Source organism: Ruditapes philippinarum, unplaced genomic scaffold (assembly GCF_026571515.1).
Source record: "Ruditapes philippinarum isolate M1 unplaced genomic scaffold, ASM2657151v2 ctg792_1_1_1_1, whole genome shotgun sequence".
In the NCBI taxonomy this organism is placed as follows: domain Eukaryota; kingdom Metazoa; phylum Mollusca; class Bivalvia; order Venerida; family Veneridae; genus Ruditapes; species Ruditapes philippinarum.
Genome location: NW_026866635.1, coordinates 63,368 through 124,315, shown reverse-complemented (window position 1 = coordinate 124,315; position 60,948 = coordinate 63,368). Strand labels below are relative to the sequence as shown.

The window sequence follows — 60,948 nt, the reverse complement described above, 5'->3', positions numbered from 1 at the left end:
AATATGCTCTACGATACCGGTTATTTTAATTTCTATTTCTAGTTTGATGATATTACTAAAATGAGTTCAATAATAAATATGTAAAATAATAATAATTATAATAATAAATCTCGGTAACATTTGGTGAATTTCTCTGTTTGTTTGAATTTATATGTAACATGTGTGTATAATTAAAGCATTTTATACATTATAATTACATTATTACATTTTTTAAGATCAAGAATGTAAATAGGATTATGACGAATATAAATTTCATCATATTATAATATTCTTACATGGTCTCTGTGGCGCAATCGGTTAGCGCGTTCGGCTGTTAACCGAAAGGTTGGTGGTTCAAGCCCACCCAGGGACGATAAATTTTTGTTGACTGTTTTCATTTTATTTTGTATTGAATATAAATGTGGCTTGGCCAACAATGAGCACATTTTCCATAAGTATTTAATTGATTAAAGCAATAGAAATGTATAATTTAAATAAAATACTGCTTGAAAAAAATGTTGATATCAACTTGCATATGATGTATATTAATATTTTGTTCTATAACGACGCATCTATTCTGGCACCCCCTCCCTCCCATCCCCTCCATGTCAGATGTTATCTTCGCCATGGGTAAAACTAACGGAAACATCAGTGTAATATGCAAGAAAACATGTATATTATACGTATATTGCATATAAAGAGAGCATTTATCAAATTAACAAAACAGTATCAAAATATCACATCCCATAGAGGATGATCAAACGGTATGTACTCCCCCGAGAGAATTGATTCCAACCAGAAGGATATAATATTTATCCTCTTAAAGATGAGCCATAGTGTATGAAGCAAACTTTCCGATATAAAGATAGTGTCCATGCAACCGTTCATTTAAATTAAATCAAAATTCAGTTGAATTTAACCACACAAGCAAAGCATATAGTAATATTGACGGTTCCATGACAACCGCCGAATGAACATATCTGCGGATGTTTCTAAATTCAATTTTTTCACCATTATCGTGTTTAAATGAAGCCGGTGCTTAGGGGTGTGAACGGTAAAATGCACTTCCCAGTACCGTTCATGAACAGGCTTAATCAAACCAAGCCTGCAACATTTTTTTTCAATTTTGTCATTTTTTAGGGATTCCGTTTGTTGTTGTTGTTGTTTTTTTTGTTTTTTTTGTGGGGGGGGGGTTGTATTTTTTATGTAAAATATGTATTCCAATAAATAGCTGGTATGTTTAGTGCTGGTCAAAAAATGCGCAAATCAAAAATCGGCATAAAAAAATCGGATCGTATAAGATGGAACAAACATAACGAAACATACACTAACGCATATCTTTACTTTATATACGTCTTTTGATAGCGTTTGTATATTTGAAAAGTAAAGTTTATATAAATAAAATAGATTTGTGAGGTATAATAAAATTGCTATACCTAACCTTACAAACAATCAAAATGTAAGTATATTATACCAACCCCGCCGTAATGCACAACACAATCATGTTTCATAGTAATTTTAAGCAAGACTTTAATCATTTGAAAAGTATGAAAAAAAGGTTCTTTAACATACTTATCATTCTGCAATAACATGGCTTATCATTCTAGGATTAACCCATCACAAATATTTCACCACCAGGTAATTGCATATTTTTTTGCTAATTGCATTTAATTCTTTATAGACTTTTGAACAAATTCTTATTTCTAAGTGTAAAAGGCATATGTATAGAATATGCAATTTCTTGTTTTCAGATTTTAACAAATCAATCAACTTTATCGTATTTGGTAACCATACATAATGTAAGACATATAATATATGGCAAATAAATTATTGAGGTCTTTAATTTTTTCTTTACTGTTATATCAACCATCTACAGTAGGAAACTGACAACAAACTTAATGTACACTCGAGAATAAGACACTTTAAATATTAAGATGGTTGATCATCTGTATTACATTAGTTCCAAACTGTAAAAGCTTTATGTTTTTATATAAATACGCTATCATACACAGAAACTTTTCCAAGATAATAGAATTATTTTAAGAGCAGGTAGTGCGTCAATATAAGGTATTGTGAAACATCCTAAAACATTCACACCTCATATGCAATATCAAATGTCTGTAGAAACTGTCCCTTGATAAAAGACAACAGATATTTGTCGGCGAGTAACGAGAAAAGTGTAAGTTTGAAAGTCTGAATATTTTTATAACTGATACACACAATTACTTTTGCAATAACAGATGCCTGCCATATCCATGTAATACATTTTACACTTCTGCAGTGTTTGTAACATTTTTGACAAACTGTCAAGGACAACTGCGTAACTAACTAATTGGCTCACATCTGGTGGTCTTTTCAAATACATGTAGTATTTTAGTATTTCTTTCTGCATTGATTTAAAGGTTGACTTTTGTGCTGCTGCTGTTTAGAGAATATCTGATTTGTTGAAAGGCATAGGAAAGCTCTTGAAATGGTTGACACATCAATAGTGTTAAGTGATATAGACATATTATGTAAAAATGATATTATCTGTCTAAGTGAGACATGGACAAACAAATCGTCAAATATTGAACTTAAAGGCTATTCAAATCCAATTCATTCATATCGGAAATATCAACACCGTAGGGCAAAACGGTCAAGCGGCGGACTTGTGGTATATATTAAAGACACTATAAGGCAAGGAATAAAAATTGTTAAAAATTCTATAGACTGTATAATTTGGTTAAAAATAGATAAAACATTTTTTAATATTAGAGATGATATATATATTTGTTTTACATACATCGCACCTGAATCTTCCCCTGTGCATAACGTTTATAATATTGATATTTTTTCACAACTTGAACAAGATATTATGGACTATAATTTGCTTGGCAAAATATTTGTAGTAGGCGATCTTTAATAGTAGAACTGGTTGTAAAAGCTGATTTTATTCAGTTTTGACAGAAATATTAGTAGTGGTGACGTAATAACTATTGATAATCCCATGCCTCGCATTTCTCGAGATACTACGTCAAATCGGTTCGGTGATTATCTACTTGATCTCTGTAAAGCAACCAATCAGCGAATAGTTAACGGTCGCTGGCCAGGTGATCATGGGAAATTTACCTGTTTCACGCATAATGGAACAAGTGTAGTAGATTACCTACTTACACAAGAAGATAATTTTTGCTTACTTGACAATTTGAGGTCGGAGAATTCAATATTTTTTCCAACCATGCCACATTGTCGTTTTCTTTTAAAACTAATATTGAACCATTATATGAGCCGACAAGTAGTACTAATACACGTATTAAGTTTGATAAAAGATACCAAGATTTATTTTTGAGAGATATATCTCAAAATTTGAACTCACTTGAAAAGTGATTTACGTTCTGAAATTAATGGAGAAAACAGTGTTGATAAACTGACTTCTATTTTTACTAATTTTTTGTGTGAACATGGTGATAAGTATTTCAAGAAGACTTATATTGTTGACAGTGAAGTTTGTTTTAGTGATAATAAAAAAAATAAGAAATGGTTTGATAATTTATGTTCTCAAAAATTGGCTGCATATAAGGATGCTGTAACAGAATATAATTTATCTTACTCTTCAGAAGATAGAACTATACTTTTTAATAAAAGAAAAGACTATAAATATCAATGTAGAAAATCAAAAAATGCTTTTTATATAATACACGTTGTCAAAAAATGAACGATTTAAGGAGGAAATCACCAAGGGAATTTTGGGAAATATTCAAAAGTCCAAATTCTACTGTTTGTGGGGAAGATATTCAGTTAGTGATTTTAAAGATTATTTTTTGCAATTTAATGTCAGGGGAGAGCGAGGAAGTAGAAAATAATGACTATGACGATTTTATCAATAATTTAGGTGAGGGGATATATGACAGTAGCACATTTGAGACGCTAGATGAACGTATCACAAATGAGGAAATCTTGAAAGCTATCAAGAAGCTAGGAGTAAACAAAACGCCCTCGTTAGATAATATCCCTATATGAATATTTTAAAGTATCTGTCCCTCAGATAATTCACCCTTTAAACTTGTTCTTTAACGATATACTAGATAAGAAAGAAATTTCCCAAGTCATGGGGCGACAGGTGTTATTATTCCCTTGCATAAGAAGGGCAATATTTCAGATCCCAACATTATAGAGGAATCACACTTACTAGCTGTTTTTCTAAGCTGTTTACAATTATATTAAACGAAAGACTTAAATCATGGGCTGAAGACAACTGTGTATTGTCGGATGCCCAGTTTGGTTTCAAAAATGGGTATAGCACAGTTGATCCTGTTTTTATCTTACATTCACTCATACAAAGGCAAATTGAAAAAAAAAAGAAACTGTACTGTTGTTTCGTTGATTATAGAAAAGCATATGACTGTATTGATAGGTCAAGGTTATGGTATAAACTTATAAAATTAGGAATTGACGGCAAATTCTTGTCAATTATAAGATCAATGTATAATGAGGTGAAATTGTGTGTTAAACATTTAGGAACGTTATCTGATGTCTTCAATAGTAACATTGGTCTATTCCAGGGGGAAATAACTTCTCCAATATTTTTCTCTCTGTTCTTGCATGATATCGAATTACACCTGCAAGAAAATATTGACGATGGTCTAAATATCGACCAAATATCAATTTATTTATTGTTATTTGCTGACGATGCCGCCATCATTTCAGAATCTAGGTCTGGTTTGCAGAAGTCACTTGATAGTTTATTGTCCTATTGTAATCGTTGGAATTTGACGGTAAATGTTGAAAAGACAAAAATAATTGTATTCAGAAAAGGTGGTAGACTTGGTAATATGGATAAGTGGTTTTATAATAATCAAGAAGTCGAGGTAGTAAATTCATTTAACTACTTAGGTGTGGTATTCACGAGTGGTGGGTCATTCATGCAAGCTACAAAGACGTTAGCCGGGAAAGGGCTCAGATCATTATATTCATTGTTACAATTGTTACGTGACTACAAAGTACCAGTTAACATTATGTTTAATCTCTTTGACGCCTATGTTTTTATCAATTTTAAGTTATGGCTGTGAAGTATGGGGGTCTATGAATGCAGAAGTTTTGGAACGAGTACATAAAAAATTTTGTAGGTTTATTTTAAATGTTAAACAGTCGACAAATACTTTGGCATTATATGCAGAATTGGGGAGATTTCCTCTTTACATTGAAAGGCATATTTCGTATGATTAAATATTTTCTTAAGTTAAAATACAAGTAAAAAAGATAATTGTATATTGAGAACAATATTGTGTAGACAGATATATGATGTTGATGTGGTAAATTGTTCAACAAACTGGGCTTCAAAAAGTTAAAAACATTCTTCAGTCAGCAGGATTTAATGAAGTCTGGTTATACCCGATTCTGTTAATATAAAACTATTTGTACCTATTTTTAGGAATAGATTACGGGATATTTATATAAGTTGTTGGAATGATGGTATTCAATCTTCATCATTGTTAGATGTATATAGGGAATATAAGATCACATTTGAACAATCGTTATATATTAAAATATATTGAAAATGTAAAATATAGAAATGTTTTAGCAAAAATAAGACTCTCCTCACACAAACTTAATATCGAGTTAGGAAGACATAATAATGTACCAAGGAATGAACGAAAGTGCACTTTATGTTATATGAATGATATAGAAGATGAATTCACTTTATCCTTAAATGTCCGATATATTTCTGAGTTAAGAAAGCAATACATTCCAAGATACTATTATTGCAACACAAGTATGTTTAAATTCATTTCATTAATGCAAACTGGTCGCAAGAAAGAACTGAAAAATTTAGCTATATTCTGTGATAAAGCTTTTAAATTGAGGGATAGTTTGTTATAATATACTGTTATGTAAGCTTTACTCTCTTTCTCTGTTTTTTTTCTGTTGTTTAAAAAAAAGGAAAAGTATCATTGTAACTGTTAAATGCGCATTGTATATCCATCATGTAGATTTGTAAAGTTATATGTGAATATGAAATTGTACATATATACATATATTTTTTTTTTTATTTATTTATTAATATTTGTATCTTCTCAAATTAACTATATCTGTTTTTCAACACATAACCAAATATAAATACCATGATAAAATGTTTTGACAAAACTAATCCTTATAATTAAGTCTAGCGTTAGTTTTTTTGGGTATTGATCCGTTTTGTGTGGGTTTTTCTTTTCTTTATATATATAAAAAAACGTACAAAATCAGTAAATGTATTCATTTTTCATTCTATTAATATTGATCATGAATTATTAAGGGGAAGTAAATGTTAAAATACTGGATATGTAAAGTTACCTAAGTTATCCCCCTTCATTTGTCGCAGTTTGCTTTTTTGTATAATGTATTGTAGCTTAAATTGATAATGTTTGGTAAAGATAGGCAAATTCTTGTGTATTATATACATGTATTCATATGCTTTTTAAGTAATTTGGTATCTCAAATTAAACATTCTCACATCACATAAACCATTATTTTGTAATTATATATATTCATGTCATGTGTCATTTATGTATTATATGTTGTATTTGTATATTTAATATGGTGATGAGCTTTTTATGCTTAAACCAAGAAATAAAGTTTCTGTTCTGTTCTGTTCTGTTCTGATATAAGTTGTTTCACTGCAATTGTGACAGACAATATTATTTAGAAGATCTGATCTGGTAATATATATGTATTGTTTAATATCCATTTATTGCGAGCTGCTTAACAAAACTGATTGATAAACAGACATTTTGGTGCTATATTTACTTATTGAAAGAGGCACAGAATTAACTGGAAACCAGACAGTCAAAAGATATTTACTTTAATCTTTTAGCAATGTTAAGACTAATTGGAGCTTGTGTAGCAATATTCAAAAGAAGGCGAAGAACTATGCATATCATAAAAAGTTACATAATTTTTAGAAAATAAAATTATTCAACGAATAAACATTAGGTTGATGTGTTCAAATGTTGCAGTAACATTTCTGATTCATTTTTATGTCTCGTTTTGTGGTTTCTGTCATAACTGATATGGAGATAAAGGTAATAACTATATAGAAATATCCTTTTAGAAAGGGCTCCTTTGTAAATGGAACAAAATCTTTTTTAAACAAATTGCCTAAATATTTATATAACGATTATCGTCATATCTAGTTAATCTGTCAAATAAAATGAATGTCATGATTTAATTAGTGAAACTTCTCGTTCTCATAGTGTAGTGATTTCAGACAAAGCCTTAGCCTGCTTTGTATGACAATATCGCAAAAAAGTACACATTTCATTATGTGAACCATTAATAATGTGTTAAACATCAAATAGGGCTAGTAACAAAGATTAACATCGTTTTGATTGTAGTATAGGTTACTGCTTGTGACAAACGTCACTATATATATATTGTATGCAATAAAAAGGTTATGTCCCTTTATAAAATATTAAACCATTTACTATTAAGTCTATACATCGTCTCTGTGGCGCAATCGGTTAGCGCGTTCGGCTGTTAACCGAAAGGTTGGTGGTTCAAGCCCACCCAGGGACGGCTACTTCTTTTAATTTATCCCATTTTTTACATTTGATATAAAGATTTAAAGTTTGCTTTGGATGTACATGTATTTGTTTATAAAGGTTTGTGATTCAAATCAATCAAGATGTTGATAATTTATCTTTTTATGTTATCTTTGTTAATGTAAGGTCGAACATTAAACTACAATAACATTCTTTCAGAAGTGATTTTGTATAACCATGTTGAAAGTGATTTTCATTAGGTTTATTAAGAATATTTAACATAATCAAAATAAACATATACAGAAACAAACTGATTAATATCTCTGTTTATGCATCATTGTGATAATTATTTGCATTTTTGGCTAGACACACTTGTTATGTGTTTGTTATTCAACTATAATATGATTAATAATCATGATAACATTAATATGAAAAATTTGGAAGTTTTCAAATTAGCAAATTCAATGATTCTCTTTTTCTTCTTAAAATGACTTTATTTTGGGAGGAACTTGACCGTACAAGCATCACAGGATTGCCTTTCGTATACGCGAAAGGGACAAAAAACTGTCTGCTCCTTGTAAGGGCAGACTGTACAAATATGCCATTTCACGGTTTAAAATAAGGAGGCAAATTTTCACAATCGTGTCTCGCATTGGTTTTTATACAACTATAGTAATGTTCGTCATTTTAAATTCGCTATAAAATTGTAAAATATCATATATAATTTCTAGGTATATCTTGAGTTTACAATTGTTTCTTCTTTTCATTTTATGTTAATTACTTTATTTCTGCAAAACATAAACATTTCAAAAACGTTTTATATGCATTAAATGTGGGAGATATATTTCACACTTTGTTGCAACATTAGCCTTGGGCATTTTTGTCAAGTTGCGCATTTTATTTCTAGACTCGACTTTCGCTTGTTACGGAAAAAGGTAAATTATGTGCCTGCATACACTAGAGCAGCCGACATTGGTGACGCTGGTTAGACTGTGCAGATTTGCAAGCCTTATCACCGGCTAAATCATGGACTTTTCTAGCTTCCGTTTTATCAAGATAGAAATTTAAAATGTAAGTCAACATTACAGAGCCTGATCGGTCTGCACGGATGTTCTGCCTGGCTTGAATCTATAGTAAAGGTGCACTGTTGCAATTACTTTTTATCAAACGCGCCAGACAAAAACGCTATGGATTCGTGGCTTTGTTGGTTCATGTCTCTCGTCAAGGACAAATCGTGGTTTCATTGAGCAAGAAACTTTAGTCATTGCATAATATCCATGCCGTTTTTTCCAGTTTTCTCTTAAAATGTTTCTGTTATCATATTCATATAGTTTTAAATCTGCATATATGTCTATGTTTTCAATTGAAATATTTTTTAAAGATGAAAAAGTTAGCAATGCAATAATAGGTGCATAGAAGAAACACTGTTTAAATAAATTGAAATCAAACAAAGTCAACCAATTCAATGCAATTTTACCATACATGAAAATATAAAGAATAGTCAGCTGTGTATGAACACAACAGTGAGTGACAAAATGGAAATAGAATATGTTTATGTGCATTTTGATCATACGGAGTCTTGTTTTGTCCTGCAACTGTGTGTCAATAAAAAACTTTTCGAGAACATAACGCATTAATATCTTTTTTGTCATGAGAAAAATATTACAAATGATTATTAAAAGTCTCAATTGAACAATACTAATGAAAAAAAAATAAAAAGAGTGATTTTGATGTTCTGTCAGAACGTAAGCCAATTTCAGAAATTTTCTGACTGCCATTATCGGCTGCCTAGAAAATAAAATACATTTCTGCCCACAACGGCAACATTTTCACTCCGAACGGGCTAGTTTGGACTCCTGTAACATTCTTAACAAAAGACACACTGGGATGATATTTTGCATGCGTGACCCTAAGTGACTGTTAAGTTTTTTTATCTAATGTTTTTACTCTTATATTTGTTTATATGCTAACTGATCTGATCTAAATAAACGGAACGGGTGATGATAATTTAAGTGTATAACACGAAATCTCATAATTTATTTCAAGCTTGAAATATTTTGAACAAACAATAATCATTTTCACGGAATTTTCCGAAGCTGTCAACGAAAGCCCTTTATCTGTAAGACAAAAGCGTAATATAAATATAACGACTAAGATTGTCATCAGTAAAATTTTGATACATGTCATCACCGCAGCTGTCATCTCTGGCGCCGAATACTACGTTATACCTGTATGTTACTTTAAATATAACACAGCGTTATTGATTGAAATAATATTACTGAAATAAAATATTTTGTCAAATAGGTCTCAGACGGTGTAGAATATCGTTCACATATGTCATTGTGCAGTATATATTTAATTCTTAAATTCGACACTTTTGTAAATATTAACGATTGAAACATAGAATAAAGGAAAAGAAGTTATGGTTAGGATTGACTTTGTCGTTTTAGTCTATTTTGTATTTTTTACTCACAATATTTATTACATTTCTGAACAATTACTTCTATATTATTCTTATGACGATACGGATTCAACCGGTTTATTAAAGTTGTTGAATATATATATTCATGCACGAAATAAGAAAAAAACATGGTAAATTAGTATGAGTGTTGTCACGGAAACAGATGAATGTCTTACATTGATAAAAGTTATAGCAATATTTCAATGTATACATATATACATTAAAATGTGATATTATATGCATAAAGAATTTTTATCTTACAATATGTTATGTAAGAGTAATATGTTTACAAATACGAGGGGTGTCCCAGAATTACGTGGACTTTTGCTGTAACTCAAAAACTACTGAAAATAAAAACAAACAAAATTAACATGAACAAAATGCAACTTTATTGCATAAGTACAAAAAATTTCAAAGTTGTCCGGCAACTGGATCAGTGTCTGTGGGCAGGGTAATGAGACAAGGGGTAGCGGGTGCGAGGCAGTCCATTCCGACGTTACGACGTCATTCCGGTGGCGTCGCTAGTTGTTAATAAATGCGTGGCGTCGAATGTCAGTTTTTCTCAACATAGTCGCCGCCTAACTCAATACACCTATGGTGTCGATATATCCACTGGTCGTTATAATAATAATAATAATAATAATAATAATAAAGCATACTATTAACTTTTGTTACGATAATAGTGTTACAGACGACGGTGATAATGCTGACGCCGTATTATTATTATTATTATTATTATTATTATTATTTATCATTATTATTATTATTATTATTATTATTATTATTATTATGGAGTTTATTTTGTACGCAAAGACAATGTGCGTTAACAAGGGAAATAACCTATCATGCGCACTGCTTACTATAGCAGTTTGAGTTCACTTTCTTAAGAGCTATAGCGGATAAATTGCGTTTAAAATAATAAATTGTGATAAGCTCATTTTTAAAAATCATTTCTTCTAAACACAAAAATATTGCTTACCCTTGAATGTAACGCCTGTCCCGATCTATGACGTCCTTGACTTCCTTAATTGACGCCGCAGTCAACGTTGACTTTCTCCCACGACCCTTGTCGTCTTCAATGTCCTCCCGGCCGTCTCGAAAACGCTTATGCCACTTGAAAACGAGTGATCGACAACAAAGGTCTCACTTTTGCAGTCTCCAACATTTCCTGCGTCTGTGTTGGCGTCTTCCCAAGATTAACACAAAACTTGATGATAGTCCGATGTTCCGCGTAATCCGTGGACGTCATTTTTTGTTAAATATCCAAGTGCAACGGTTGTCAGTTGTCCACTGGTAAACAATAACGGAAACAGCTATGACGTCAAAATTTCAAACGAACGTTCATATGACGTCACTGCATATGCTTACGACGTCGCGCCATTTTTTACGTATTGATACGCAAGATATACGAAAGTAAAGACAACTTATTAATACAAAATATTGGACTGCCCCCGCCCTGCGCATACTGCGTTTCTATAGCGACGTCAAATATAGAGAAGCAATGTTAGAAATTTAAAAATAATGGACATTCATTAAGGATATGTTAAAGGTATTGTGTACAAATTTGCTAAAAAATGCATTAAAAAATAAAAAAGTTATAGCAAAAGTCCACGTAATTCTGGGACACCCCTCGTAAGTTACAATTACACGCTGAAGAATATCGATGTAAATTTAGATAGATGGAAAAGCTCCTGATAGCATAATGAATCTTGGAAGTTACATACTATTTCATACCAACTTGTTGTGTTCAATCAATTTCATAATTCGGCTTTTAAATTTGGACTTTTACTAGTTAATATCAATTCTATATTATTCTATATTATTTCCACTCATTATCTTAGATATAATTTAAATTACATGTATACAATGTGTTAATTATAATTTATTAATTCTAAAAGTACATGTACAAGACGAATCAAGAATGTTAAGTTTTGCATAATGTAACAAGAAAATTAAGGATACAATTAATGAAATGATCTGTTGATTGGAAGCTAGCTTTAATGAAAAGGCAATTATAACATAACTAGGGAAGACGTTCACCAAAACACGACGGTTTACTTTCTATATATCAAAAAAACAACTGCACGTTTATTATACATTAGCATTACGTGGACATGTTCTCGCGCCGCTTAATGAAGTAATTAATGTTTTATGTGATGTGCCGGGTTAACTATATGCGCATAACAATATATGAATAACTTAGCTAGTAATTGGTCGTATCGTCTCTGTGGCGCAATCGGTTAGCGCGTTCGGCTGTTAACCGAAAGGTTGGTGGTTCAAGCCCACCCAGGGACGTATATACTTTTAGTATTTTTCCTTTTTTATTGCATTCAAATTTGTGCAACATCAAGCAATTGCTGGATATTTCTAAAACATTCAAAGTGAACAATATCAATTAAGATTTTATCTCAATCTGACTAAAGTTCAGACCTACTTATTTTTCATGTAGATCTGTGGGACCGCCTCCGTGGTCGAGGGGTTAGAGTCGATGACTCCTAATCCAGTTACCTCTCTGGCGTGGGTTCGATCCCCGGGAGATGCTTTGGTAGTTTAGCGCGGAGGAAGGTAGTCTAGTACTGGGGTATATCTCTCCAGGAACGATGGTTAGGAAACTACCTGCCTATATGACTGAAATACTGTTGGGAAAAGGCGTAAAATGAATCAAACAAACAAAACAATGTAGATCTGTAGACGACCGTATATGTTTCGCCTTCATTATAATTCGAATTTCCCGAGAAAACGATTTTCAGCCATGCAAATCATCAAATCGGTTTTTACATAGGTATTAGAAGAAGTATCAAAACACCGTTATACGTGGAAGTTAAACAAACTGTTGATTTTTGTTCGAAAAAAATGTTTGGAGTAACTTTTAACAAATTACTTGAAAAAATAGAATGAATTTTAATGGGAAAGATTGTTTTGCCAGTTTACCTGTCGGCTATATGGATATCTCGAAATCGTGAAAATCACCAAGTCAGTATTGTTTTTCGAAATCGTGAAAATTACCTAGTCAGTATTGTTTTTCCCAGTGTTAAAAAACCAAATCGCTTTCAAAATTATGAAAACTCGTGTGAATAGTCACCAGAAATAATTTCGTATATGTTCACGCGGGGCGTTATTTACAGCTGATTTTAATCAGATTGGATTTTATCTAATATTAGTATACAGATATTTAGAGACATTGTTATCAAATTCTGCCTTGACAATTCCGAACTCTCATATCAGTTCATATATTTTACTTCTAAAGGGGGGGGGGGCAATAAATTATGTAATAAAAAAAAATATAACTTTATACCAAAGCATATGCGACATAAAAGACAAGTGTTCATAATTTTAAATCCTGACAGAACTTCCAATTTTGACTGCATTAATGTTAGTGTTAACATCCATTTCTTGATTAAATTTTCCCATGCTATATTCCACTCAGTTTTTTATTTTTAGATCTGCAGATAAAACTATGTGTATTGAAATCCTAATTCTTGATCTTATTTTGATCGATAGACAGCATTGCTTTTCGTTTTCATCCTAAATCCTTCACAACACATAGTATATTACGTAAATCAGTACACAGTACAGTTATAAAATATGGTGGCTGATTTACGCCATGTCGTATTTTCGCTTCTTCGACACAAAATGCGAAATGCGAATGTTTAGCAGTACTTAAAAGTCATATATTTTATTTTATTGTCATTAAGTCAGACAAAATATTTAAGAAGATCACTTCTACGCAGCTTTCAATTCGTATCTTATGACATAAAGAGAGTGTACAATATCATAAATTCTTTAATAAGACGTTGAAACTCATATGGCCGTGTATAATTTTCTGATAATATATAATCGTTGTCAGATATACACTCTGTATATAACTGATAACGATAATTTATTATCAGAAAATACAAGTAAATACTGATAACGATAATTTATTATCAGAAAATACAAGTAAATACTGATAACGATAATTTATTATCAGAAAATACAAGTAAATACAATCCATACAATCACGAACATTTTTTGATGCCACACACTACAAGTCACTACAGTGTATCTTTTTCTTATTCTAATGATTTTAGATATTTACAACGTAACATGTTACTTTTAAAAATAACAACTCATTTTGCTGTCATTGAAATATGAAAATTTTAATAGTAGTGTATATTCTTGTTGAACACTTGTTATGTTTAGATACTGGTTTTGAATATTTGTGCTAATATGTTTAAAATGTTAAGTATCTGGCAATTATTATAGAATTGCTATTTACATGTATTTTTATAATAATGTATAAAAATGAATAAAAGAAATGAATAATACAATGTACGTACATATCTATACACATATAACGCATACACATACAAATATGGGAGTCATTATACAGGACTATAAAGAAAATATACGTTTAAACTATTACAAAACTGTGTATAAGTAATGATAATTAATACGCCGTGTGATAAAGGGATAATTGTATATAAGTTACATTTAATTCTGTGCCGTTCAAAAGTCTTCATAATTGATATGAAAATTAAAGTGATGATTGTATACAAAGATACATTGAATAAGAGTTACTTTCCAGAGAAACAATGCACATTTTTACCAGTATAAATGAACATATAAGAATAAAAAAATATAGCAAGTATAAAAGACCAAAAATATGAAATATTTTGTGAACTGTTATGATCTTTGAATCGAGTAATTTCTACATGTGCAAACTTAAATTAAAGTTTACAAGAAAAATCCGAAATGAAGAAAGACTGAATAAACCATTATTAAACTTGCCTTCTTAGAAAGTTTATGTTATAAATGATTTGCAAACGTCAAATAGAATACATGCGTTGACTAGAAAATACCAAACAAATATCTAAATTGTATTTAAAGTATAGTCATGCAAAGTATTAACCAAATAAAATATCATGATTCAATGCGTACGTAATTCATATAAAAGCTTATACAAATAATCGAAAAACATCATTTATTATCATCATAATATTTGGTTTATATTATTAATTAAATGAATTACGTGAATCAAACATTTCTAGTTATAGTATGGCCACATACTAGCAGTCACTTCAACACGCGTTATTTCAGTATTTCCTTACACTGGTGTATGCAGACATTAACGAAGATACAATAATAGTGCAATAGTACAATGTATATACGTTAGTAACAAACGTTTCATTCATTGGTAACAGTTTAGCTTAACATACAACTGTGTAAATAATTTTTAGGGACTATAAATAATTTTTATATTTAAATCGAAACAAACACGTCTGACAATCTGATTTAAATACACCGTGCGAGATAAAGAGATATTACTTTATATGATTAGGGCGTAAATATTCTACATTAATTTAAACATAGCTACCATATCGTCTCTGTGGCGCAATCGGTTAGCGCGTTCGGCTGTTAACCGAAAGGTTGGTGGTTCAAGTCCACCCAGGGACGAAATTTATTTTTATTTGGATTAAAAGTCACATTCATACGCTGCTTTCCATTTACCGTATTGTCTTAAAATTACACTGTAAACATTTCGGAAACTATACAGATATTTTTTTTTTCGTTTCATTTATTTCTTCTTTCATTTAACATAGGTAAAATCCAAAGTTACAAAAAAAACAAAGAAAAATTAAGAATGACTTTCTGTTGTAGCACTATATTGCATGCCTTATCAAAATTACAAATTTTATCATATCATGTTAAATGTTGAATACTGATTAAACCGGTGCTAGGTGGCGTCCATGAACAGACTCAATCAAACCGGGCCTGCAACATTTTCTTTCTTCTTTTTTTCCGTGTTGGGCGTTCTTAAGAGATTCTTTATTTCTCTCTATTTTACAGTTCAAATCATTTAAAAATAAGTTCTCTAGGACACACAACAATTGATCTCGACTTCGCCTTGGACAATTTGTTGCTTATCTCGGCTTCGCCTGGACAATCTTTTGATTATCCTAGCAAACTGTCTAAGAAGACACTTTTACTTTTGAAGAAAAACTCATACAGTATCCATTACATAATGCATGGTTAATCGTTCAAGTCCTTTGTAAATAATCACTCGGACCTACTGGCCTTCATGATTATATTACTCGAACCGTGCATTATTTAACAATAACGCACTCAAAACTGACATCTATTTACTAATTTTATACAATATTCTTAATTCGTATGCTAATTCAAAGTTAAACACATATTTTGTTCGTTGCTGCAATATCAATACCGAACACTGTACCGAACATTTGTGGTGGATAAATACATACCAGTGAATTTGTGATACATTTAGATAATTGTCGAACAAGAAAATCTGATAGATAAGAACTATTCATAATGTACATGTCGTGAAATAATAACAAAACTGATTAACTTATGTTCTTTTTTTTAAATAAACAAGTTTTTTAATAGAACATACATTTATTTCTCTTTGAAATGGTTTTGTACTTTATCACATTTTACTTGAAATTAAGGCTTTGACACCATACTAGACATGTAATTATTTATTTAAAAAGCAAATAGAAAGGAAAAAGTGCTAAACAATGTAAACTACTAGACTATAAGGGTTACAAATTACTATTATCATGCAATTTTGTCTTCAAACCCTTATTATTTTGGTCAGCGATGAATAAAACAACAACATTTTGTTATGGGGAAATAAATGAAATACTTTATCAAGTTTCCGTAATGAGATTCTAGCTTGTTGACTTTTTTGTCGTAAAAATGGACTTTATTTACGATGAATTACTTTATAATTACCTATATGCCATTGTCTTTCCTGTGAAATATTTACAAAAGTACCATTGCCTATAAAAACAGAATGCAACTGAACTTTAAAAATGCTGGCGATATTCACAAAAGTCAAAAAGTCAGTCAAGTTTCATTCAAATTGTATTAGTGTTATATCAGAAGTAGTCTGGACAAACATTAAAAATGAAAATTACTAAAAAAGGTCATAACGCAAAAATCATTGAACTGGAAAATGCCGTACTGATCATTCTTGTAGAGTTGAGATGAAATTGAATCATCAGTTTTTGAGAAGAAGTCCTGACAAGTTTTGTTACGGACAGACATACAGACCCATACATGTTGCCGCTACTCTGTAAATAATTACACGATAGCAACCTATAGGAAATACCGTAGACATTTACAATTGTTTACGACAAATAGTTCTATATCCGTAGTCAGATACCAAATATCATGTCTAGAAAACAATATAATCAATTCTGCCAGGAAAAATGATCCTTCCTAAAAAATAATATCTATTACTTGTTACGATAAGTCGGAGTATAATATCAAAAGTTCTTTTATGGTTTTGCAATATAAATTTCACTAAGTTCAATGAACATGATCAAAAATTGTTCCTGCCAATTATTGTCACATCACTTTTAGAAAACCGTTTTGCACGAAATTATATAATTAGTAGGACAACGAAAAGGTAAACTCTTTAATCTAGATAAAACATTAAAAATAATTTTGAAAATAGTAATTTCGGTGTAATTTATCATTTGACTGGTAACTGCTATTTTAAAGTTCATCTAAGACTTTCGTACTTTATGTTCATATTCTAAGCTAATTAAAAGTTAAAACAATTTCAGTTTTCAATCTGCCTATATGTCTATGTAACTGTTATGTAAGCCTTTAAACTTCCAGTTGCAATATTTTCCAAAGAAAAGAAAGTTATCAATGCAATAGGTGCATCGAAGAAACACTTTTCTCGCGAATTTTTAGGAAGCTGTCATTTTAAACACGCTAATAATGGTAGCACTTTGTTAGTCAATGGGCAGTAAGTCAAAAGCGTAATATAAATATACCAACCCGTCATCTACCTGCAGTCATCAGTACAGTTTTGATATTTGTCATCACTGCAGCAGTCATCACTGGGTTATACATTTATGTTACTTATGATAATACATAGCGTTATTGATTGAAATAATGTTACTGAATTAAAGTATTTAGATAAATACGTTTCAGACGATGAAGAATATCGTTCACATATGTCATTGTACAAAATATATTTCATTTCGGTATTCAACACGTTTGTGAATATTTATAATTGAAACAAAACAGAAAAAGAAGTTATATTTAAGATTTATTTTGTGGTTTTAATCAATTTTGCGAATGTATACTCACAATAACGAAATATACGAGCCTGCAACATATAACAGTTCTGAACAATTACTTTTGAATTATTCTTTTGATGATACAGATTGAAATGGTTAATTAAAGTTATTGAAATATGAATATTCAAGCACAAAAAAAGAAAAAACATTTTAAAGATATAGTAGTGTTGACATGGAAACGGATGAATGCTTTACATTGTTAAGTGTTTTTGCAATATTTCAATGTATTAAATATTGTATATACACTTATACAGTAAATATTAAATTGTGGTTATCATAAATATTAAACAATAATTTGTCATGAAGGAGTAATATGTTCAGAAAATTAGCTACAATAACATGCAAAAGAATATCAATATAAACTTACATAAATGTAAAAGCTCGCTCTTGATCTTGGAAGTTATATACGTTTTTAATATTTCAATACCAGCTTTTTGTATTAAAACAATTTCATAATTCGGATTTTAGATTTGCACTCTCTATTATTATTAAATCTTTTACCAAACATGTATAAAATGTTTAAATCATAATCAATTTATTATAAATTTACATGTACAAGACCAGTTTTGAATATCATTTAGATAACAAAATAATAAATGTTATAATTAATCTCAGTTGATTGCAAGCTAGCTATTAACATCACCTAACTAGGAAAGACCTTCAACACGCCGACTTTATTTTTGTATATATCAAATGTAACTGCACGTTTATTATACAAATAAGACTGTCATAGGCATCATGATTACGTGGACATGTTCTCGCACCGCTTAATCAAGTAGCTAATGTTTTATGTAATGTGCTTTGTTAACTATGGGCGCATATTAATATATGAGTAACACAGGCATTGGTGTGTTTATATCGTCTCTGTGGCGCAATCGGTTAGCGCGTTCGGCTGTTAACCGAAAGGTTGGTGGTTCAAGCCCACCCAGGGACGAAACATTTTTGATAATTTCTTTATTATTGCATTCAAGTTTGATCATCAAGCAATTGTTGGATATTTCTAAAACATTTCAAGTGAACAATATCAATTTAAATTTTATCTAACAGATATTTAGAGGCTTGAAAATTTCGAACAATCGTATTAGTTCATATATTTTATTTCAAGAGGGGGCAATACATTATGATATATCAAAAAAACTATATAACTTCATACAAGAACTTCTGCGACATAATAAAGAAGGATTATAATTCTAAATTCTAACAGAACTTTCAATTTTGATTGCATTAATGTAAGTGTTATATTCAAAATATCAATCTCTTGATTAAATTTTACTATGTTATATTGCAACTCAGTATTCTATTTTTAGATCTGCAGATAAAACTATTTGTATTCCAATCCTTATTCCTGGTCGTATTTTGATCGACAGTAAACATTGTTTATTTTAGTTTACATCCTTAATTTTTCACAACACATACATAAAGTCAAATGTTTGAAACAGTTTACAGTACATTGATAGAAGCCACAGATATTGGTCGACGAAAGCTCGAACTTTATATGACTGATAATTTGTAGTGGTGTAACTAAGTTCTGTAGGTCAAAAGTTGCTTGTACAAGTTTATTTTCAGCTGATTCGCATACAACATTTTATATAGCGAAGGAAACAATTGAAGTCAATAAAAATCACCTTAGGTTATACAGTCATGTACATATTCATAAATCATTGGCATGAGTATATGCCTTTCATGCACATCTTTTTACACTATTCAGTGTTTGCAGTCATTATTGACAAAATGGGATGTGCCCTATTTAGCTCATAGTTACATTCATCTGTCCGTTTTATTTACGCCGTTTTTGTTTGCTTTTTTGGCTTGCAGCCACGGCTGCAAGCCATCTGTTTTGGAAAAGCTGTTCCGGTTAGGTGGTTTCCTACTTACATTTGTTAGTGCATGATTGAACGGGAATCCAGCTGCAATCGTGCCAATCGCAACTTTTTGGCCCTTTCCGTCACTCTTCGGTTTAATGATAATAGCCGATGTAGTTTCGATTGCAATCGTGACAATTCGGGCGATTCCGTCATACAGCGGAATCAGACGAAGTGATATTACGGAAATCTAAGCTATTTTAGTTACTTCGGTAATCCCAGTTTGTTTATATAAATAGGATTTCTATTTTTACTTGATTTATCGGTTTTTAAAAACGGTAATAAATTATAAACAAAATTGTTCCGTTTCAATTCTTTTTCAAGACGCAAAGGTTTGTTTCTTTTATAATTGTTTTTCTCTGTATTAGTTTTATACAATAGAGGATGGTTACTGTAGAAGTATTCCGTCTCCAAAGGGTGGGCGTGCATGATCGAGTTATATTTAGATCTAATGAACGCAGTGTGGTGATTTAAAAATAGCTCATGCATATCATTAACCTTACCACATGCTGTAGCAAACTCCTCGCAGCGGTTACTTCCCCTGATCAGTACAGTTAAAGTAGTAACCGCTGTGAGGAGTTTGGTGCTGTAGCTGTGGTCGTGTAACATAGTTGATACATGCTTATTAATTGGTAGATCACGTAACGAAGTATTGTAGTGCATTTACTTGTCCATAAAGATGCTATATAAATGAAATTAGCAACTGCCAAAACGAATGATTTCTCTGGAAATAAAATGTGCATCAGTATGATAGATAGATCTCCACGTTAGTATTTATATGATTGATTATTTTCTTTATTAGTTTTATACAATAGAGAATAGATTTCAAATCGTTTTGACAAAAAATATTCGTTTTTACAAAAAAAACATCTAAATAAACCCTTTATGATATACAAATACCGTAATTCAAAAAAATTGTGATAATAAATTGAAACAAAAAAAAAACAATTTTAAAGGGTTGGGATGAAGGCACAACTGTGCAAGCCTTTCCTTTTAAAAGGAAACTTTATTTTATTTTTTATTTTTTTTTTTTTGTTATTTGTTTTTGTTTTATATTTCTATGATAATTAAAACATTATATTTACATTAATGCTATCCTTGCAAATCCTTATTATATATCTAAAATATGTACGAATGAGCTAGTAACTTGGAAATTTTACTCAAATATACCAGTTTTTTTAAGGCGATGAAAAATGAACTAAAATTTTTTTTCTGAAACATAATACAATATGTATGTAGGGCAAGCTAAATTATCAAAGTTTAATTTAGCACCTCAAACACTCCATTTAAATGTAAAAATTACCATTTTTCACGTGCGTTCTCCGAGTATATAGAAAAGTGTTCCATAGAAATCTTTAACGTTTTCCAGGAACATCGTGACAGTTATCATAAGAATTCCAAACAAGTTATCATAAAAACTCCATCCCTCGTGTAACAGTTCCTCCCCGTGTGAAATAGACAAAATATTTTAGAAGATCACTTCCACACATATTTAAAAATATATATTATCACAGAAAGAGAGTGTGCAGAATCATAATTTCGTATAAATGACCTGACACTTATAAGGCCGTGTATAATAAATTTCTAATTATAAATGCTCGTTTTCTGATATACACACTGTAAACATCTGAGAACGATAATTTATTATCAGAAAATACAACTAATTACAATCCTTAATATGTCGAGCATTTTAACACATGCTTTAAGATGTTGGTTTCTATAGTTAAGCCGCACACTACAATTCAATACAGTGTATTGTTTTTCTTATTCTAAGTATTTCAGATATTTACAAGATAACTTGTCATTTTAAAGATAACTTTTATCATTTCGCATTCACTTAATCAAATATGAATCTTTTAATAGTAGTTATATTCTTGTTGAACACTGGTTATGTAATAGAAAGAGCATCGAAACACGAGGCTATCTGATTTGTACGAGGGGGCGTAGCTCCCCAAGTATTAATCAAATTGCATCGTGTTTTGACGTTCTTTCTCTTTTGTATCATAGTCAAGCATAACATTAAATGTGTATAAGAAAGGATAATTTATACGCCGTGTGATAAAGGGATAATTGCATATATAATTTACATTTAATTCTGTGCCATTCATATCGTCTTTATAATTGATATGAAAATTAAAGACTTAGTGATTAATTTACACGTAGATACATTGAGAAAGAGTTACTTTTCAGAGAAACAATGCACATTTTTACTTTACATTAATAAAAATATAACAAATATAAAAGACCAAAGATATCAAATATTTTGTGAAATGTTATAATTTTTGAATCGAATAATTTCTACATTATTTCTACATTAACTTAACTTAATGAAGATAGACTGAATAAACCATTATTAAACTTGCCTTCTTAGAAATTTCATGTAATAAATGATTTGCGAATGTTAAAACGATTGCATACGTTGACAAGAAAACATCAAACCAATATCTAAATTGTATTTACAGAATAGTCAAGTAAAACATGAAAATTAACCGTATAAAATGTTATGATTCACTGTGTACATATGTCATATAAAAACTTATACAAGTAATTGAAACTCTGTATTGATTATCATCATAATTTATGGTGTAAATCTTTTAATTATAATAAATAAATAACATGATGATTTAATATTTATTTCTAGATATAGTGTCACATGCACATACTAGAAGTCACCTCAACGTTATTCCAGTTTTCTAACACTAATTGATTCAGATATAAACGTCGATACAATAGTAAAATGTATATACGGTAATTTCAAACGTTTCAGTCATTCATCTCACTAACAACATTTTAGCTTAACATACAACTTAACATACATAGGACTATAATGAAAATGAAACAAACACGTGTGACAATCTATTTTAAATAAACCGTGCGAGATAGAGAGATAAAGATATTACTTTATATGATTAAGGCGTAGATATTCTACATGCCACCATATCGTCTCTGTGGCGCAATCGGTTAGCGCGTTCGGCTGTTAACCGAAAGGTTGGTGGTTCAAGCCCACCCAGGGACGAGATTCATTCTTTTTATTTTAATATGCGACGTTTGGATTAAGTCACAATATGTTGAATGTTTTCATGCTTTGCTTTCCATTTACCGTATTGTCCTAAAAATGCACTGTAAACATTTTGGAAACTATACAGATTTTTTTTCGTTTCATTCATTTCCTCTTTCTTTCAACATTGTGTTTACATTTGTATCAATCAGAGGGGCTTTTGCTCGGCATAACTATTGATGATGAATATTTACACAAACAAAAGTAAACTTTAAAACAGATAATGATACGTATATTATACTATTCTTATTGAAATATTCTTTGTATGAATAGGCTTGCACTTCATAAATAGATGAAATCCTTACAAAAAAATTAAGTTAAGCAAAGTTACTGTTGTAGCACTATAATGCATGGCTTATCAAATGCCAAATGTTAAATGTCGAATACTGATTAAACCGGTGCTAGGTGGCGTCCATGAACAGAATCAACCAAACAGATCCTGCAACATTTTTTTTTTTTCGTTTAAAGCATTCTTTAGAGATTTTTTATTTCTCGCCATTTTATCGTTGAAATCATTTTAAAAAGGTCTCTTAAGGACACACAACAATTTATCTCGGCTTCACCTTGGACAATTTGTTGCTTATCCAAGCAAACTTTCTAAGGAGACACTTTTACCTTTGAAGAAAAACTCATACTGTATCCATTACATAATGCATGGTTAATCGTTCGAGTCCTTTGTAAATAATCACTCGGACCTACTGGCCTTCGAGATTATATTTCCCGAACCGTGCATTATTTAACAATAACGCACTCAAAACTGACATCTATTTACTAAATTTTATATAATATTCTAATTTCATATGCTAAATCAACTTTTCAAAGTTAACACACGTATTTTGTTCGTTGCAATAATAATACCGAACATTTGTGGCGGATAACTACATACCAGTGAATTTGTGATACATTTAGATAATTGCCGAACAAGAAAATCTGATAGATAAGAACTTGACGAGATAAATATTCATAATGTACATGTCGTGAAATAATAACAAAACTGATAAACTTATGTCTTAAGGTATTGGAATATTTTTTTTTAAATAAACAAGTTTTTAAAACATACATTTATTTCTTTGTGAAATGTTTTGTAATTTATCACATTTTACTGGAATTTAAGGCTCTGACACCATATTAGACATATAATTATTTATTCAAAAAGCAAATAGAAAGGAAAAGGTGCTAAGAAATGAAAACTACTAGGTTATAAGGGGTTCCAAATTACTGTTTTCAAGAAATTTTGTCTGTAACAGTGTCTATATTTTGGGCAGAGATGAATAAAACAACCACATTTTGTAATGAGGGTTATAAATGTATTAATTTGTCAAGTTTCCTTAATGAAATTATAGCGTCCTGACTTTTTTGTAGTAAAAATGGACTTTATATAGGATGAATTACTTTATAATTACTTGTATACCATTGTCTTTCCTTTGAGATGTTTATGAAAGTACCATTACCTATAAAAACAGAACGCTCGTGAACTAGAAAATGCTGGTGATATTCACAAAAATCCTTAACAGACAGAACGCCTTATTTACTCTATGGGCCATAAGTCAGCCAAAATCATTCAACCAGAAAACCAATGGATCATTCAAGTTTCATTCAAATTGTATTATATGAGAAGTAGTCCAACAAACTTTAAAAGAAATGAAAATTGCTAAAGGGTCATAACTCAAAAATCATTGAACCGAAAAATGTCGATACTTTGCGCATGTGGACTTGGTAGTGATTTTTTTGTAGAGTTTGGATGCAATTGAATAAGAAGTTCAGACAAGTTTTGTAACAGACGGAGAAGTGATCCATTTATGTTACCGCTACTCTGTAGCAGGCGACATAAAAATGCTTATAAATACACGATAGCAACATATAGGAAACATCGTAGACATTGACAATTTTTGTGACAAATATTCTTAGTTCATTAAAAATGAGATTATTCTGATATACATTTATTTTATACAAAATCATTTTTTTCTGCATCAATATATGTTCATAATCCAATATACTGTAAATCTTTTAATTATATCATGTGTTTATCTATTTATAATATTTGATACGTGTAATGTTTCAAGATATTGTATACGTTACGAAATAAAATTTCTGTTCTGTTCTATATCCGTAGTCATATAATCATGTTCAGAAAACAACATTATCAATTCTACCAGAAAAAAATTGTCCTACCTGAAAAAATATCTATGTACTTGTGTATTACATCAATAGTTCTTTTATGGTTTTGCAAAATAGATTTCACTATGATCCGAAATTGTTCATGCCAATTATTGTTACATCATTTTAAGAAAACCGTTTTGCACGACATTATATAATTATTAGGACAACGAGAAGGTAAACTCTTTAATCTAGATAAAACATTAAAAATAATTTTGAAAATAGTAATTTCCGTGTAATTTATCATTTGACTGGTAACTGCTATTTTTTAAGTTCATCTAAGACTTTCGTTCTTTATGTTCATATTCTAAGCTAATTAAAAGTTAAAACAAATTCAGTTTTCAATCTGCCTATATGTCTATGTAACTGTTATATAAGCCTTTAAACTTCCAGTTGCAATATTTTCCAAAGAAAAGAAAGTTATCAATGCAATAGGTGCATCGAAGAAACACTTTTCTCGCGAATTTTTAGGAAGCTGTCATTTTAAACACGCTAATAATGGTAGCACTTTGTTAGTCAATGGGCAGTAAGTCAAAAGCGTAATATAAATATACCAACCCGTCATCTACCTGCAGTCATCAGTACAGTTTTGATATTTGTCATCACTGCAGCAGTCATCACTGGGTTATACATTTATGTTACTTATGATAATACATAGCGTTATTGATTGAAATAATGTTACTGAATTAAAGTATTTAGATAAATACGTTTCAGACGATGAAGAATATCGTTCACATATGTCATTGTACAAAATATATTTCATTTCGGTATTCAACACGTTTGTGAATATTTATAATTGAAACAAAAAAGAAAAAGAAGTTATATTTAAGATTTATTTTGTGGTTTTAATCAATTTTGCGAATTTATACTCACAATAACACAATATATATAACAGTTCTGAACAATTACTTCTAAATTATTCTTTTGACGATACAGATTGAAATGGTTAATTAAAGTTAATGAAATATGAATATTCAAGCACACAGTAAAAAAAACGTTTTAAAGATAGAGTAGTGTTGTCATGGAAACGGATGAATGCTTTACATTGTTAAGTGTTTTTGCAATATTTCAATGTATTAAATATTGTATATACACTTATACAGTAAATATTAAATTGTGGTTATCATAAATATTAAACAATAATTTGTCATGAAGGAGTAATATGTTCAGAAAATTAGCTACAATAACATGCAAAAGAATATCAATATAAACTTACATAAATGTAAAAGCTCGCTCTTGATCTTGGAAGTTATATATGTTTTTAATATTTCAATACCAGCTTTTTGTATTAAAACAATTTCATAATTCGGATTTTAGATTTGCACTCTCTATTATTATTAAATCTTTTACCAAACATGTATAAAATGTTTAAATCATAATCAATATATTATAAATTTACATGTACAAGACCAGTTTTGAATATCATTTAGATAACAAAATAATAAATGTTATAATTAATCTCAGTTGATTGCAAGCTAGCTATTAACATCACCTAACTAGGAAAGACCTTCAACACGCCGACTTTATTTTTGTATATATCAAATGTAACTGCACGTTTATTATACAAATAAGACTGTCATAGGAACCATGATTACGTCGACATGTTCGCACGGCTTAATCAAGTAGCTAATGTTTTATGTAATGTGCTTTGTTAACTATGGGCGCATATTAATATATGAGTAACACAGGCATTGGGCTGTTTATATCGTCTCTGTGGCGCAATCGGTTAGCGCGTTCGGCTGTTAACCGAAAGGTTGGTGGTTCAAGCCCACCCAGGGACGAAACATTTTTGATAATTTCTTTATTATTGCATTCAAGTTTGATCATCAAGCAATTGTTGGATATTTCTAAAACATTTCAAGTGAACAATATCAATTTAGATTTTATCTAACAGATATTTAGAGGCTTGAAAATTTCGAACAATCGTATTAGTTCATATATTTTATTTCAAGAGGGGGCAATACATTATGATATATCGAAAAAACTATATAACTTCATACAAGAACTTCTGCGACATAATAAAGAAGGATTATAATTCTAAATTCTAACAGAACTTTCAATTTTGATTGCATTAATGTAAGAGTTATATTCAAAATATCAATCTCTTGATTAAATTTTACTATGTTATATTGCAACTCAGTATTCTATTTTTAGATCTGCAGATAAAACTATTTGTATTCAAATCCTTATTCCTGGTCGTATTTTGATCGACAGTAAACATTGTTTATTTTAGTTTACATTCTAAATTTTTCACAACACATACATAAAGTCAAATGTTTGAAACAGTTTACAGTACATTGATAGAAGCCACAGATATTGGTCGACGAAAGCTCGAACTTTATATGACTGATAATTTGTAGTGGTGTAACTAAGTTCTGTAGGTCAAAAGTTGCTTGCACAAGTTTATTTTCAGCTGATTCGCATACAACATTTTATATAGCGAAGGAAACAATTGAAGTCAATAAAAATCACCTTAGGTTATACAGTCATGTACATATTCATAAATTATGCCTTTCATGCACATCTTTTTACACTATTCAGTGTTTGCAGTCATTATTGACAAAATGGGATGTGCCCTATTTAGCTCGCAGTTACATTCATCTGTCCGTTTTATTTACGCCGTTTTTGTTTGCTTTTTTTTTGGTTGTTTTTTGTTTTGTTATTTGTTTTTGTTTTATATTTCTATGATAATTAAAACATTATATTTACATTAATGCTATCCTTGCAAATCCTTATTATATATCTAGAATATGTACGAATGAGCAAGTAGCTTGGAAATTTTACTCAAAACTACAAGCCTTTTTTTAAAAGGCGATGAAAAATGAACGTAAAGTTTTCTTTCCTGAAACATAATACAATATGTATGTAGGGCAAGCTAAATTATCAAAGTTTAATTTAGCACCTCAAACACTCAAAATTACCATTTTTCACGTGAATTCTCCGAGTATATAGAAAAGTTTTCCATAGAAATCTTTAACGTTTTCCAGGAACATCGTGACAGTTATCATAAGAATTCCAAACAAGTTATCATAAAACAGTTCCTCCCCGTGTGAAATAGACAAAATATTTTAGAATATTTGTCAAGTTAAACATCAAAATTAGCAGTTTAAAGGGTAATGATTCACTGTATACATACAAATGTATGTCATATAAAAACTTATACAAGTAATTGAATCTCTTTATTGATTATCATCATAATGTATGGTGTATATCTTTTAATTATAATAAATAAATAACATGATGATTAAATATTTCTAGATATAGTGTCACATGCACATACTAGAAGTCACCTCAACGTTATTCCAGTTTTCTAACACTAATTGATTCAGATATAAACGTCGATACAATAGTAAAATGTATATACGGTAATTTCAAACGTTTCAGTCATTCATCTCACTAACAACATTTTAGCTTAACATACAACTTAACATACATAGGACTATAATGAAAATGAAACAAACACGTGTGACAATCTGTATAAAATACACCGTGCGAGATAAAGAGATAAAGATATTACCTTATATGATTAAGGCCTAGATAGTCTACATCTATCATATCGTCTCTGTGGCGCAATCGGTTAGCGCGTTCGGCTGTTAACCGAAAGGTTGGTGGTTCAAGCCCACCCAGGGACGAAATTCATTCTTTTTATTTTAATATGCGCCGTTCGAATTAAGTTACAATATGTTGAATATTTTCATGCTTTGCTTTCCATTTACCGTATTGTCTTAAAAATGCACTGTAAACATTTTGGAAACTATACAGATTTTTTTTATTTCATTTATTTCCTCTTTCTTCCAACATTGTGTTTACATTTGTATCAATCAGGCGGGCCTTTTCTCGGCATAAGTATTGATGATGAATATTTACACAAACAAAAGTTAAGTTTATGATAAATAATGATACGTATATTATACTATTCTTATTGAAATATTCTTTGTATGAATAGGCTTGCACTTCATAAATAGATGAAATCCTTACAAAAAATTAAGTTAAGCAAAGTTACTGTTGTAGCACTATAATGCATGGCTTATCAAATGCCAAATGTTAAATGTCGAATACGTTGAAATCATTTTAAAAAGGTCTCTTAAGGACACACAACAATTTATCTCGGCTTCACCTTGGACAATTTGTTGCTTATCCAAGCAAACTTTCTAAGGAGACACTTTTACCTTTGAAAAAAACTCATACTGTATCCATTACATAATGCATGGTTAATCGTTCGAGTCCTTTGTAAATAATCACTCGGACCTACTGGCCTTCGTGATTATATTTCCCGAACCGTGCATTATTTAACAATAACGCACTCAAAACTGACATCTATTTACTAAATTTTATATAATATTCAAATTTCATATGCTAAATCAACTTTTCAAAGTTAACACACATATTTTGTTCGTTGCTGCAATATCAATACCGAACATTTGTACCGAACATTTGTGGTGGATAACTACATACCAGTGAATTTGTGATACATTTAGATAATTGTCGAACAAGAAAATCTGATAGATAAGATCTATTCATAATGTACATGTCGTGAAATAATAACAAAACTGATAAACTTATGTCTTAAGGTATTGGAATATTTTTTTTTCAAATAAACAAGTTTTTAAAACATACATTTATTTCTTTGTGAAATGTTTTGTAATTTATCACATTTTACTGGAATTTAAGGCTCTGACACCATACTGGACATATAATTATTTACAATGTATTTAAAAAGCAAATAGAAAGGAAAAGGTGCTAAGCAATGAAAACTTCTAGGCTATAAGGGGTTCAAAATTACTATTATCAAGAAATTTTGTCTGTAACAGTGTCTATATTTTGGGCAGCGATGAATAAAACAACCACATTTTGTAATGAGGGTTATAAATGTATCAATTTGTCGAGTTTCCTTAATGAGATTCTAGCGTGCTGACATTTTTGTAATAAAAATGGACTTTATTTAGGATGAGTAACTTTATAATTACTTGTATACCATTGTCTTTCCAGTGAGATGTTTACAAGAGTACCATTACCTATAAAAACACAACGCTCGTGAACTGGAAAATGCTGGCGATATTCACAAAATTCATTAACAGGCAAAACGCCTTCTTTACTCTATGGGCCATAAGTCAGCCAAAATCATTCAACCAGAAAACCGATGGATCATTCAAGTTTCATTCAAATTGTATTTATTATATGAGAAGTAGTCCGAGAAACTTTAAAAAAATGAAAATTGCTAAAGGGTCATAACTAAAAAAATCATTGAACCGAAAAATGTCGGCACTTTGCGCATGTGGACTTGGTAGTGATTATTCTTGTAGAGTTTTGATGCAATTGAATAAGAAGTTCAGACAAGTTTTGTAACAGACGGACGTACATACCACGGAGAAGTGATCCATTTATGTTATCGCTACTCTGTAGGAGGCGACATAAAAAATGTTAATAAATACACGATAGCAACCTATAGGAAACATCGTAGACATTTACAATTTTTGTGACAAATATTCTTAGTTCTATATCCATAGTCATATACCAAATATAATTCATCATGTCTAGAAAACAATACATGTGTATAATCAATTCTGCCAGGAAAAATTATCCTTCCTAAAAGAATATTTATGTACTTGTTACGATAAGTCGGAGTATAACATCAAAAGTACTTTTATGGTTTTGCAATGTTAATTTCACTAAGGTCAATGAACATGATCAAAAGATGTTCCTGCCAATTATTGTTACATCATTTTAAGAAAACCGTTTTGCACGAAATTATATAATTAGTAGGACAACATGAAGGTAAACTCTTTAATCTAGATAAAACATTAAAAATAATATTTACAAATAGTAATTTCGGTGTAATTTATCATTTGACTGGTAACTGCTATTTTTTTAGTTCACCTAAGACTTTCGTACTTTATGTTCATATTCTAAGCTAATTAAAAGTTAAAACAAATTCAGGTTTCAGTCTCCCGATATGTCTATGTAATTGTAATATAAGCCTTTAAACTTCCAGTTGCAATATTTTCCAAAGATAAGAAAGTTATCAATGCAATAGGTGCATCGAAGAAACACTTTTCTCGCGAATTTTTGGGAAGCTGTCATTTTAAACACGCTAATAATGGAAGCACTTTTTTCAGTCCATGGTCAGTAAGTCAAAAGCGAAATATAAATATACCAACCAATCATCTAGCTGTAGTAATCAGTGTTGTTTTGATATTTGTCATCACTGCAGCAGTCATCACTGGTCTGAGATATTACGTTATACATGTATGTTACTTTTGAAAATACATAGCGTTATTGATTGAAATAATGTTACTGATTTAAAGTATTTAGACAAATACGTTTCAGACGATGAAGAATATCGTTCACATATGTCATTGTGCAAAATATATTTCATTTCGGAATTCAACACGTTTGTGAATATTAATAATTGAAACGTAAAAAAAGGAAAAGAAGTTATATTTAAGATTTATTTTGTCGTTTTAATCAATTTTGCGAATTTATGCTCACAATAACGCAATATATATAACAGTTCTGAACAATTACTTCTATATTATTCTTTTGACGATACAGATGAAATGGTTAATTAAAGTTAATGAAATATGAATTTTCAAGCCCAAAATAAGGACAAAAAAAAACATTTTAAAGATATGAGAGTGTTGTCATGGAAACGGACGAATGCCTTGCATTGTTAAGTTTTTTTTGCAATATTTCATTATATATACAGTAAATATTAAATTGTGGTTATCATAAATATTAAACAATAATTTGTCATGAAGGAGTAATATGTTCGGAAAATTAGCTACAATAACATGCAAAAGAATATCAATATAAACTTACATAAATGTAAAAGCTCGCTCTTGATCTTGGAAGTTATATACGTTTTTAATATTTTAATACCAGCTTTTTGTATTAAAACAATTTCATAATTCGACTTTTAGATTTGCACTCTAACTAGTTCATATCCATTCCATATTTTCACTCTCTTTTTTTAAATCTATTACTAAACATTATTAAAATATTTAAATCATAATCAATTTATTTTAAATTTATATGTACATGACCATTAAAGACTTTCAGTTTTGCAAAATGAATATCATTTAGATAACAAAATAATAAATGTTATAATTAATGAAATTCTCAGTTGATTGTAAGCTAGCTATTAACATCACCTAACTAGGAATGAGGTTCATCAAAACACGCCGACTTTATTTTTGTATATATCAAATGTAACTGCACGTTTATTATACAAATAAGACTGTCATAGGAACCATGATTACGTCGACATGTTCGCACGGCTTAATCAAGTAGCTAATGTTTTATGTAATGTGCTTTGTTAACTATGGGCGCATATTAATATATGAGTACCACAGGCATTGGTCTGTTTATATCGTCTCTGTGGCGCAATCGGTTAGCGCGTTCGGCTGTTAACCGAAAGGTTGGTGGTTCAAGCCCACCCAGGGACGAAACATTTTTGATAATTTCTTTATTATTGCATTCAAGTTTGATCATCAAGCAATTGTTGGATACTTCTAAAACATTTCAAGTGAACAATATCAATTTAAATTTTTATCTAACAGATATTTAGAGGCTTGAAAATTTCGAACAATCGTATTAGTTCATATATTTTATTTCAAGAGGGGGCAATACATTATGATATATCAAAAAAACTATATAACTTCATACAAGAACTTCTGCGACATAATAAAGAAGGATTATAATTCTAAATTCTAACAGAACTTTCAATTTTGATTGCATTAATGTGAGAGTTATAATCAAAATATCAATCTCTTGATTAAATTTTACTATGTTATATTGCAACTCAGTATTCTATTTTTAGATCTGCAGATAAAACTATTTGTATTCCAATCCTAATTCCTGGTCGTATTTTAATCGACAGTAAACATTGTTTTTAGTTTACATCCTTAATTTTTCACAACACATACATACAGCCAAATGTTTGAAACAGTTTACAGTACATTGATAGAAGCCACAGATATTGGTCGACGGAAGCTCGAACTTTATATGACTGATAATTTGTAGTGGTGTAACTTAGTTCTGTAGGTCAAAAGTCGCTTGTTCAAATTTATTTTCAGCTGATTCGCGTACAACATTTTATATAGCGAAGGTAACAATTGAAGTCAATGAAATCACCTTAGGTTATACAGTCATGTGCGTATGCATAAATTATTGGCATGAGTATATGCCTTTCATGCACATCTTTTTACACTTTTCAGTGTTTGCAGTCATTATCAGTGTTTGCAGTCATTATTGACAAAATGGGATGTGCACTATTTAGCTCGCAGTTACATTTCGTCTGTCCGTTTACTTACGCCGTTTTTTTGTTTTTTGTATTTCTAATTAAAGCTTTATATTTACATAAATGCTATCCTTGCAAATCCTTGTTATACTTCTAGAATATGTACGAATGAGCAAGTAACTTGGAAATTTTACTCAAAACTACCAGATTTGTTTTTTAAAAAGGCGATAAAAAAGAAACTAAAAGGTTTTTCTGAAACATAATGCAATATGTATGTAGGGCAAGCTAAATTATCAAAGTTTATTTAGCACCACAAACACTCCATTTAAATGTAAAAATCACCATTTTTCACGTGTGTTCTCCGAGTATATCGAAAAGTTTTCCATAGAAATCCGAAACTTTCTCCAGGAACTCCGTGACAGTTTTCCTATAAACCCCAAACAAGTTACCATAAGAACTCCGCCGTGGTAAATAGACAAAATATTTTAACACAGATTTAAAAATATATCTTATCGTATCCAGTATCATAAATTCGTATAAATGACCTGACACTTATAGGGCCGTGTATAATAAATTTCTAATTATAAATGCTCGTTATCTGATATACACACTGTATACATCTGATAACGTTAATTTATTAGCAGAAAATACAAGTAATTACAATCCTTACTATTACGAGCATTTAAACACATGCTTTAAGATGTTGGTTTCTATTGTTAAGCGCACACTACAATTCAATAAAGTATTCTAATTATTTCATATATTTACAAGATAACTTGTCATTTTTATCATTTCGCATTCACCTATTCAAATATGAATGCTTTAATAGTAGTTATACTCTTGTTGAACACTTGTTATGTAATAGAAAGAGCATCGAAACACGAGGCTATCTGATTTGTACAAGGGGTGTAGACCCCAGAGTATTAATCAGATTGCCGAGTGTTTTGACGTTCTTTCTCTTTTGTATCATAGTCAAACATAACACACGTTCCCTTTTGCCCCAGAAAAAAACAACCAATGAACGAGCATCTGAATATGATATTTCTATTGCTTTCCCTTTCTCTGCCGTCACAATTAGTAAACCCCAGCAAAAATGAGCCAACCAATGGGCAGGCTCTTCAGTGCGGGTAACTAATACCTGCACTCCATTTAACGCACTCTGCATGTATATGTTTACGAGGTCTCCAAACTATGACACAAGTTCAAATACTTGGCTGATATCTTTCAGATATTAAGTCTCTTACATATTTTATAGAATGGCTATTTACATGTATTTTATAATAATGTATATGGGTGAAACTTGAATGACTAAAATAAATAAATAATACAATGTAAATACTTATACACATATAACTCATACACATACAAATATGTGAGTCATTATACAGGACTATAAAACTAAACTTAACTAAAACAAATGTGTATAAGAAAGGATAATTAATACGCCGTGTGATAAAGGGATAATTGTATATATAATTTACATTTAATTCTGTGCCGTTCATATAGTCTTTATAATTGATATAAAAATTAAAGACTTAGTGATTAATTTACACATAGATACATTGAGAAAGAGTTACTTCCCAGAGAAACAATGTACATTTTTACTCAATAAATGACCATTTGAGAATAAAAATATAACAAATATAAGAGACCAAAAATATCAAATATTTTTGTGAATGTTATGATCTTTGAATCTGAAGATGGACTGACTAAACTATTATTAAACTTGCCTTCTTAGAAATTATATGTAATAAATGATTTGCGAATGTTAAAACGATTGCAAATGTTGACAAGAAAACATCAAACCAATATAGAAATTGTATTTACAATCAAGTTAAACATCAAAATAACCGTATAAAAGGTAATGATTAACTGTATACATATGCCATATAAAAATTTATACAAGTAATTGAATCTCTTTATTGATTATCATCATAATGTATGGTGTATATCTTTTAATTATAGTAAATAAATAACATGATGATTAAATATTTCTAGATACAGTCGAACTTCGTTCGCTCGAACTCGGAGGGCCTGTGCAAATTTGTTCGAGAGATCGGTAGTTCGAGCCAACCGAGGTCGAACTATTATAACGTTGATCATATGCCTAAAGGTTTTCTAGCAGACATCGGTCAAATGATAAATACGTAAATATAAGTGTTTGTTAGTACATTTGTTCCTCGAATATGTCATATTCAGAATTATTATCCCAGTGTTTTCAATTTAGTATTAACGGTACGTTGTGTTAATCTATATTCATGCATATTGTAATTGGTTGAGTTCGATTGGGCAATCAGACAAAACTTGTTCAAAATATATCTATATGTTTATAATGGGATTAATTTAATTTAAAAACAAATAAATTAATGAAATATTTAAGAAAAAGTTTTACAGCAGCATTCATTTGTAGTCATTTACTAAAATTAACTCCCGTACAAGTATATCATTCACGTTACATGAACTACGGTTGTAATTAAAGCCGTCCGGGTAAACGTCATTCTTTATTGACTTTTGCATATTTCACTTATTCCACGAGTTATTTTCTTTTCATCGTTACCATAAACGGCAAATCAACAATATTATCATAACAAACAAATCGGTAACAACACCTCTCATTTTGTAATAATTAACCCTAATTGCCTGTGTCACGATCACGAGGTGTTAAAAACATGTGTCGCCGCCTGTCATTTATTTAGGACATGTCGACTTGTCTTTTTGTGTTCGACCGAAAAGGTGTGATTTTCACTATATATCTGCCAAAGGGACCAGAGATCGGATTCGAGAGTTCGAGCGATAGGTGTTCGAGCGATCCGAGGTAGAACAATATATATTATATAGGAACTTTGCCGGGACTGGGCGATGAGTTCGAGCGAAGGGAGGTATTCGAGCGATCCGAGTTCGAGCGAATGAAGTTTAACTGTATAGTGTCACTTGCACATACTAGAAGTCACCTCAACGTTATTCCAGTTTTCTAACACTAATTGATTCAGATATTAACGAAGATACAATAGTAAAATGTATATACGGTAATTACAAACGTTTCAGTCATTCATTTACAAACGTTTCACTCACTAACAACATTTTAGCTTAACATACAACTGTGTGAATAATTGTACAGGACTGTAATGAAAATCTATATCTAAATCGAAACAAACACGTGTGACAATCTATTTTAAATACACCGTGCAAGATAAAGAGATAAAGATATTACTTTATATGATTTAGGCGTAAATACTCTTCATTAATTTTAACATAGCTACCATATCGTCTCTGTGGCGCAATCGGTTAGCGCGTTCGGCTGTTAACCGAAAGGTTGGTGGTTCAAGCCCACCCAGGGACGAGATTTGTTCTTTTTATTTTAATATGCGACGTTTGAATGAAGTGACAATATGTTGAATATTTTCATGCTTTGCTTTCCATTTACCGTATTGTCTTAAAAATGCACTGTAAACATTTTGGAAACTATACAGATTTTTTTTCGTTTCATTTATTTCCTCTTTCTTTCAACATTGTGTTTACATTTGTATCAATCAGATCGGCATAAGTATTGATGATGAATATTTACACAAACAAAAGTTAAGTTTATGATAAATAATGATACGTATATTATACGTATCTTATTGAAAGATTCTTTGTACGAATATGGTTGCACTTCATAAATTGATAAAACCCTTACAAAATAAGAAAAGTAGAGAAGAATTTCTGTTGTAGCTCTATAATGCATGACTAATCAAAATTCCAAAGTTAACTGTTGAATGCTGATTAAGCCGATGCTAGGTGTCGTCAGGACACACAACAATTTGCCTCGGCTTCGCCTTGGACAATTTGTTGATTATCTTAGCAAACTGTCTAAGAAGACACTTTTACTTTTGAAGAAAAACTCATACTGTATCCATTACATAATGCATTGTTAATCGTTCAAGTCCTTTGTAAATAATCATTCGGACTTACTGGCCTAAATGATTATATTACACGAACCGTGCATTATTTAGCAAAAACGCACTCAAAACTGACATCTATTTACTAAATTTTATATATTATTTTAATTTCGTATGCTAAATCAACTTTTCAAAGTTAAACACACATTTTTTTCGTTGCAATAAAAATACCAAACATTTGTGGCGGATAACTACATACCAGTGAATTTGTGATACATTTAGATAAATCATGGAGCTAAATATAAGATGGAGAAGAGACTGTGACGTCACACAGTTAAATCAGTTTCGGCGGAATTGTGTTCCCGCAAGTTATCATATGTTGCGAGATTTTGCGAGATTCGATGCATCCTGGGTAAAAGTAGCAGAAATACCGCCATATTGAATTTCCGGAGGTACATCAACAAAAAAGACTAAACATTTTTTACTTATATAAGAAGCAATAGTTATTTATTCTAAAACGTACAAAACACACTTTTCAACACAAATATTTCTCCGATGAAAATCCATGTCGGCAATGTTAGCAATAATTCACAGATATCGCCGAAGTTTAACGATAGCGTGAAAATCGGTGACTAGCGGGAAAGCCCGATTATCACTGAGGCGCGCAAAGGATTGTGGGTCTGAATCGGACTCTCGTCTGTTTTCGGAGTTTCCTATCCGTTGTTTATATATTCGCACAAGAAAATCTGATAGATAAGATCTTGACGAGATAAATATTCATAATGTACATGTGAAATAATAACAAAACTGATAAACTTATTTCTAAAGGTATTGGAATATTTTTTTTTAAATAAAGAAGTTTTTTAATAGAACATACATTTATTTCTCTGTGAAATGTTTTGTAATTTATCACATTTTACTTAAAATAAAGGCTTTGACACCATGCTAGACATATAATTATTTATGTAAAAAGCAAATAGAAAGGAAAACGTGCTAAGCAATGACAACTACTAGGCTATAAGGAGTTCCAATTTACTATTATCAAGAAATTTTGTCTGTAACAGTGTCTATATTTTGGTCAGAGATGAATAAAAAAACACATTTTGTGAGTGTTGTAAATGTATCAATTTGTCAAGTCTCCTTAATGAGATTCTACTGTGCTGACGTTTTTGGAGTAAAAATGGACTTTATTTAGGATGAATTACTTTATAATTACTTGTATACCATTGTCTTGCCTGTGAGATATTTACAAAAGTACCAATGCCTATAAAAGCAGAACGCTCGTGAACTGGAAAATGCTGGTGATATTCATTAAAATCCTTAACAGACAGAACGCCTTTTTCCTCAATGGAACATAAGTCAGCCAAAATCATTCAACCGGAAAACCCATGGATCAGTCAAGTTTCATTCAAATTGTATAAGTGTTATATGAGAAGTAGCCTGGACAAACTTTAAAAAAATGAAAATTACTAAAAAAGGGTCATAACTCAAAAATCATTGAATTGGAAAATGCCGACACTATGCGCAAGTTGACTTGGTACTGATCATTCTTGTAGAGTTTGGATGAAACTGAATCATTAGTTTTTGAGAAGAAGTTCAGACAAGCTTTGTAACGGACGGACATACAGACCACGGAGAAGTGGTCCCTATATGTCGCCGCTACTCCCCTGAATACGACACAAAGATGAAAACAAATACATGTACTTTATAACAACATATAAGAAACATCGTAGACAGTTATAATTGTTTTGTGATAAATGTTTTTAGTTCTATATCAGTAGACATATACCAAATTTGATTTATCATGTCTAGAAAACAATATAATCAACCTATGAAAAATGATCCAGTCTAGAAAAAAACAATTATGTGTAGCGATAAGTTGGAGAATAAAATCAATAGTTCTTCTGGTGTTATGCAATATAAATTTCACTAAGGTCAATCAAAATGCTGTCGAATATTGTATCATCATTTGAAGAAAACAAATAGTAGGACAATGAGAAGGCAAACACGTTTATCAAGATAAAACATTTATAATAATTTTGAAAATAGTAATTTCGGTGTAATTTATTATTTGACTGGTAACTTCATCTAAGACTTTCAGCCTTAATGTTCGGCTCACGCATTTTTCATACTAAATGTACTCCGTTTAAAGTCATATGTTGGGCTTTTGGACCTCATTCGAGTTCCTTCAATTTAATAATGGCTTATTACCATTTAAATATGTACTATCTTTTGTAACGCTGTCAAAAACTTTTGCACTCATTGTAAATTTCTAATGCTTTAACATCCCAAAAATAATTAATGATGTTTGTTTGTTTTACAAGTAACTGTATTTTTAAGAACTCTTGAAGAGCAACATTACAAACTTCCTGATATTTTTTACGATTTTTCTTTGAGAAGGGTGTAGAAATTTGGCGGATTGATGCTTGCGTGATATAATATCTTTTAAAAAATATTCTTTCCGGTATTATAATGAAATATTTTTTACCTTCCAGTTCAAATATGTTATTTCTATGGATATTTTTTATTTTCTTGTCATTGAAGATATAATTTAAAACAATTAAGGATGTGATTTATGAAGTGATTCATATACATTTTAGTGATAAACATTACCACAGCAAGAAAACATAGAAAATAAAAATAGATCGCCAAAAGACATCTTTTACCCATTCTGTAATATGTATGACGCCACAAATTCTCTGTAGATTGTGTCGAGATTGATTTTTTTTTTTATAAAATATTGCTAAGAAACATTTCAAATATCCATTTTATGATCATCACAGCTTGTGCGAAGTGAATTTGTGAAACGAACATTAGAGGCGATAAAGGATATAGCAAGTCTGCAAAGTTTTTTTTTCATTAACTAAACTGAGGTATGGTTGCAATTTAAAACATGATATTTGCCTGTAAAATAATGGTCTACTGGAATTCTGCAAACGACTTGACAGGTTTTGAACAAAATGATCTCTTAATCTTTGTTTTACCACAAATAAAAACATATCAATATTTCCAACACTTTGCATAAGCCAGGCGTCATGGAACCCTAAAAAACACAAAAGAGACTTAACTAAGGAGCACCAATTTGCTTTATTAGGATGGTTTTCGAAATCAGTTTTCAATAGATTATACACTTTATATACATATTTGTTACTTTTTGTATGAATAATTTTTATCCAATATTTCAAAATATTATAATGTCGAAGTATGTTTGTTATCATGTTTGTTTTAATGAAAAAGGTAACTATCTCTTTTTTTCTTTTCTTTTTTTACTGCATTAAGTGAACAAGTGATGAAGTATTTTAAAGCGTTATTTCATTTACACTTGGTGCTGTTTATGACGCATTCGGCTATTAACCAAAAGGTTGCTGGTTTATCAACATCCGCTCTATATATATTAAACATAATTTAAATTTTCTGATTAAATAAACATAATATAGTGTCTAGTTTTTGAATTTAATGAATTGCGTATGTTAAGATACCAGTTTGGATTTTCTAGTTATTGTTAAGTCAAATAGTAGAAATAACTTCAAAGGAATTCCAGTTGTTTTTCACTAGTGGAATCAGACATTCACGGAAATAGCATATTTAATGTAACTATATATCTATAAACCTTTAACTTAAGTATATCATACAATTGTGTGAATAATTAAACAAAGACGTTAGACAGTGTTGACAGTGGTAGATTAATAATATCTGTCATATGTTGCGGTTCGGACCGGAATATCCGTCCCGAGGTGACCCGCCCATTGGGCGGTAACGAGGCTTGCCGAGTTACCGCCCATGGGCGGGTTACCGAGGGACGGATATTCCGATCCGAACCGCAAACATATGTCAGATATTTTTTCTTGCATATTCTACAATATTCCATTATATTTTAAATTATTTATCTTTATTTTCAACGGAAATTTATATCATTATAGCGGTAACTATTTTCTTACAACAGCGTATGAAATTGCAACTTCATTCATAACGGTAAAATGACGTCATCCTAAGCGTGCCATTGTACAGCACGCGACTCATCTGGCACCCCCCATGCCAGATGAAATTTCCGGCATGGGTAAAACACACGGAAACGCCAGTCTGCTATGCAAGAAAAAGATATAAAGCGACTGTTTCATACCATGAAAAACCAACTTTACATTTAATGTATGGTACATATCGTCTCTGTGGCGCAATCGGTTAGCGCGTTCGGCTGTTAACCGAAAGGTTGGTGGTTCAAGCCCACCCAGGGACGAATAATTATTTTTATTTATCAAATGATAACATTCTTTTTTTTTTTTTTTTTTTACATTTGGTATGAATTTTGTTTTAAGTACGCTTGATTATTACCGTTAGTGGTTCAAGTCAATCCAGCGTGATTTTGTTTTTGTTTTTTTATTTTACTTAACAATGTAATGTTTAATTACCAAAATATTCAGAAATTACTATTTGCATTATGTAAAAAAGCGACAAGGCAAAAAACTTTTATCAAGATAGAAAATTGTGATTTCCGTGTCCTTTCGTCTATAGATTTGAAATTAGAATATCCATATTACATAACATAACATTTAATTATTTTAGAAGTAAGTGCTTATTCTAAATTTACTTTGAACGGGCACAATTGTTTGACCGAAATTCAAATATCTGATTTACAAAGGTGTTACTTAATAAAAAACTTATATACCTTAAAAATTTGAAGCAATTTGAATCGGCTTTATTAGCTATTTTGAACACACCGTTTGGCGCTTTTATCTCAAGATAATCATAATTGCTATCGTTTTTAAAACAGGTAAATTTTAATTGTATTTTTACCATAGCTTTTGTGCGCGAAAGAAATTGCAAGTCTAAAAGTAGTAAACCATAGACTTTAATTCTCTATCATTTCATTGTTTTAAAGGTGTTAAACAAGGAGAGAATCTGTCTTCTCTTTTTCATTATTTTTGAATCATTTAGAAGGAAGAGTTTTTGTATGAAAAAAGAGCAATTGGTGTAAATACTTAATATTGTTGCTCAATGTGAAAATTTTTGAGAAATATTGTATTGTGGAAATAAACTGTTATTGTTAGCAAAGAAAGAATTACAATATAAACTTTTTATTCAATGGTCAAGAATCAGAGATGATAGAAAAAGAATATAAGTACCTATAAGGAATATATGTCACCAGAAGTGGCAGCAATATAACAGTCAAAAATCACATTGCTGAACTTGCAAATAAAGTCATCTTTTCACTTTAAAAAATATTGTAATACTTGATTTACCTATTATTTACAAGTTGATATTTTTTGTACAACAATTTTATCGTATTGTGTTGAAAGATGGGGATTTGGCAATTTAGATATATTAGACAGAGTCCAGTATAGTAATGTTTTTAAATAAATCTAAAAGAAGAGTAATCCAGTAGTATATGGAGAACAAGGTGTCCTATCACTCTGTAAGTAGACATAAAATCTAAAATGATTGCTTTTTGTAGTAGGTTGATGCATTTAGTGGCTAACATTGTCATTCAAACAAAAGATAAGAAATCGATTTATGCAAATTTGGAAAGGAAACATTACACAAACATCTAGTGCTAAGTGTTATAACCTTGTTAGAGAAAATTTTGTGTTAAGTAATTATATCAAGATTCTTCCTTAAAAGAACTGTAAAACAATGATGGTATTCCTATGCATAGACTGCCACTTGAGGTTGGAAGATGGCATAGTACGTATACCAATATTAGAATAATTGAATGCAAATATTTAAGTGATGATAGAAAAAAGTTAAGAGGGTAGAATAACATTTCGATTTTCTTTAAAAAAAAACCTTTGAATTTTAAATGAATGTTTAAACAGTTGGAAACTTATCCTATGATTGACTTATTCTCCCCATTCACATATCGAGTTATAGCTTACATCTGAATGAGTGGAAATTCACATACATTTTTTAACCGATGCTCAATTTTGAGAGAATATTTTTATTAGATTTAGAATATCGTATATATACAGATGTATACATTTTTATTGATTTTAATTATAAGTCAAATCGAAAATACAGAGATAAGAAAAAGTTTTAAAACTTCAAATCTATAGAAAACAAAACCAAAACACAAAATAAGATTCGGGCCATTAACAATAAAATGTTCATACTTACATTTTCCCTAAGGACAAGAGCACTGCAACACAAGCTTTCGGTGTATCCAGCAATTTCACCAGTATTCACAGTCAAATATATTCAAAATCACATTATAAAGATTAATTCCAAGCTTACAATCAAGTTAGAATACTGCCTTATTCCTGAAGAAATAAGTCTATTGAGTACCTAAAAACCCACGTGAGAGCGTGAAACATCTAAAACCCATGAATTTTCATGAAACAAATAAATCGCGCAAATGTGTTAAAATTTACGTCGACACAAATTTTGATAAATTCAAATTCAACCTCAATTTTAATCTGAAAACAAACGCTCCCAATTACTTCTTATAAAAACAAAGACTATCGTTTGCCCTGTATTATGTATAACAGGTGCCAATAGCTGGCTATATGAAATAGACATCATTCGATGTTAATTTCAGACTATAAATAACACGAAGTCAAATAAAATTCAAATGTCAGCTGTATATTAAAAAATTGAACGAAAGAAGAAAGGAAAAATAAACAATAGATGGTTAATATATTTTGATATATTGTAATTGTTCTCAGCAAAATGGCTTGTCATGTACGTACTGCTTTTTTTTTACAAATATCACTCTTGATATACATCAGTTTGTATCATGTATGATGCGCTGACAGAAAAATAAAAATTTGAAATTGAAAATAATGCTAACGAATTAAAAGCAAACAAACTATAAATCTGCTTCCTAATGCTTTTTGAATTATTGTTAGAATTTGGAAAAAGAATAATTCTAAACAAATCTTTTAAAAGGAATATATATGTTATTCACGTACAATATTTATGTGTGTTAAAATGTTCTAGAAACGACCATAAGATTATCGGGGGAAAAAACAACATTTTACCGCTTTACAAATGTTCATAAAATATTTTGTTAGATATACATAATATTTTCTTAATACTTGTACTCTTACTTTGATTCTTCCTTCTTACAAAGCGTTTCCGCACTTCCAAATAATCTTTTATTCCTTCTTATTTTCAAGAAATTCATTTCTATAACCAAGCTTCTAGGTCATGCAATAAGTTTACGTACAGTTAAGTATTAGCATTCACCACTTTTATTTGACGGAGTTAATGTGTTTGAAATAATTAAAAACTGTTCACAGCAAGGGTTAATATTCAGCCATAAGACATGGGACGCAGGTGACAATAGTTGGAGAAATGTTGAAACAGCCTGCAGCTGTCATACAATATTTTGTTTAACATTTCTCCTTGATAAATAATTGCAATACAGTTGACTATTCGGTGAAATTTCAAATTTCAAGTCAAAAGTAAGATGTCTGGAATAAGTTAAAGTTCATTTGTAAAAGACGCATTAGTGGGCGCAGTTTCTGAAGTGTGTTTATTAAAGTGACATTGTGTTTGCTTTTTCTTTGTCAAGTTGAGCTTAATATGTTATATATGTCAAACGATTAACTTCTATATACAATGTATAATGGTCATTGACAAAAAATGATAATAGAACTATGGTAATGATAAAATTTAATAATCTGCCAAATAACAAGACTACCCGACTACCCGACTTTAAAAATGGAAAATTTGGACATTTGAACCTACTTTAATGTCACTGAAAGCTAATTTTGACAGGTGCTTTATATTGTACTTGTCTTTTTTGTTGTTGTTTTATTTCGAATATTAAATCAATTATTTCCGAAATGAATCCAAACTATCTCTTTAAAAAAACAGACAAGAACTTCAGTTACATGATTTGATCTTTTCCAAAGAGGAGCATTTTCTAAATATTTGGTAATGTAATAATTACTTGAGACACTTATTCGCGCATTGGCCAGAAAAGTGATTATATTACATATGATATGCATATAGGACAATCAGACATTGATACGATTGACCCATATTTGCCACGGACTTACTGTGATTTTGGTTCAAATCGTTTACTTGACCTTTGTAAACCAACCAATTTTCTATTAGTTAATGGTAGATTGTATAGATTTTTAGATTTTATTATTCACTCAATACACAATACATGTAAGTATGAGGTAAATAACAAATTACAAATAATTACGAGGTTAATAGTATGTATCTCACACATCTTACAATATTGTTTTAACATAGACGGGAGAAAGTTTAACATTCATACAAAATAAAACGAATTATTTCAAAAATATTTATTAAAGTTTAATATAATAATTTAGTTCAATATTTTTTCTAAGATTATTTTTATAAACATGCAAAGTTTTTTTATATATCACATAATTAGAGTGGTCAGAGTTCATTAATTTATCAAACTTTATTATATTTGGATTTCTATAATAGATTTCAGAGATATATTTATTTCAATCCGTATAAAGATTTGGGCATTCTAATAGAAAATGAAATTCGTCGCTTATGTTTTGATTGCAGAGAGTGCATTTTCTCCAAAAGAACCAGATCTGTTGAATAAATATTTGTATTCATTTACGATTTCTAAAGTTTCGTTTTTGAATGTAAAAGTGTATTCGCGTTGTCTACCTCTTGAAAATACAAGTACTTTTGTTTTAGAACAATTTAATTTAAGTCTCCAAGCATCACAGCTATCAGCGTAGATATTTAAAAGGTTTTGCAAGTCTTCTGCAGTTTCTGCCATTAAAACGATGTCGTCTGCATAAAGAAGTATGACAAGTTTTACAAAATTTATAGCTTCTGTTTCGAACTCATGTTTGTTGCATTTTACCCCTGATGCTATATAAATACTATTAATAAAATCACTTAGATCATTTAAATATAGAGAGAAAAGCAGGGGTGATAAATTTTCGCCCTATCGGACGCCTACATTACAAGGGAAGGTATTTACTCCATTTACAAAATGCATGACTTAGCTTTTTCATGCATGTTTTTATAACATTTAAGAAAGATCCATTTATATTGTTAAGAATAAGTTTTCCCCAAAGACCATCTCTCTAAATAGTATAGAATGCTACGTCGACAAATGCACAAAATAAAGATTTTTACTGGTTCTTAGAATTTCCATCAGCGAATTTAAAACAAATAAGTTATCTGCAGTTAAATAATCTTTACGGAAGCCGGCTTGGCATTTATCAATTAAGTCGTTGTCAGTACCATATTGTTTTTGTCTGTTATTTAAGATTAAAGTAAACAATTTACCAAGGCAGCTAGCTTAGAACGGTTATTGGTCGATAATTTGATGGATAAGAAGGGTCACCTTAATTTTTAAATATTGAGTTTACTAAACATGAAGTCCATGCAAAAGGTATTCTGCCTGTTTTGAAAACTATATTTAATAATTTGAGAAATATTTCCTTAGTTTTTGGAAACGAATAATTTAAATGTTCATTCAATACATTGTCAATACCACTGGCTTTATTATTTTTCAAATTATTGATAGCTTTTTCAATATCTTGTATTGTTATGGGTTTGTTTAAGAATTCATTTGTTTCCATATTAATTAAATTATCATTTACAGCATAGTCAGTTTCCCACAATAGTTTATATCTTTAAAATAGTCGTAGAGCTGATATATGTCTGCACATATTTTTTTTTCTTTCCATTTAATAATTTCCAAAATTTTCGAGGCAAAGTGATTTCTTAAGTTTCATTAGAGAATACACTATTTTATGACTTTCATGCAGCGCATTTTTATATTGTTTACTTTTTTTAGATTTATTCTATTTTTGTCGCTTTTACGTAATTTATAGAGATGTTTGGCCGAATGAAATTTTGTCTAGCTCTATGGCAATTATTATCAAACCATTGTTTTTGTTTACCTTTGACAATATTATTATGATTATAATAATTATTATTATTTATAGTGTTTATGTATTTCACACCTAAGGTTTCTTCAGAGGTCTTTACAAGCAATTTGGAAATTTCCTCAGTTACTTCATTTAACTCATTGCCTATATTATCAAGCGTTTCTATAGTTAAAAGCTTTGAGTATATATATCACAAAGCCTATCTTCCTTGATATTAGAACAATAAATATGTGCTTTATCTTGATCAAATATCGTGACTTTATTTAACTTTGGTGTTTAGTCATTTGAAGGCTTGTTGCAAAAATCTAATAAAAATGAGATCGAGAAAAAGGCATAGGTATATTTACCTGCATGACATATAACGGGGAAAGCGTGGTGGATTATCTGGTGACGTCACATTTAAACATACAAGATTTAGCCGATTTTCATGTGAATAATTAAAATGAATTTTCTAACCATGCCTCGATGTCATTTTCATTCAACGTTAACTCGATCCAAAGTATGATTAAAAGGGAGTAAACTCCTTTTTATAAATGAAAACCATCACAAAGGGATGCATTTATAACGGTAATTAAAAGTGCAAATTACCGTTCACGCACCCTAGCATCTGGCTTTAGCATAGCATGAACTGGTAAAATTTGGAATTTTGAAAAATCCGCAGATGTGTTCATATGGCGGTTATCATTGAACCTTCAATGTGACATTTCAGTGCCATTCCATGAAAAGCGGTATATGGTCCCCAAGGAAAAAAATGCATGTGTCCTTAACGAGAAAATAATGGACGGAACAAAATAAAACGTGTATTCCAATACAATGTTGAGTGAAAATAAGGAACCCAATGGCGAGCAGACATGGCGTTATGCTCCTCCTTGCAATTGTATTCAAATATTAAAGTTAAATATGAAAGGTCTATTTATCTCAATATTTTTGAATATGCAAAACACAGATCAGTACTTGCAAAAAAAGATTAAGTTCCCATAAACTACATATTGAATCTGGAAAACACATGGTTAGGAGGTATAGAGGATGAATTTCATTTTATATTAATATATCCAATTTACAACGATTTTAGAAATATGTACATTTCAAGATACTTCACTGCAAATCCTAGTGTTTACAAATTCTAACAAATGTTAAACGCAGATAGAATATTGGTTATTAGAAAATTAGCAATATTTTGTATTAAGGCGTTTAAAAGACGAGACAATAATGGTAGATTAGCATATCAATCTGATATTATTAATGTAGTAATTTATTTTTGACATTCTCAATCATTTTATTTAACTATGTCATGTTTTGTATGTAGTCTATATACGTGAATAAAACTGATCGATTTTATTATAACATGATGCATGCATTGTAATAAATACAGTCATGTATATGTATGTTATGATGATGGGTGTTAAGCCCAAGAAACATAAGAATAAGTTATGTTTTTATTATAACATTAAAGTTCTTTAAACTATCAGGTTTGTTTTTAATACAAACATCATCCATTATGTAAAAAAATAATAATTATAAAAATGAAATATATGGCACAAGTTATTAAAAATAGATACAAATTTAAAGCACTAATTTGTCACTAAATTGAAAGTAATTCTTAAAAGTTAGCCAATGGGTTATACTTACAATATTTCTTATTCTATTCCGTTCATCACCAAACAATAGCAATTGTGCAATAATGATTACTCCAAAAATTTAAACTAATTTTTCAATTTTATTCACCATCAATCTGTATCTTTGATAAGAATATGAATTTATTTAACTATAACATAATGAAACAATAATTACAAGTTATAAATAGCTTTGTATTGTCTAAATAGAAATTTATTTGATCTTCCAGAAAGTTAAAAAAAATATGTATCTAGTATGGACCGTTTTAGAGGGTGAAGTGTCTCAATCCTTGGCCTCATATATACGCGAAACAACGCACTTTCGACACTTCTTTTTAGGCCTCAAATAGTGAAAAAATGTCCTGCGTGTGCCTCAAACACGTTTTCATTTGAGAAATGTTGTAAGAAAATAAATTTAAAATTGTACTACAAAGATACAATGCATCTGAAAATGTGAGATTTGAACTCTCGACGCCCGGTATACTACACACTCAAAATCTTTTTTACAGTGTCTGTATTTTTTTGTTTTACTATAAAGCAGCCACCTGTTTGGTTTAAATTTAATTATAAGATCGGGTATTCTGGGACAAGCCTCCATTATATGAATTTATTAAATTTATACGACAATGATGCAAATACCTTGAAAATATATCCCCCGCATACGATTCAATTTTACGTTTTTCAGCTTACAGTTCAGTGATGTAGAGTACATTAGTACTTTCAAGTCATGACCCATGTCAAAGGTTATATTGATAGTAAAAACCAAAAGATAAATGAGGAAACATTTCACTCATATTACATATACTATTATCGTTACGCTGGCTTTGGACCACTACCCATTTAGAACGCATTGAGAGTTTGTTTTTTTAAATTATGTGGTTTAAAAAATGTAAACTTGTCAGTAAAGTTTAAAGATGAAAGTATAATCGGATACGAAAAGAAAAATTATTCTCGTTATTGCATGCCATTTTATGCATATGATTTCGGCTGGAATGAGTCTCTCGTTTGGTGTTTTATACAGAGAAATGATGCTAGATTTAGGAACTGGCCAGTCAGAAGCTGCATGGATCCCGTCCATTTTTAATGGATTACTTGGACTTATTGGTAATTTATACAAGATTTTATCTGTTTGCCAGTGTGTTCACCTACTTTTCATTATAAAGCTACGAAAGATATGGCTGGTCAAAATCTTAAGATAATTTGAGAGTGATCCTAAACCAATAAAGTCAAGGCAGAAGGCTCACGAACAAAGTTGTGTTTAAGAAAAAAAGGTAAACGCCCCTTTATTGGCGGAAAAAGTCGCTAAATAGAATATGCAATAAGATCAAAAATTCTTACCTAAATCTGTCTTCAGCTTTTCTAAAGGTTAAATATGTTATTTTTAGATTAATCGTTTTCATATAATTTTCAGATCAAAAGGATTATGGTGAAGTTGATAAAATACATAAACAATAAGGAACCCCTATATACACGTCCCCTCTCTCTCTCTCTCTCTCCCCCTCTCTCTCTCCCTCTCTCTCCCTCTCTCTCTCTCTCTCTCTCTCTATGAAAATTAGTGAATTAAGTTATTTTAATTGGGATTTGTGTATAAAATGTTATAAAAGAGGTTTATGACGGAGACTTGAAAAATCAGACGTAGGAACGTGATTGTAAAAGAGATAGTCACTTCTTTGGAGAGAAAAAAATATGCCGTATTGAACGAGGTCATTTTATCGCTGGAACCAGATATTATCTCGTAGCAACGATATGAATGTGGAAGTGCACAAGTCACCTTTATGATACCTCTGGTTTTTTGTTTGATTTTTTGTTGTTTTTTGTTGTTTTATTATTATTATTATTATTATTATTATTATTTATTATTATTATTATTATTATTATTATTATTATTATTATTATTATTATTATTATTATCGTTGTTGTCGTCGTCGTCGTTGTTGTTATTATTATTATTATCATTATTATTATTATTATTATTATTATTATTTAGGGGGTTCTTTTTTCAGCAAGGAATATAAGTCTTCTCTGTCATAGTTCAATAGGTATTTACTTCATTTTATTTTATAATAATATATAATAGTTTAATATGATCCTCAAAGTACTAAGTACTCATTATACCCGTATATACTTGTTTATTACCCTTCCAGATTTTTTCCGCCTTTTTGATTGGATATTGATCACCCGAAAGAAATTGATATTACCGAGCCAGACGGGTAATATACACACTAAATTTCCCCGTTGGATACCCCAAGTTGTAAACAACATGCGCAGTGGCGATGCGCGTACGGTTTGATTTTACCCGATGTAAATTCCGATTTACAAGCACTTTTTAACTGTCAAATGATAAATATTTACCAAAATAGAGTAATGATACATATTCTCATCAGTATTGAAAACAAATATGACCTTGTGAAAGCTGGATATTAATTCCAGAAAAGTGCGTCCAACAGACTACTCCTGTTCTCTTGTTTACATTCGTTAGGTTCGAAAGAAAATACGTCATGTATTTATGTGACGTCATGTTGTGGTGAAGGGGTACCCTAAAGGGAATTTTTATTTCGACGTTTCATTTGAAGAAGCAATGATTTACTTAAAATCGTCTTATCTCGGCAGGGGAAGGGTAATAAAATCATTATTTTGGTTTTGGAGTGATATATGTGGATATATTACCTGCCAAGATAAAATATCACCCTCGCCGATTTTTTTCCGGTAGGATGAGTATGTTACTGTCTTCTTTATAGAGTAATTATAGCGATAGTAGATATCGAATGCACAAACTTTTTTCAGTTAAAGTGAGATAAGTATGGGCAAGATATGGGCAACTAAAGACTTTAAGTGTATTAATGCAATTCAGCATAGAGCAGCAAGATATTTTTTGAAAGTTGGTAAATATACGTCAAATGCTGCTGTAAATGGTGATATTGGGTGGCAACCAATGATCTGTAGGGTTAAAGAAACAGTTGTACATTTTTGGTCTAGATTAGTTAATATGTCAAGTGAAAGAATAAACAGAAAAGTGTTTGTTTGGTCAAATAATGCAACTAATAGAAACTGTAAAAATTGGAATTTTAAAGTTGTTCATATGTTTCTGAAGTATGATTTAAATGAACATACATGTACATATTAGCAGTCTTGCGTCTAAGCATGAAATATGTGGAAAACTCGTTCCAAAATTATATGATGAATATGTGATGTCATGGTATGCCGACGTTAAAAGTGTTAAAGCCCAGAGAGGAAATGGTAGAAATAAACTTAGGTTCTACCGACTTTCCAAAACTTCTTTTTATGTTAAGCCATACTGTAAATTAGTATTAAATCGATCACATAGAGGTGCACTTGCAAAGTTTCGTAGCGGTACACCCCCAATCAATGTTGAGATCGGGAGATATAAAAACGTCTTGTTAGAGAATAGAAAATGTTCATTTTGTCACAATATTGGAATTAATGTAATTGAGGATGAGATGCATGTGTTACTACACTGTCCTCTGTATATTGATTTAAGACAATTGATTTAAGATCTTGAAAAGATAAGGATACTTCTGAATGAGGAGGCCATTGTTAATTGCTGTGCCAAAACCTGCTTTCAAATGTTAGAAAAGCGCCGTGATAGTTTTCTATACACGGTAATCTTAAACTGTTCTATATTTTTATTGTATATAAACATTGTTTTAGCATATGAACATTGTTTTATCTTGCTCTAGAAAACCTTGTTAATAATCCATATGTCTGATTTGATCACTCATGTGCTTTTACTGTTAAGACCATTTTGTGATGTCAAGCATTATAAACTATATTAAATTCAGTTTTTCACGATATTCTTAGTTTTAATTTATAAAAAAGAACAACAAAAAACAATAGATTTTCATTAACCAGTTTAAATTGGCCAGACGTATACCATATGTCGGCCATTTTGAAAACAGTATGTCATCATTTAAATCGCGGTAAATGGAGTTTCACAATAGTTTTTTTCTTTTTTTCAGTTAATATTTCTGAATGATATATTGCTCAATTTTAAACATTAAAACTATCGTTACTTTGTAACTTAAGCCATATTTTTTAACAAACAAGAACAATTAGAAAAAACGACTGTTTCAGACGTATGAGCAAATTTAATGGACTCTGGTTGTCTTTTGCAGAAATTTGTAAAATGTTCTGTTTTACGTAAAATTCTAGAGATTTAAAATATTTTGCACAAAAACCTTGTTGTTTAGGTGTATGAATAAAATTTGTCAATTCTGAACAATTTTAATGCTGGTCACATGAAAATATTCCATTAATGTGAAATCAGTGATGATGCGGAATTAGTGATGTTGAGTATAAATGTTTGGAAATTGTAACAAAACACCACAAAAAGAAAGCTTGTAAAAGTAAAAGAGCAAGGTCAGTCTGTAAATTTGTGCAGTCTGACCAGTTTTTATATTGTTAACCGACTATGTTCAAATTTTCCTTTTTATTTCCAATAAATTCATATCAACAGATGAACAAATCGGACGGATAAGAGTAACCTTGTTGCTTCGTATCATGTTTAATTAACTGTTGTAATGTCAGAATTTAGAATCAATCATCTCAGCTTTATTCTTTATTCTAATTTGTATACCAGGTATACCATTGGGTTTGATAACAGAGGTTGCCAGTTGTATGCGGTTCGATCCTTCTGGCACTAGGTATGATGACAAGTATGTTTGCAACAAGAATCAGTACGCTGTATTTGACATATGGCTTACTCGCAGGTAAGATAGATTCTACAACTATTCATACACCACTGCAATATTAATGTGTTTTATCTGTTAATCATTATTAAAATTAATGATTGGTGAATTCTATGGATAATCCTGTATATATAAACAATGATAACAAGCTGTTAAAAAATCTTAAAGTTTATATCTTCCCGAGTCAATGTGTTTTTTCTGAAAATATATAAACATGTTTAGATAACATTAGGGAATGAATTAAATACTTTCTGATATGATTGCATAGGGCTATTGAATGCTTTATATACTTTGAAGTTTCAGTTCATCGTTTATGAATTTCTGGCATTTTATTTACATGTATTTAGTTATCAACTAATATTAGATTTTATGGGGGTTTTTTTTGTTAATTCTGACAAGGATTAGGAGCAGGTACCACTCATGATTGCGCATATACAGCTCTTACCCAACATTTTGACGCTAAATGGCGCCCAGTCGCATTGACTGTAGCAAGTGCTGAAGTACCTTTAAGCGCTTTAATATTACCACCAGTCATGACAGTTCTAATTGAACAATTTGATTGGCAGAAGACTTTAATGGTTCTCGCATGTATTTCAATAATCGGGGTACCATCTGGACTTCTTTTCTTTCAACCTACCAAAACATCTGATTCCTGTACCGAATCGACATCTGGTTTGTAAAAAGTTTTAACTTATTTCTTGTCTAGGAAATGACTTTTCACAATATATTGAAATAAATAACAAAATCATTTGAATTCTCTATGCAACCCTTTTATATGATAACCGCAGTATGAACACATCTGCGTATGTTTCTTAACTCAAACTTTTACCATTACCATGTTTAAATGTTGAATTCTGCTTAGGCTTGGACAGTAGCATGCACTTTCCAGTTGTGTCCATGAAGAGGCTCAACCAAACCGAGCCGACAACAATTTCAATTATTTTGTCGTTTTGAACTTTCTTTCCGTATTCTATTTCTTTCTAGCTTGATTTGTTACTATTTGTAATATTTATAAAAGATAATTGCATATTTGAAGAAGCATTGATAAGAATATATTGCATACTAGTAATCATGAAATTTGTTTACCATTTTAACAGGTCAGAATCCGGTCAAGAAGTCATTACCGTTGAGGATGTTGAGAAATCCAGACTTTATTCTCTACATAGCATCGTCATTTATCATATTTGCTGTTCTTTATGTCCCAGCAACTTTTTTGCCAGATCTGATGCATGAATTTAATAAGAGTCCAAAAGAAGTGTATATCTGTTTGATGACAATGGGATTATGTGATCTAGTAGGGCGGTTGTTGTTTGGAGCTTTTGTGCATAAGATGCCTCGTTATATGCCTTTTATGCACAGTGCCGGAATAATGCTACTTTCTTTGTCATCGGGTCTGATAATTTTGTCAAGATCTTTAGGAACCTTTCTCATAATGTCAGGAATCCTTGGTTTAGGAACAGGTCTGCATAATTTGATAGTTTGATTACGTAACTGTCCTCTGATTTTAATCATTCTTGTCGAGGTCTACTTTTCACAATAGCAAACCAGTATGTGTGTGCTGTGTTCACCAAATAACTTTTCACATGTATACGCTAACCTCTCAATGAGACCACTTGAGTGTCGCAATCTTACCATAGGGTCAGTTTTTAAATATGAGGGTATGTTTGCTTCATTGGCTGTCATTTCACTATATATCGGTGGATTTTCATATATCTTCGAACAAATATCAAGACGGATAAGCTAATTTGTCATCTGCAAGAACTAGCATAGTAACTTAACAGTCAATGTCTAATGTTAAATAAAGGTGAGGTGTGAAACAATATTGGTTGGCTGTAAAATAACCCTACCTTTTTAGCTAGCACAAATGTTAAGCATGATGAGCTTGTTTGACAAGCAGAAAAATCTGTATATGGACCTTAAAGTTTAAGGTCACATTTAGAGGTTGAATTGATCTAAAACCTAATTCATTGACAGGAGATCTTGAAATTACTTTGATCGAATTTGTTGTGCATAAAAAACATGCATGTAACTCAAAAGGATCAGGTTAGACTTAATGATCAAATGCTTTATTTTAATTTGGTAAAAGTAACTTTGAATAAATTCAAACATAATGCCTAATAAGCGTGTCAGGCATGTGAACTTAAAGTAGGTCGCACTCATCTCGGCTGTTTAATAGCAAATACTTGCTAAAACATCGTCTCCATACATTGATGGTGATATATTGTAGATTTTAGATAATTTTAGAATAACATGGCATACATGTTTATCATAATTTAGTAGCGTCACATGCAACACAAGCATTTGTGAAGTTCGAAGGTAATGAAACACTAAGTGACTTAAAATCATTGTTCTCGGACAATAATCCTGCCATATCATGAAAGATTGTGTCATAACTTGACACATGTGAATTCCATAAAAGCTTTTGTTCTTTTGATACCATGCACCATTGAAATGTTGTCTTTGGACATCTATTACAAGTTTCTAATACATAAAGAAATTGGTAATTTAAGAAATGAAAGTGAATTTAAGTAAGCATGTAAAAATTCCAAAAAAGCAACATTTAAACATTTTAACAAACGTTTACTTAACATTTAAGGTTGTTATGCTGGAATGCACTTTCTTATGGCAACACGTTTACTTCCTTTGGATGATGTTAGATTCGGGTATGGTATTGTTCTAACCTTTTGTGGAATTGCTCTCGCAACTGGAATGCCCATTGCAGGTTTGACAGTAGATTTTCTTTATATTTTTTACATAATCATTATAACTGTGTCCATCCTTACTAATATAAAAATAACATTGTTCGACTTTGAGAATCATTTCATATTTCTTTACTTCATATTTAGTTACCAGTAGTTTTGAAGCGTATAAGCTTTGTTTAGAAATATAGTTTACTTTGCCCGTTATACTTGTGTTAAAATGTGATCAACTACAACTCACTTCAATTAATATGTATATGATACAGAATGTGGGTGAATTTATGAAAAATAAAAATGTACATATTGATGAATGTGGTATTTCCTGAATGCAAATATGAATAACAAATATATTTGGCATGGATATTGAATTAAGATCTTCTGTTTGAATAACAAAAAACAGATATATCAGATGCTGTAGCCAAAATCGAATCTATTTTACATACATTCAATACCTCTACTGACAACCACAAAAAACATCATAGCATGCTAACATATATTTTTCATTCATTTTCTATATTTTTGTAGGTTTTGTCATAGACTCGGTAAAATCAGAGATAGGTGCGTTCATTTTCTCCAGTGTTCTGTTTTTTATTGGCTGTTTCCTCGAATGTATTATAGGCATTAGGGAAATATTTTGGAAAACGTCCACAGAAGTAAAACCACGAGACAACCGTGTGACTACTGATAGTGATATCAAAATACAAAAAGATGTGACTGATATTAACAGTGTTGTCATTGAAACAACATATATGTAACATAAGGACAAAACTTATATAAAATCTAGTTTATTACATTTACTTTTGTTCAATACATCCCAGAAAAATGTTGGTTGTTTCTGTCTTATTGATTGTCATCGATTTTTTTTAAATTTATTTTATTAAAACTGGTAACTGTTTTGTTTTTATTCTCGTTCTATAATGGTACAAGTCTTCATGTCTCCCTTGCATTCAATATTATATTTTCGTCCGAGATTTGCAGCAGTGAGATTCAGTGTTGTTTAAATGGCAAACAGGCAGTTCATGAAACGTAGGCTAAAACTTTTTAAAAGGCAAACAGTCAGTTCATGAAATATAGATAAATATTTTGTATTTCTATTTTATTTTTCTCATATTCAATGGTAATTTTATAAAATCATGCAGTCTTATATGGAGTTCTATATTATACAAATATTGACCGGTGCTGTCAATATGTTATCTGTCGGTGAATAACACGTCATATTAAATAACTTACTAGTCAGTAATTGTTTAATTATATGAATAGGCTAAAAAAAGTGTAAAAAAAATACAAAAAAATATAGGCTTATAGAACGTTTGTTGCATCCATGAAGAAACACTTTTACATTTATTTTTGGAATGTGAAAGAAAATAGAAATAAATTTTGGTGAAGTTCTATGTTGTTAATCATTTATTTTAGGTACTGAAGCTAAAGAGTTTAAATGAAGTTTATTTGTCTGGAAGGAAACATTTTACACACAACCACACATACACACACACACGCGCACGCACACGCATGCATGCACGCACGCACGCACACACACACACACAGATGTTTTGAAAATAGTCTAAAGTTAAAATTAGCATAGAATATCTACTACAGTAGATGAAATAATAGACGGGCAATTGTAAGACCTTTGATTGCTAAGACTACACCTTTTTTCATAAAAAAGACAATATGGATATAAATGTTTAATCTTTATTGTAAAACATGACTAAAGTATTACAATAACTTAATCATTAATAGATAAACTTATATAGAACATTTTTTCCATACATACAAATTATGTAAGGTATGAGGGGGATGACCCCGACTTTCTCATTACGGGGAAATAAACGGAATTACCAAGGTAGAGCCTCAAAAAATTATAATTTGCTCTGTTTACTACTGTTTGAACTAATTAAGATTGCAGTTATATTTACATCATATAATAGATGTGAATACTTCACCTACCTATTCTATATATTCCACTAAAACTTTTAGTTGTTGTCCGTAAATAAACCATCACAACACGTACAACGTGAAACGATATTTCTTTTTTAGAAATATTCTGGAGACGGAATAGCGTCAAAAGTAATATTGCAGACTTTGTCATGTCCTTTTTATGAGAAAAATATAAATGAAAAGAACATAGTTTCATTGACCCCCAGCATCGGCTTAAATCCATAAATAACTTTCTGTGAGTACCTAAAAACCCACGTGAGAGCGAAAAACATCTAAAACCCATGAATTCATGAAACAAATAAATCGCGCAAAATGTGTTAAAATTTAAGTCGACACAAGTTTTGATAAATTCAAATTCAACCTCAGTTTAAATCTGAAAACACCCCCAATTACTTCTTATAAAAACAAAGACTATCGTTTGCCCTGTATTATGTATGACAGATGCCAATAGCTGGCTATATGAAATAGACATCATTTGATGTTAATTTCAGATTAAAAATAACACGAAGTCAAATAAAATTCAAATGTCAGCTGTATATTAAAAAACTGAACGAAAGAAGAAAGGAAAATAAACAAAAGATGGTTAATATATTTTAATATATTGTGATTGTTCTCAGCAAAATGACTTGTCATGAACGTACTGCTGTTTTTTACAAATATTCACTGTTTTTATACATCATGTTTGTATCATGTATGATGCACTGAGAGAAATAAAGAATTTGAATTTGAAAATAATGCTAACGAATTAAAAGCAAACAAACTATAAATCTGCTTCCTAATGCTTTTGAATTATTGTTAGAATTTGGAAAAAGAATAATTCTAAACAAATCTTTTAAAAGGAATATATATGTTATTCACGTACAATATTTATGTGTGATAAAATGTTCAAGAAACGACCATAAGATTATCAGAGGGAAAAACAACATTTTACCGCTTTACAAATGTTCATAAAATATTTCATTAGATATACATATATTTTCTTAATACTTGTAGTCTTACCTTGATTCTTATCGTGCATTTGGCTATTTAACAATAATAAATGGTCATAAAAATATGAATTCGCACAATGTTGTATGACATTAAACGAATTGTTGTATCACAATAAAGGAAACAAAACAAGTTGTAAACTCCGTAACATCAGCCTCAACAGCGTAAGACATGTTGCTCGTATGTAAGAGGGAAAGGAACAATTCCTGATGTAAAACTTATTTGCCAAATTCAGTCTTTACTTATAACAATAACTATTACTTATTAAAACATGTAAGCATAAGTAATTTAATTTTTTCAGATTTGGTTATAATTCAGGACTTCTTTTGTAAAGGAAATATTTTGTTTCGGTTTCAACTTTAATAAATCTTCGTTAGAGTAATTGTGAATATATACATATACTATCAACATTTTTAATATTGGTTGAAATTGAAATTGCACAGATTGTTAACAGGCGGAGGCGCAGATGGAGGCCAAGAAGATACTGGGTACGGCCTTAACCACGTGGTTTACGGGGCATTTTAATTTTTTTTCAAACTGTTGCAAGATGTGCTATGTTCGAAGTCTCATCTGCAAATGATCGTCAAGTAAAGTGCCGCTCTATATATGTAGTAGGCATATTATGCTTGGTCAAATAGCAGCGCTATAAAAACAAACTGCTACCTGACAGGTCGTGGTGTGATCGTCGTAAGGTCATGATAGGTCTTCGTAGGATCATCATGAACGTAGAGAGATCGTAGTGGAAACGTAGTAAGAACAAAGTGGGAACGTTGTAGAAGCGTACTCGGTATGTTCCCGACTGTATTACGCTTTTACTGCGCTTTTACTACGATCATGAAGAACTATCCACGATGCTTCCGTGCTGCTTGTACGATTACGGCGCTTCTACCACGCTCATTTTACGACTTTAACCCGATTCTTGTTGGCCACGATCCCGCTACGCTTTTTTTAAGCACGTTCAAAATAAACGTGGCGAGAGCGTAGAGCTTACGATCATGAAGACGCTACCGCGATCATTCTGCGCTTATGTAGACTCCACTACGTTTCTCCTGCGATTTGCCACGATCGGCCACGCTTTCGGCCACGCTTTGATCGTAGTAGAAGCGGCGTCTATGTGTGAACGGGGGATAAGCAATTAACAAATTAAATAAAGTAATTTTCACAGAACTTACAAGTTTAATGTATATATAATACCTATAAACCTTTAACTTAAGTATATCATACAATTGTGTGAATAATAAAACAAAGACGTTAGACAGTGTTGACAGTGTTAGATAAAGATGTAAAGCGACTATTTTATATCATTAAATACCTATTTTACATTTAATAAATAAAGGTACATATCGTCTCTGTGGCGCAATTGGTTAGCGCGTTCGGCTGTTAACCGAAAGGTTGGTGGTTCAAGCCCACCCAGGGACGAATAATCTTTTTTATTTATCAGATTATATCTTAACATTAACATTAACATCTTTTTTCTTTTCTTTTTTTTCTCTTTTTTTTAATTTTTACTTAACAAACCAAAATATTCAGAATTTACTATTTGCATTATGTAAATCCCATACAAATCATCAGTGAATTTCGACAGGTCTAACAGAAACATTAAAAACATTTTCATTCAAAACACCGTGTTGCATTGAAAAATCGCTGTTTTCGGAATTTATGCCAACAGATACATATTTAATAGGATTTTGTTGTGCAGAAAAATTCACACATGTTATGTGATAGCGGAAAGGCAAAAACTTTTATCAAGATAGAAAATTGTGATTTCCGTGTCCTTTCGTCTATAAATTTGCAAACAGAATCTCCATATTAACATAACACAACATTTAATTATTTTAGAAGTAAGTGCTTATTCTAAAAGTACTCTGTACGGGCACAATTGGTTTGACTTTAATTCAAATATTTGAGTTGCAAAGGTGTTACTTAATGAAAAAATT

General features: G+C 30.5%; 12 non-coding genes across 12 annotated transcripts; all 12 read left to right on the top strand.

The window, feature by feature from the left end:
- Positions 1-278: 278 nt before the first annotated feature.
- On the top strand, positions 279-352 carry Trnan-guu (transfer RNA asparagine (anticodon GUU)). The gene has a single exon. It is a non-coding gene; the product is annotated as a tRNA-Asn (tRNA).
- Positions 353-7,438: 7,086 nt separating this feature from the next.
- On the top strand, positions 7,439-7,512 carry Trnan-guu (transfer RNA asparagine (anticodon GUU)). The gene has a single exon. It is a non-coding gene; the product is annotated as a tRNA-Asn (tRNA).
- Positions 7,513-12,160: 4,648 nt separating this feature from the next.
- Positions 12,161-12,234, top strand: Trnan-guu (transfer RNA asparagine (anticodon GUU)). The gene has a single exon. It is a non-coding gene; the product is annotated as a tRNA-Asn (tRNA).
- Positions 12,235-15,301: 3,067 nt separating this feature from the next.
- On the top strand, positions 15,302-15,375 carry Trnan-guu (transfer RNA asparagine (anticodon GUU)). The gene has a single exon. It is a non-coding gene; the product is annotated as a tRNA-Asn (tRNA).
- A 3,523-nt stretch (positions 15,376-18,898) lies between these two features.
- Trnan-guu (transfer RNA asparagine (anticodon GUU)) lies at positions 18,899-18,972 on the top strand. The gene has a single exon. It is a non-coding gene; the product is annotated as a tRNA-Asn (tRNA).
- Positions 18,973-22,842: 3,870 nt separating this feature from the next.
- Trnan-guu (transfer RNA asparagine (anticodon GUU)) lies at positions 22,843-22,916 on the top strand. The gene has a single exon. It is a non-coding gene; the product is annotated as a tRNA-Asn (tRNA).
- A 3,906-nt stretch (positions 22,917-26,822) lies between these two features.
- On the top strand, positions 26,823-26,896 carry Trnan-guu (transfer RNA asparagine (anticodon GUU)). Its single transcript has one exon. It is a non-coding gene; the product is annotated as a tRNA-Asn (tRNA).
- Positions 26,897-28,673: 1,777 nt separating this feature from the next.
- Positions 28,674-28,747, top strand: Trnan-guu (transfer RNA asparagine (anticodon GUU)). Its single transcript has one exon. It is a non-coding gene; the product is annotated as a tRNA-Asn (tRNA).
- Positions 28,748-32,486: 3,739 nt separating this feature from the next.
- On the top strand, positions 32,487-32,560 carry Trnan-guu (transfer RNA asparagine (anticodon GUU)). Its single transcript has one exon. It is a non-coding gene; the product is annotated as a tRNA-Asn (tRNA).
- A 4,060-nt stretch (positions 32,561-36,620) lies between these two features.
- On the top strand, positions 36,621-36,694 carry Trnan-guu (transfer RNA asparagine (anticodon GUU)). The gene has a single exon. It is a non-coding gene; the product is annotated as a tRNA-Asn (tRNA).
- A 4,698-nt stretch (positions 36,695-41,392) lies between these two features.
- Positions 41,393-41,466, top strand: Trnan-guu (transfer RNA asparagine (anticodon GUU)). Its single transcript has one exon. It is a non-coding gene; the product is annotated as a tRNA-Asn (tRNA).
- Positions 41,467-60,356: 18,890 nt separating this feature from the next.
- Positions 60,357-60,430, top strand: Trnan-guu (transfer RNA asparagine (anticodon GUU)). The gene has a single exon. It is a non-coding gene; the product is annotated as a tRNA-Asn (tRNA).
- The last annotated feature ends 518 nt before the right edge of the window (positions 60,431-60,948 follow it).